This window comes from Phragmites australis, chromosome 20 (assembly GCF_958298935.1).
Source record: "Phragmites australis chromosome 20, lpPhrAust1.1, whole genome shotgun sequence".
NCBI classification, from domain to species: domain Eukaryota; kingdom Viridiplantae; phylum Streptophyta; class Magnoliopsida; order Poales; family Poaceae; genus Phragmites; species Phragmites australis.
The window spans coordinates 6120891-6192979 of NC_084940.1; the positions used below are offsets into that span (position 1 = coordinate 6120891).

At 42.4% G+C, this 72089-nt stretch overlaps 6 protein-coding genes, 1 long non-coding RNA gene and 1 pseudogene across 7 annotated transcripts; 6 read left to right on the forward strand and 2 right to left on the reverse strand.

Moving 5' to 3' along the window:
• Nucleotides 1-17175: 17175 nt before the first annotated feature.
• Nucleotides 17176-18546, forward strand: LOC133902434 (2-hydroxyisoflavanone dehydratase-like). The gene has a single exon (XM_062344022.1). The coding sequence runs from the start codon at nt 17310-17312 to the stop codon at nt 18264-18266; it is 957 nt and encodes a 318-aa protein (XP_062200006.1). The 5' UTR covers nt 17176-17309; the 3' UTR covers nt 18267-18546.
• Nucleotides 18547-21699: 3153 nt separating this feature from the next.
• On the forward strand, nt 21700-22897 carry LOC133901406 (probable carboxylesterase 3). Its single transcript, XM_062342784.1, has 2 exons — nt 21700-22772; nt 22880-22897. Exons 1-2 carry the CDS (start codon nt 21993-21995, stop codon nt 22895-22897), a joined length of 798 nt encoding a protein of 265 aa, XP_062198768.1. The 5' UTR covers nt 21700-21992.
• Nucleotides 22898-23029: 132 nt separating this feature from the next.
• Nucleotides 23030-24199, forward strand: LOC133901261 (2-hydroxyisoflavanone dehydratase-like). The gene has a single exon (XM_062342561.1). The coding sequence runs from the start codon at nt 23145-23147 to the stop codon at nt 24099-24101; it is 957 nt and encodes a 318-aa protein (XP_062198545.1). The 5' UTR covers nt 23030-23144; the 3' UTR covers nt 24102-24199.
• A 10608-nt stretch (nt 24200-34807) lies between these two features.
• LOC133901189 (tuliposide A-converting enzyme b3, amyloplastic-like) lies at nt 34808-36234 on the forward strand (annotated as a pseudogene).
• A 1955-nt stretch (nt 36235-38189) lies between these two features.
• On the forward strand, nt 38190-39107 carry LOC133902417 (uncharacterized). Its single transcript, XM_062344000.1, has 2 exons — nt 38190-38696; nt 38797-39107. Exons 1-2 carry the CDS (start codon nt 38245-38247, stop codon nt 38804-38806), a joined length of 462 nt encoding a protein of 153 aa, XP_062199984.1. The 5' UTR covers nt 38190-38244; the 3' UTR covers nt 38807-39107.
• Nucleotides 39108-43708: 4601 nt separating this feature from the next.
• Nucleotides 43709-45477, reverse strand: LOC133901685 (uncharacterized). Its single transcript, XM_062343127.1, has one exon. The coding sequence runs from the start codon at nt 45397-45399 to the stop codon at nt 43939-43941; it is 1461 nt and encodes a 486-aa protein (XP_062199111.1). The 5' UTR covers nt 45400-45477; the 3' UTR covers nt 43709-43938.
• A 4177-nt stretch (nt 45478-49654) lies between these two features.
• LOC133901336 (uncharacterized) lies at nt 49655-50325 on the forward strand. Its single transcript, XR_009906709.1, has 3 exons — nt 49655-49668; nt 49908-50053; nt 50168-50325. It is a non-coding gene; the product is annotated as an uncharacterized LOC133901336 (long non-coding RNA).
• Nucleotides 50326-55555: 5230 nt separating this feature from the next.
• On the reverse strand, nt 55556-56743 carry LOC133901238 (transcription factor HEC3-like). Its single transcript, XM_062342529.1, has one exon. It carries the CDS (start codon nt 56562-56564, stop codon nt 55884-55886), a length of 681 nt encoding a protein of 226 aa, XP_062198513.1. The 5' UTR covers nt 56565-56743; the 3' UTR covers nt 55556-55883.
• Nucleotides 56744-72089: the final 15346 nt, after the last annotated feature.

Sequence of the window (72089 nt, forward strand, 5' to 3'; positions counted from 1 at the left end):
TGTGATTGACTGACACTGAGACAATTTGCAGATTAATTTGTGGAGTGGTTCGCCTCGATCGGCGCTCCCGTACATGCTAGTAAGGTTAGAAAATGGAGAGTTGATATCGGTATTATTTGATATTTGTATTTAGTTAAATATAAATGTGATAAAAAATTATATTTGATTGATATATGGATATGAATATGATATATCTGAACTTGTTTTGTAATATGAATATGGATATATCTAAATCTATTTTTATAAAAACTAGCATGGAGACCCGCACAAATTGCGCGGCTAGACCTAGTATAATATTTTATTCATAATAATTATTGTATTTTGAAATTTAGTAATAAGATGGAAAAAGGAAAGGAAAATACATCTGTTTATTTATTTAGATGATTTAAAAATCAAGCTACATTGATGATGCTTCTTGTGCATCATTGATGAAAACTAATTAGAAGATCTCTTTGTGCACTATGTTTTTGGCTGTGTCTTCACTTGGACATTGTGAGTCGTCTATTAGCAGCTTCAATCCTGTTCTGTTTGTGACTCTAGATAAAGCCACATATAATTGTCCATGGTAGAATACCTGTTTCGGCAAATAAATTCCTACCTTGTTAAGCGACTGACCCTGGCTCTTATTGATGGTCATTGCAAAGCAGACGGATACAGGGTATTATCTTCTTTTCAGCTTGAAAGGCCACTTGGAATCGCTTGGTGACATGATGATTCGAGGTACGTATACTTTGTCACCCACATGTGTTCCTGTAATTATTTTTGCCTCGATGTATTTATTTCCAAGTTGAGTGATTGTCATTCTCGTTCCATTGCATAAACCTGCAGACTGGTTTATATTTCGAAGGAGCATCACTGGTAAGCCAACTTTCAGCTTCAGCTCATGGTTTGGTATTCCAGGGAACTTCAAGCTGTTGAGAAATTCTGTTGGGTACATATGATCCATTTCGTTGCTATTTGTTGTTGCTTTGCAAACAGTGTCGCAGCTACGGTATGTTATTTCTTCACCTTCTATTTTGTTCATAATGTACTCATTTATCTCCTCGACTGTTTCATTTCTTGGGCATAGTATGGCCCTTTCTTCTAGAAATTTTGGATCTTGGTAGTTGGCCTTTAAGTTTTGGTACGTGCTTTTGACGATTGCTTCTTTAGGGTTGTCTCCTTTTTGTAGTAGTAGGTCTCTTGGGATTTTGATCCACTCTTCTCCTTCATCTGGTGTTGTTTTCCCATCACCTACATTTAGTATCCATTCTGCGAATTGCTGGACATTATGTTGTTCTGTTGTATTGTTACTTGTACAGCTGAGCCTCATGTTCTTTGTTAATTTGAATATTTCGAAGTGCTGCCACAAATATGAACGCTTAATTGATGCGTTTACTATGTGTTCTCTCCTTCCCTTTGTCACCACCGGAAGGATTTGTCGGAAGTCTCCCCCAAGCACTATAGTCATTCCACCAAACGGTTTGCTGTCGCTGTTATTGTTGGTAAATCTGAGTATATCTCTGAGGCTTTTGTCGAGTGCTTCGAAGCAATTTATGTTTGCCATTGGAGCCTCATCCCACAATATAAGTGATGTCTTCTTTAAGAGCTCTGCCAGATGGGAACCTTGCTTGATTTCACACGTGGATTCATCTGTTATGTTAATTGGAATGTGGAATCTGGAGTGTGCTGTTCTCCCACCGTGGAGCAGAAGAGCAGCTATGCTGCATGATGCTACTGCAAGTACTATTTTTCCTTCAGATCGTAGTTTTGTTGTGATTGTTTTCCATAGGTATGTCTTACCTGTACCACCGTAGCCTTCGACAAATATTTGCTTTCCCATGTTATTGTCGATTGATTCCATTATTGCATCGTATGCATTTTTCTGTTCACGATTTAGATTTTTGAGTATGTTCAGATGCTCTTCCTTCAATATATTCCTGTCGTAATTAAGCTCTTCGTTTATCAATCTGTTCCCTAGTTCTTCGAGATCTTTTGAGTTTGGAAAATCAATTCCCGGGTACTCCTTTAGTGATTTTCCTGCTTGTCGCATTAGTTTCTCTATTTCGATCAAAGTATAGGCTTTCTTCTGGGAATCTGTCAGTTGTAGTGTAGGGAAGTTTAGGATTATTCTTTTGTTGTGCTGGATATCTTCTGATAGGGCTTCCCAAGTCGACTCCCATAGCCTTTTTGGTTCTGTAACTTCACAATGGGACAATATGGTGGTGAATAGCTGACGTAGTTGTGTGCCGGTTGCCCAGTTAGCTGCTTCATTGATGCACTCGATCCATTCATTGTCATCATCAAGGAATCCCATCGCTTGGCAAGCTGATTTAAATGTTGGATGTACAACTCCATCGACTATCCTTATGTCTGCATATGATTTGCATCCTTTCATGGTGTTTAGTAGCATCCTTAAATAGTATCTTTCTCCGCTTGCGGGATGTGCGTAGTATATCCTTCCAATTGCAAAACCTTTTTTTCTCATTTTCCATTTATTTTCTTTGGTGATCCACACCCATTTAGTGGGGAAATCTGCATATGTCAATCTTCTTGCTTCTTCGTACTGCTTGTTTGCGTCCATCCACTCTGTAAATTTAGTTTTCTTCACTGCTTCCCTTGTCATTATTTTTTCAATATCAATTGAGTCTGGAAAAATAACTTGCTGCTCATTCTCAAGATGAAAATTTAACCTCTCAACTGGTGGATCTCGATAATTTAGGTCAAACTGGAATAGTCGCCAGCATGCTTCTGTTGTTGATATGTATCTCATCTGTAGGTACTTTTTTATCTCATCAATTTGATTGTTTGATGCATCCTTTTCCTTTATTAGTCCTACTACATAATCAACTCCTTTGTGAATGTACTTGAATAGGTATTTGATTGATCTTGACCTGTTGCACCACTCGACATTGATGTGTGCTTGAAACTTGACCAACAGATCCCTATTGTAGGGGACAACAAATCTGTTGTCTAGTGTCGTGTTTCCTTTTTTTATCTCTCTTCCATTGTCTCGCCTCTTGTATACTGGAAAACCGTCTTCATCGATTGTTGTCTCAGAGATGAATTTTTTTGGAAAATGCTTGCTGCATCTATGGTCTATCATGCATGGAGATTTTGGGTTTGCCTCTCCACATGGGCCATGCATCATGAAATTCTCAACAACTGCATATGCTTTTGGATCTTCTTTCTTGTCTGGGATTTCAGCACATATTATATCATCGATGTGCGATGGATCATGACATTTGCTCTTGTCTTTAAGAAATACCAAAATGTGGGTATGCGGAAGTCCTCTTTTCTGGAACTCTATTGTGTAGAGGACTGCATTTGAATGTCAATTTCAGAGTGGTTAGTTAAGTTTGTAATTGTCTGACATTAAATATTTGATGACACTTACCTGATGTAGTAGTTCCAAAGTGTTTTCCTTGCGCTATGTCTTTTAGTAGCTCCCTTAGTTTTATCATAAAGACTCGGTCCACAATTTCAGGCCGATCTGCTGGTTTTTGCTTACTTCCTGTTTCATCTAGTATGTATTGGATCTCTGGCCACTTTGCGTTGCACGTGAATGTTATAAAAAGGTTTGGGTATCCTGCCCAACGACATATCGCCATTGCATCTTGGAAGTTTTGCAACTTGTTTCTTATACTTCCTGTGAAACTTGAAGGTAGTACTATTCTCTTTCCTACCTGCTCTGTCCGAGTGTCCCCACGTTCAATTGCGTCTTGCAAGCCGCTGTACAATTCCGTTCTTAATTTTCCTTGATTATGTCTTATCCAGTTTAGTCTGTTCTGTTCGATGCATGTGAAAACATCTACCCAGAATTGTAAAGATAGGTGTCCTGACATCAGCAGTGAAATCGATTGTTCACGACGATGATGAAGATAATATGCATAGTAATCATGCATAGTTACATAGTTCCTTTTGTAGGTAACTCCTTCCCTTTGTTTGTATGGTATTTGAAGGTTGAACCCATCTTCTCCGTATGGATACAGCAGCGGGTATTGTAGTGACATGAGCTTTGGATGAGTTTCTGGTATTCTCTGAGGTCCCATATCTTTGAACTCAATAATGATATCACGTCCTTCAGTTTCATTTGTTGGATCTTTCACGACCAGTGCTGCAACCTCAGATGCTGATGGCAAGCCATGCGTGCCGTTTCTGTTTGGCTGTGCTATTAGCTTCAGAGTGTAATCGTGGTAGTCTAGGTTTTTGAATCTATCCCTTGCCATTCGAAATGATTGAGCCAATACGTTATTCTCATCTAGCATGTTCTGTAGGCCGGCGACAATGCTAGGATCAATTGGTGTTTTCCCCTCGCCACATCTTGATGCATTTATCCTGTTCTGCACCTCATTATCTGTGTCATAGATATATAGCTGCGCCCAGCGTGGTTTGTTTCCATTTCAGGTAGAAGAGTTCCAATGTGGTGATAATTCTGGCCATGCATGCGGAAAACATATGGTCCATGTCCTTTGTTTATATTTTGATCCACAACTCCTCCTGTAGATGTGAATGAGAACATTGAGTTGTAAGATCTGATGTTTTCTCTGAAGCTTTTTGATTTTTGTCCTTCACCTGTTAACAGGTTTTCGAGATAAGGTGGAGGCTTCTTGTGTGGAGGAAGATTTATTTTTCCTTGTTTGCAACAGATTCCAAAAGCTGGCTTTTTAGTTGCTTTTTTGGAATTGAGTCGTTCCTCATACCATAGTAGAGCATTGCAGTATTGGCATCTATATGTTGGCTTTCCAAAATTCCATATGTCAGTATCAACTTTTGTTGAAGTCATGCTACTGCTAAATGCTTGGTTGTTGACCTCTTGATTTATCTCCGTGTTGTCTTTTCTTGCACGCTTTGCTTCCCTCTTTTGTTGAAGTATTTCTTTTCTCTTCATTCTTGCTAATCTTGCTTTTGTCTTCCTTGTTTCATCTATAGCCATAGCTCTTTTTTTGCTCCTTTTCAAGTCTATTTGTTCTCTCCTCCTTTTTCTACAAAGTGATGCATGTTCGTTTCGTTCGTTCGTCATTAGGTCACCTTATTGCTACCTGTAGTTATGATAATATGGAAGTTAGCTTGCAATTTCAAAGTTGTTTGAGACATGTAATAATTGTAGTGCTACATTAAACTAATGTAGAACGAAAATCAAGCTTTTACATAGTTAGTTAATTCTAATTTTGATTTCTTGTAATTTATTAGAACTTTACAAAATGTCATTTAGTTCTATGGTATATGATGACAACATTATTATGGATATGTAGGACATATGCTGGTGCTGGACCTTTGAAAAAATGAACAAAATGCGTTGTGGCAGGATGGAAAGAGTGGTAAAACAAAATAGAAATAGTATATGCAATTTGAGAAGGACCTGGGAGGCTGGAAATTGTCAACTTGGTCGTGATGGGCCTCGAGATAGCAGTCTTCTGCCCCCTGCTCGTCGGGAATCCGCTTCTGGGGCACGAACGGATACACCTGCCTCTCCCATGTTTGTCCATACTGTATTTATACGATGATTTCCTTACGCAGTTCGGTTTATTTTCGATTCGGACGTGTATCCTACTCCTCATCGATACCGTATATCCTACCCGTCACCCTTATCCACTCGTTACCGCAGCTCTCAACCTTATCCTCTCAGTCCAACCTCAGGCGATATCCGTCAACCTCGTGCACTCGCTACCACAGCTCACGATCTTATCCTCTCAGATCCAACCTCAGGCGACCTAGCATCGCCTACCAGCTCCCCCGTTGCCGCCGCCTACCAGTGCCATGGCGCCGCCCAGCCACTTCCAGTTTTACGCGAGCCGCTTCAGTCGGTCTTCTCCGTGGATCTCTACCGCCCGGTGACCTACCCCTCACCCCTTATCCATCCGTCACCCTCGTCCACTCGCTACCACAGTTTATTCTCTTATCCACTCAGATCCAAGCTCAGGCGGTCGGACTTGCGCTTGGATCTGGACCGCCTGGTTCATGTACTTTCGGCGCTTCCGAGGTGGAGATGTACAGGCTCCCGGCGAGAGCAGAGTTCCCGATGGAAGTTTTCGAGCCATTCGCAGAGGGGAGGGGAGGAGGAAGGTGAGGTGCCCGGTGTTGGCTTCCATGGTCTCCGCCAGCAAGATTACCGTACCAGGTGTTGATTCATTGCTTGAAGACTTGTAGCAAATTTCAATCAAGATTGTACTCAACATCTACTTCTTTGCTTTCAACTGTATTTATTTTGCATTGTTATTTGTGCATCTTAATATGGGCTGGACGAAATGTGATTAGAATGGTATAAATGAGAAAGCAAATTGATGTTTTATCTTTTATTACACTGGTAATTAGTTTCACTTTGTATAAAAATATATGTGCTGTATAGAGATTATTAAATGTTAGTCAATGGTCATGGCATATCACACTTTGTTGGAATTTAGCTGTACTGAAGCATGAAGGTTATGTGCTGCCACAAGAATTATTGCCATAAATTTTAAGATGTAACTACATGAAATGGCAAAACCTTCTGATCAGTGTGCCGCTATCCTTTTTCATGTGCACTTCACATAGAAATATTCATGTATACGTATGTATCTACCATGCTTGATGATGAACTTTGATCAGAAGATAAATTTAAGGTATCATCATGTATTTAATCACATATATGTTGTGTTATTTAGTATCTGCTCAAAATAAAATTTTGTATATATATAATGCATTCAAAAGGTTGATCTAAAAGTATAAACATAGTCATTGCAGTAACTCTTCGCTTTTGTGACATGTTGCTTTCTAACTGTGTGTTTGTACTTTACCGAGTATGTCTCAGTCTTTGTTGTTTTTCTGCATAAAATTAAGTATCACAATACTGATCCTTTCCATTTTGGTCATCGAATATATTATATGCAGCCAAATCTTTAAATTCAGATTGCTAAAAGAAGGCATGCAATATGATCAGTTAGTAAGTTAGTTGGAGTAAAGTCTGAGAACCACAGACAGAAGATTGTGAGAGATGTAGAAGGTGATTCTCGTTTATTCTCTTGTAGATTTTTAAAGGGTAAGATGAATTCTCAATTTAAACTGCATCCATTCATTATCTTAGTTAGTTTTTATAATTTAGTATGTGCCTTATCTGTTTGCATTCTCTCTTTTTAAACCTTCGGCGCTTCCGAGGTGGAGATGTACGTGGTATTTGTGCATCTTCATATGGGTTGGACAATATATGAATACAAAAATGCGATTAGAAGTTTTGAGCATTGGAGAGGTACATGATAAGTTTTAATTTTTTTTTTTTGTATAATGGTATAAATGAGAAAGCAAATTGATGTTTTATGTGCTAATACATTTCTAATCCAAAGATGTGTATCTTGCAGGTCTTATCCTAGACCTTGTTGATTTATATCGAGTTGGTTCCTCTTCTATGTGCACTGGTTTGTTGATCTCCTTATTGCATTCTTTGTTGAAGTCGGCTTCATTGATAATATTTTCGTTCTCGTCATAATTTGTCTGAAAATACTGCTAGTGTTAAAAGTATTGTCATCACCTATAATATAAAACTGCAATATATGTGTTCCTTGGAGTACCTGATTATTCGAAATATCTATCTTGATTTTTTCTGATGTATATTGATTGGATTCCTCATTTATAATTGGCACATATGTGTATTTTTGTCCGTTCTTTGGACATCTTTCGCAATTCAACCTTTTTTTCTTTATTTTTCGAGATGTTTGATGCTTCACTTTTTCACCAATTTCCTTTGTGTTGGAAGTACTGTTACATTTAGTATTTAACTCTTCTGGAAATGTGTTTTGTTGTTGCTAGAAAAAAATATAAAAAGTGTGTACATTTACATATTAACTAATAAATATAACATATGATACTATGTTTGTTTGGGGTACCTTATTGTTTGAAAATTTTAATTTACTCTGCAAGTAAACATCATCTTGTAATCAAAAGTTAAAAATCATTGTTAGTGATTTTTGTGAAATATTGTTATAACTAATAAGATAAACTGCACATAATACGTGTCTTAGAGTACCTGACTATTTTTTCATGTATATTGATTGGATTCCTTCTGTATAATTGGCATATTTCTGTATTTAATCTTGTCTTTTTGACTTCTTTCTCAATTCAACCTTCTTTTCTTCAATTTTCGAGATGTTTGAATTAAGTACCACAATACTGATCCTTTCCATTTTTGTCATCCAATATATTATATGGAGCCAAATCTTTAAATTCAGATTGCTAAAAGAAGGCAATCAATATGATCAGTTTGTAAGTTACTTGGAGTAAAGTCTGAGAATCACAGACAGAAGATTGTCAGACATGAAGAAGGTGATTCTCGTTTACTCTCTTGTAGATTTTTAAAGGGTAATATCAATTCTCAATTTAAATTGCATCCGTTCATTATCTTAGTTAGTTTTTATAATTTAGTATGTGCCTTACCTGTCTGCATTCCCTCTTTTTAAACCTTCGGCGCCTCCAAGGTGGAGATGTACAGGCTATCCAATCTCACTCAAGATGATAAGATGATTTAATTATGAAGGACTTATTTATTTTGGATTGCTATTTGTGCATCTTCATTGGAGAGGTATATGATAAGTTAATTTTTTTTTTTGTAGAATGGTATAAATGAGAAAGCAAATTGATGTTTTATGTTCTAATACATTTGTAATTAGTTTGACTTTGTATAAAAATATATTTATTAAAGAATAATCTGAGGAGTTTCATTTTGGGGGGGGGGGGGGGAGGTCTTACTTTATTTGGATGATGAACTTGTCATTCTCATTGATCCAATGGAGTATGAGGGGAAGGGAGACAGGGTGCCTGGGGGTGTCTGTACTTTATTTGGATTCTTAACTTGTCATCCTCATGGATCCAATGTTGTTTTATTGCTGAATGCTACTTTTGGTACTTCCTAATTGCTACTGTTATGTCAGTTTCAATATTGCTACTTGCTACTATTTATGAAAAAGAAAAATGTCATATTTTCTCTAAATTTAAAGTATGGATTAAGGCATGAAAATAATTCACACAATGTATTTCGAAAAATTAGGAAGCATATAGAACTTTGTTAATATACTCATTGTATTGCAAGCAGATACATGTAATGTTGTTCATTAATATAAACTAATAAAATTTCTATTTCTTATAGGGTAGTTTCCCAAACTTTTTTCTGACATCTTCTAATCCTAAGATGTGTATCTTGCAGGTCTTATCCTAGGCCTTGTTGATTTATATCGAGTTAGTTGCTGTTCTTTGTGCACTGGTATGTTGATCTCCTTATTGCATTCTTTGTCGAAGGTCGAAGTCGGCTTCATTGATAATATCTTCGTTCTCGTCATAACTTGTCTGCAAAATACTGCTAGTGTTAAAAGTATTGTCATCACCTATAAGATAAAATTGGAAAATATATGTTTCTTGGAGTACCTGATTATTCGAAATATCTAGCTTGATTTTTTCTGATGTAAATTGATTGGATTCCTCATTTATAATTGGCACATATGTGTATTTTTGTCCGTTTTTTGGACTTCTTTCGCAATTCAACCTTCTTTTATTTATTTTTCGAGATGTTTGATGCTTCATTTTTTCACAAATTTCCTTTGTGTTCGAAGTACTGTTACATTTAGTATTTAACTCTTCTGGAAATGTCCTTTGTTGTTCCTAGAAAAAAAATATAAAAAGTATGTACATTTACATATTAACTAATAAATATAACATACGATATTATGTTTGTTTGGTGTACCTTACTGTTTGAAAATTTTGATTCACTCTGCAAGTAAACATCATCCTGTAAACAAAAGTTAAAAATCATTGTTAGTGATTTTTGTGAAATATTGTCATAACTAATAAGATAAACTGCAAATAATATATGTCTTGGAGTATCTGACTACTTTTTGATGTATATTGATTGGATTCCTGTTGTATAATTGGCACATCTCTGTATTTAATCTCGTCTTTTTGACTTCTTTCGCAATTCAACCTTCTTTTTTTTATTTTTCGAGATGTTTGATCCTTGCTTTTTTCACCAATTTCATTTGTGTAGGTATTACTGGTGCATTCATCATTTACCTCTTCTAGAATTGTGCTTTGTTGTTCCTAAAAAACAATAACAAAAATATTGTACATTTACATATTAATTAATAAATATGACATATGATAATCTGTTTATTTGGTGTACCTGATTATTTGAAAAATCTGATTCCTTCTGCAAGCAAACATCATCCTATAACTTATTGTCTTTTTGCTTTCGATGATGAAGATTCTTTTTACACCTTTTGGATGACCTCAAGTAATCTTTTTTCACATTTCTTTTAATATCCAACTCATTGATGCCTTCTTCCTAAAAAAAAAAACTCACAAAACCTTATTGATTTCAAAAAATGCTATTTATCCAATATGGATGATGAAAGTTTAGTTTATTTTGATACCTGATTAATTGAAAAATCTATTTGCATCACAACCATGCTGCCTTTTCTTTTTCTATGACCATGCTTCCTTAATTTTTCATTTGCCCTTTTAGATTCTTTGTTACCATCCTTTACCATATCAACCTCCTTGTGTTTTGCAGCAACATGTTTCCTCTTTTTTCTGTTAATCTTTTTGTGCAATCTTAACTTCTCAACTTGATTATTCAAAAATTTCAATTCAAGCTCATCAATCTTTTTGGCCACTCTTGTCCCAGTCTTAATGGCTTTTTCTAGAACAGATTTCTTTTTATCAAGATTGTAGTCAACATCTACTTTTTTGCTATAAACTGATGTATCATTTTCTTCTTCGTCTGAGTCACTATCTACAATCAGAATTCTCTGTCTTCTTTGATTGGCAATATTGAATTTCTTCAATGATGAAACTTTTTCTTTGCATATATTGGTATCCATGTTGCTTACTTCGCAATCTTCCAATAATACACCATCTGTTGCTATATTTGATGTCTTTATGCCTGCTGAATCCTTGATGTTTTGCTCCTATTAGCCAAAATGATAAGGATAAATCTTAAAGAAAAAGAAGTAATAATAGAAGATATAGAGAAAATAAACAATACCTCATCATTATTATTTGAAAATTTCAATTCAAGCTTTTCGTCGGGTACAAATGTTCTTTTAACTAAATAGTATGCCTTTCCTTCAGTCAAGTTCTGGTTGCTGAGCTTGAATTGAAAGATAAGTGTTTTTTCACATAGTTCATGTATAATCTGTGGAACTTCTTCAGATTTTCCATTAAGTGAGTTTAGCAAGTCTGTGATAGATGTCTTGAGTATTCTTTGCGCCTCATCATCAAATATACTGCAGGTCGTAATTGTTGTGCGATCACTTATTTGGAATCGGATCCAATACCTACCATAGCATGGTTGTTAGGGCAAACAAATTAAAAAAATTTAGAAAATAAAGTTTTTTAATAGTATGATTACCTAGGAGTTGTTGATTCTGGTTCCATATTGCACTTATTGCAATGGTACTTGTTGGCTATCTTAGTACACATTTTGTTGCAAACTTTGCATGACATGTACCACCAAGAGAAGTTATCTAATCGATCGATCGTAGCTCTTGATGTAAATACAAAATCCTACAATGTGAAAAATCAGATGTTAGCTTTAAAAATATTTTATTTTAGTAACCACATAAAATTGCTAAATATGGTGGAGGTTTAATCATTATCTCAGAAAACAGATATATGAATTCTATGTTACCTGATCTGTCGGGTTGTCATGTCTCATTTGAGTAATTTCGAACAAAGTTCTTCTGTTGTAAAACATTTGCTCCTCAAGTGTACCTTGTGTACTTTTATCTACTTCCATCAGTTTTGCAACATTTTCTTCATATTGGAGACTATAAAATATAATGTATTAGGATATAGTGATAATACAAAAAAATTAGAGTTGTGTATTGAAATTTGGTAAATAAAAGGGCAACATTTTGTATACCTGTCAATAAGCTTCCTTGTTTCTGGTATATCTAAATTTGTATATAATCTTGTGCCATTTCCGGACTTCAAAAATATCATATCTAGTTTTTAAAATATCAAAATGTTAGTGTTTGTAATCTTGGAATTTTGACAATAGCTTGATAAAAAATTGCAGTTACCTTGCATTCCATCCACCATTGTTGATGTAACTATTACAACAGTTTGTTTGCCAATAAAATCTTCATTCAAAGAATGAGCTAAATTTCCCCATAGTATTATCCTCACTTTATGATCCCTATAATTTGTGCCATAATATACAATTTTTATTCCATCATAAGAGAAAAAACATTTATAGTAACAAATTTTTAATTCAAACTGACATACTTACTTTGCTATTAAAAGTTCAATCTCCCGAATGTCCCTTTGCCGCGGGTTGGCGGTGTTTTTCATTACCATTCTAGTTTCTACTTTCTTAATCTTTGTGAGTAATCCAATAACATCTGCAGATTTAGGTAATAATATTTACATTAAAAATTATAGAATATAATATAAATAGATAAAAAAAACAGATTATATAGGACATAATGGAATACTTACCTGAGCATTGCTTATCACTATTTCTCCGTTCTAGTAGTGTATCTCTAGAGGCAAACTCAAAGTAATAGTTCTGAAATTTATTCAACTGCTCTTGCACTTCCTTGATATTTGTATTGTAAATGAAAACTATTTTTAGTGTATTCTTCACTGGACGGTATCTACTATCTTCTTGGACTTTGAAATTTTTAATTGCATAGATAGAACCTTCATTGACCTTTTGTTTGTAAATATCAATTAGGTTCTTCCAGATAGTAGCGTGAATTGTTTCACCCTATCAAACAAATATTAATTAAAAGAAAATTATATGGTTTGGTGCGTTAAATATGAATGGGTAGAGCAATACCTGTTCATCCATAAGAATCATATCTAAGCTCATAAGTTCATCAGTGGCAAAATTAATTGACTCCCACATTCTTATCACTTTCACTTTAATGTTCCATGCTTGTCCGAATGTTGTCAATTGACTCAAAGATTTGTATGCCATAGTGTGCCTACCTGTAAATAAATTTTATACATGATATATAAGGTATAATAGTGATATAGAGAATCCAACACCTACATCCTAGTTGACAATTGTATTGGTTCTTTTGTTTTGGACTGTCCAAAGACTAATTACTACAATGAGTGTGTAGTACATATTTTCTTACTCTAGGTTATGTGGTTCAGTTCTTATTTCATTTAAATTTATAGAATGTTTCCTATCCAATATGCCAATTGCATAAACACTACTCTTATATTTTTCTCAAGTGTCTTAATGAGACATAGGCAACTTTCCTGTTACAAAAGGTAATATGCTATTTATGGGCTTATGGCACTAATTGTTACTAACATGTAGTTGGTCTATATCAAAGAAGATTAATTGAATATTAACTTGGTACTCAAATTTGTTTCTATTGTTTCAATCTTTCCTATGCATTGTGAATACGTGTCTAATTTTTTCTTGTCAAATATATGATATGGATCATGGAAGAAAACTACAATGGAAATATAGTATAAGATTAAATAAAAGTTCATATCCAGGTTCTAATATGTATGCAAACTTAGTTATAGCATGTCTGATGGATTTCTTGATTCAAACATCATAGTATGTATGCAGACTGGTCTGAAAAATACTCATTTGCTACAATGAAAATATAGTATCAGATTAAATAAAACTTAATATCCAGATTCTAATATGAATGCAAACTTGATTATAGCATGACTGATGGATTTCTTGATTCAAACATCATAGTATGTATGCAGACTGATCTGAAAATTCCTGAATTGAAGTTCGATCCTAAAAAATTAACTTCCTAAAAACTTGGTTATAGCATGTCAGGAGCTATCTTTTTTTCTGTAATGTTCACATCCTTTATATTTCATTAGAAAATTGTTTCAGATATTTAATTTGTATGCTACTGTAAATCAGTTATTTTTGTAATGTTCACATCCTTTATATTTCATTGTAACTTGTGTCATATATACTGTAAATCAGAATTTAATATCTCACCACCTATTGTTGTTTCTATTGTTTCAATCTTTCCTATGCATTGTGAATACGTGTCTAATTTTTTCTTATCAAATATATGATATGGACCATGGAAGAAAACTACAATGGAAATATAGTATAAGATTAAATAAAATTTCATATCCAGGTTATAATATGTATGCAAACTTGGTTATAGCATGTCTGATGGATTTCTTGATTCAAACATCATAGTATGTATGCAGACTGGTCTGAAAAATACTCATTTGCTACAATGAAAATGTAGTATTGGATTAAATAAAACTTCATATCCAGATTCTAATATGTATGCAAACTTGATTATAGTATGTGTGAATCCATGATTCAAACATCATAGTATATATGCAGACTGATCTGAAAATTCCTGAATTGAAGTTCGATCCTAAAAAATTAACTTCCTAAAAACTTGGTTATAGCATGTCAGGAGCTATCCTTTTTTTTCTATAATGTTCACATTCTTTATATTTCATTAGAAAATTGTGTCAGATATTTAATTTGTATGCTACTGTAAATCAGTTGTTTTTGTAATGTTCACATCCTTTATGCTACTGAAAATTATGTCATATATACTGTAAATCAGAATTTAATATCTCACCACCTATTGCAGTGGATATGTTGAAAGAGAGAAGAACCACCGGCAGACGATGTTTAGCAAAAAACGATCACCTGCAGCAAAACTTTTGATAGTTGTAGAGTTAGAAATATTTATTGATTGGGACACTGAACGTGTATTTATTGCTGAAATATGTTATAGCAGAGAAATCTTACGGTTGTTGTGGCTGCACTGAAGATGCTAAAAAAGTACAGACGATTCGCCGAAAAGCAAATTGAAGCTGATAGGTATCGTCCACCTGTAGCAAACGTTTTAGCAAAAACAAATCTGAAATAGAGCTGACGTGCCTGAGTTGTAAAGTACATATTTATTGCTTGTACTTTGTACGTGTCCGAAGAGGATACAACACATCTATTCTGAACGTGTCTGAACATGTTACAGCTTCGTTTTCCCATATCCTGCCTTATCTTTTAATATTTAAAATTGATTTTTAGTTTAATCTAGACCGTTAAATGTTCATAACATTGAGTGGTCTAGATCTTTTTCTTTTTTCAAATTAATGTGGTAATTTCGTGGCATTGAGAGCGAACGTGGAGGCTTCTTTTTCTTCTCAATTATTAAGGTAATAGATTGATATTGATAATATCTGTACCGAATGTGTAGAAATAATTCTATAAAATATAAATATGAGTAGCATAAAATTTTATTTTTTATCATGTTCTCTTATTTAATTCTTTCTATCCTATCTATTATATTATTATTTGATATTATACCATATATACTTATAACGTCTAACATTAACCTATCTAAACTAATAAAGTAATATTAAACTCATCCCGTCGAAATACTTAAATTACACAAGTTGAAAACAGAAATACTAATTGCATGAGGTATTAGAGTTGGCGGGGCTCGCGGCGCAGGGTAACACATCACATACCCACGCCGAACTGTGCAGCAAGGCTGGTAGCAGTTGACCAAACGACAGTCCTGGATCTGGTACTGATCAATGTCCTCAGTCTTCTAGGTGATTTTCACTACGCTACATTCTCTGCTCAGCAGCATTGATATGCGTAGTTCACAGTTTTTTTTATTTTTATTTTAAAAAGTCAGTGTCAAACACGAGATACTGTCTGCCAGCATCAGCAATTGGTAAAATGTCACGCGCCATCCTAACCATCACGATCAAGTGTTTAATCACAACGACTAAGATAGTCCTTAGCCCCAATGGTTGGGGAGTTAGTACCAACTACCCTTCCGCCACAAGCGATGGCCATCGAAAGCCAAGCGGTGGAGTCGGCGGTGGACGTCAGCGCCGTTCGGTGCCGTGTGCGCATGTGCCCAGCTCTGTCTTATAAAAATAAATTTTATAAGATTTATAAGATCTGATTTAAAAAAATTATCTCATCTGCGATAATATATGTTTACTTCCTTTTTCAACTTAGTCATTAAATCACGTGATGAATATCATAAATTAGATATGACAAGAATCTTTATGAATAAAATCCTATTTATTTTTCCAACTCGTCCCGCCCACGCATGCGGCACCACGCCTCCTGAGCAGTCGCCAATTTGCGCATGGAAACGACGTTAACCTTGATACTCATCCAACAGACTGTCTATCCCTCTTAACCCTTGCAGCGCTCCCTCTTCCCTTCCCGCACGGCGCATATGAGGTGTGACGATTGTCCAACAGAGCGTGTGCAATGCTCCGCGTTTGCCGATCAAACAACTATGTGCGTGGACAATGGATAATTGAAGGTCCGGCGGCTTCGTGGAATTTTGAAGGGAGCACCGGCACAGGTCGGAGGCTAGCTGCCGGCAGAGGCCGTATTTTTGAATTGATACGGTTCATCGAACATAGCATGCAACTCAGACATCTCAATGTCATGCGCATCTCGTTGGTTGCGAGCAGGAAACAGTAAGGTTCCTGAGTTATAGAACTTCAGATAGGAGGTTGCACGCTCCAGCTCGTCGAACTGACAATAGCTAGGTGCTCCGATCCGATCCTAATGGCTACCGCCAACGAACATTCATAGCCAAAACAAGCACTTGAAATAATTCAGAATACCGGCGAACATTCACAGCCAAACCAAATACTGGAAATAATTCACAACTTGTTTTTTTTTAAACCGAAAATAATTCGGGGCCAATCTAATGTAGGACCTCGGCTGGGAGCCTGCAACCTCCCGTGAACGAATCTTTACTCGCCAATGCACAAGTGCACAACCTCTCGTGAATGAATCTTACTCGACATCAGCCATGGCGAATCTAATGCGCAGCAGGATGTCCAAACACGCAGCACGCGCCTGTGGACCGAGTTACCAGTCTTGGCACTGGAGGGGCTGGTGGAGTGTGGAGCCCACACCCGCATGATTCGCAACCACTGCCATTGTATAAGAGTATAGAGATTTTTCGTAGAAAGATCTTATAGAATTTGTTTTTCTCACATAAATTTTTATAGGATCAAGTCAGTCAAAAGACTTTATTATCTGTGATAATATATGTCTCATTTCTATCTCTTCTCCCGGTCTAATCGTTAGATCAGATAACGTGCGACTAAATTAAAGACTTATAAAAACCTTTCATAAAAAAAATCCTATAAAATTTATTTGGACAGCTCAGTGTCAACTGTCAAGTTAGACTTTAGGGGCGTGAAAGTAATTGGCCATATGGCAGCAGAAAAATCTGAGCAGCATCGTTGCTGACGCTGCAGAGGATAACCCCAGCGCTCACGGTCTCACGTTCTACTAACCTGCTGCGCGCCGCCGCTCTATTTGCTCCGACCGAGTGCTTGCTGGTAGGCGCTGGGCAATGGATTCCGGCAGCGCAGAGATCGTCTTCGACTGCGCATACTTCCGGCTGTACAAGGACGGCAAGGCCGAGCGTGCCGGCATCGCGCATGAGACCGCGCCCGCCGGTCTTGACGCTGACACCGGCGTCACCTCCAAGGACGTCGTCATCGACGCCGCCACCGGCGTCGCCGCGCGGCTCTTCATGCCGACCATGCGGACAGCCACGACGACGAAGCTCCCGATCGTCGTCTTCTTCCACGGCGGCTACTTCATCGTCGGCTCGCCCTGGCATCCCTTGTTCCACCGCTACGTCAACTCGCTGGTCGCCAGAGCTCGCATCGTGGCTGTCTCTGTCCGCTACCGCTTGGCGCCCGAGCACGTGCTCCCGGCGGCCTACGACGACGCCTGGGACGCGCTCAACTGGACGGTGTCCGGCGCGGACCCGTGGTTGTCCGAACACGGCGACCTCGGGCGCGTCTTCGTGGCCGGCGTCAGCGCCGGCGCGAACATCGCCCACAACATGGCCATCGCCGCGGGTGTGAAAGGCTTGCATGCCGCGACACCGGCGCCGGCGCGAATAGAAGGTGTAATCCTACTCCACCCTTCATTTGCCAGTGAACAGAAGATGGAAGAAGAAGCAGAAGAGTTCTGGAAAGCTAACAAGAAGAGGTGGGCGGCCATCTTCCCCGACGCGAGGGGCGGGTTGGACGACCCGAGGATTAACCCGACGGCGGCCGGCGCGCCGAGCCTGGCGAAGCTGCCGGGCGAGAGGCTGATGGTGTGCACGGCGTCGGAGGACACGAGGGCGCCGAGGGGACGAGCGTACTGCGAGGCCGTGAGGGCCAGCGGGTGGCGCGGGGAGGTGGAGTGGTTCGAGTCGGAAGGCGAGGGGCACGGCTTCTTCGTCCCCGACCACGGCAGCCGGGAGGCGGTTAAGCTGATGGATCGAGTTGTTGCTTTTCTTGCTGGCCATTAAGGGAATGAACTATGATAATTGCTTATAGTTAGATGCTTAACGTGTCTATACAAAATTGTAATTTTCGATGCAAATAAAGATTATAGGTGCTTAAATATAGGTAGATATCTTGTTAGTACTTAGTAAATATCTTATCCTCCGTTAAGTATATGTGCTAGTGTGGTTGAGAAAAATAATATTAGATGTTTATAGCTGTGTGTAAAAAAAAGAGAGAGTATTAAGCATCTATATAAAAATTATAATTTACAATATAAATAAAGATTGCATATGTTTATATATAGTTAATTATCTTGTTAGCACTAGTATAAACTGTGATGTTTAAATAAGCACCTCGCCCTCTGTCTAAATACCTATGCTAGTGCAGATTTTTTTTTAAAAATAGTTTTTGTCTATAAACATTTTCTCTTAACATGTCATTATACATGCTCTAAGCACTTTACTATACATGCTCTAATGGAGCTCGAGGGATTGATTACTACTGCTAGCTACTACCTACGTACAAGCACACAGTACTCATGATTTGTGCGTGTAAAACAAATGGAGTTAGGTTTATTCCTCATGCAAATAGTGCGAGGCATCTTGGCTTGACCAGGCTTGAACGGCAGCTTGTTTTAAGTTGAGGGCTTTACCGTACAGTCGAAGTAACATGACTACATGAGTCATCATTTCTTTCATATCCGATAGCTCATACGAGTTTCATAACAATGATTCTTCCAATGATAGTACGACGAGTATACTTCAGTTAAAAATATTTGATGTTTTAGACATAACATAGTTTTTAATAGGTAACTTTAACTACTATATTTTACTAAAAAGATGTTTATAAAATCTAATAAATTTATAAAAGTATAAAAGTATTTTTCAAGACAAATTTACACATATGATTTTTATGTTTTCAAACTGTATATTTTAAATGTTATTGATCGTCAAGTTTTAAAATTTTAACTGGATCTTATTCAAACCGTAGTATTTGTGACCGGAAGATTACGTCACTAGTAAGAAGGTCGTATTGGAATAAAAGTTTGGACCTACTAATTTTAGGTAGCTAGTAGGCCAATGTATTAACATGTCATTTGTTTCATTGTTTTTCTTTTGAGATCAAAACCCTTCATCTCTTGTTCATCGGTGCGACGACAACGACGATTTGGGTCAGCAACAGAGCAACGATGGAGTGGCAACTGGCAGAGTCTGCATCAAGGTGGATCGAGGCGGAGGCAGTGGCGCAAGGCGTAGTGAGGGTGCAGCGGTGGCCACGCACATCGGCTTGGTGGAATCCTAGCCCTCGTAGCAGCCGTCGCCGCCGCCATGGTGTTTGGCGAGGTTGCGGTGCTTGTTCGGCTATGGCGATGGCTTGCTTGCCGTAATGGCAAGCAGAGGCAGAACCGTTTGCTGAGGCAGAGCGGAGGTGACGGTGGTTGCAGCCTTCGGTTATCCATGCCCTCCAGATCCATGGCTCGCGTGACTTGGCCATGGGTACAGCGTCGACGTGCTGCAGTCAATGGAATCAAGCAAGGGTTGGCGCGGCTCGCCGTTGCCATTCGTCATTGCTGATCTTCCTGGGCACGAGCTACTTTGGAGCGCTCCCCGACGTACGGTGCCTCATCAAACCATCCACACGACCTTACACCGTTTGCTCCACGGCCCTCTCCCTCCTGTCAGACCAGAATCCCAACTACAGGTGCACGCAATATGTACGGCTATAATCATCCGCCCTTCAACTTCAATCAACAATCACCATGAATTAATCCATTTGGCAAAAGTTTTATATGGCTCATGCTAAAAAACATTGCATGTTTTTGAAAAAAATTAAGGCAAATCCAACGGCTCGTAGCCGTCTTCAACCTTCGACACTCCGCCTCATGATGATGGCTCCGCTCCCCCGCTTCCCACTTGTCTCTACCCGTCTCCAACGGCACTCTTGCCACTGCACTAACATGGCTCCGTCAGGCCATCTCCGCTCGCCCCCGCGTCCGCCTCCTCCGTCGGGCCGACTTGCCGCCACCAACCTTCCTCTAAGCATGTCACCCGCCAGGAATCCACTGCCACTAACCCTATCACCTAATTCATGCTCTTCAATTTTAGACATCTAAAATTTAGGAAGTGTGGTTTTATATGTTTTAAAAACATATAGTCAATGAGTCCCTACCAACGCCTTGCAATTTCTACCAAGTAAGCTAGGCGCCGGTGCTTAGGTGACATCATGCTCTGTTTGCTTTCAGGTTGAACACCTCCCTCTTGGTAGACTATCTTCATGAAGATGGAATCCACATGTACATTCTAATCGATGTCGGCAAGACCTTCAGAGAACTAGTTCTATGTTGTTCGTCCACCACAGAGTTCTTTCCATTGATTCGGTCAGATCTTGATTATGCATTCTTTTTCCTGAAAATAATCTATGCTCAATTAATCAACTAAAATTCCAATGCTGTGAAGTTTTGCTTTAACTGATCTTGTTATGATTGCCCCGTGAAGTGGTTTAGCTTGCTATTCTCTGTTCAAGTAATGCACAGAGAGGGATGTGTTTGTTTAGGCTTCTTATTTGGGAGGAGGGCCAGAATTGCATCTGTATGATGTCTCGAGATTTCTAACTAGCACTGAGCATGGTACGATTTTCAGTCCTCCATCATTATTTATTCAAATATTCAGAATTTTTTCATGATACATGGAAACATTTTTAGTCGGCATGAAGTTTTTTGACTTACATGTTTGCAAATAACATGGTAATTTAGATAAGTTAATGTATTTCAAAGGTTATTTCATAATTAAAAATGTTCATTTAATCCGTTAAAGTTGCATTCGAAATTACTAGCTTTATCTACGAATGCGGAAAATTAAGATAACATAGCAGGTTGTTTATCTGACTGTTATGTATATATTGAACCTTATATGTGGAATCTTGAATATGTATATATCGAACCTTATATGTGGAATCTTGAAAATCTATACGGGAACTTCAGGTATTTCAGCTGATTAGGTTCAACAGTAACACATGTTTTATGTAGTTCAAGAAAACACAGCAACACTTTTCAAGTTTTCAGTAATTTTCTCAAGATTAGAGTCTTAGTATCATTTTAGTTATTAAATAGCATTTAACAGTGCTGCAAATCAGGATTTTGCGGACAAAACTTTGTAGCTACTTTTTCAATTATATATTTAGTTCAACTGAGTGAGTTTTGAGTTGACTCAATAACTCAAAAAAAAGAAGAAGCAAAACTTGCATCCTACACGTGATAAATAAAATAAAATTTAGTACCCTTTTTGTATGCATTTGGATCGTGCTACTAATCTTGGCTGGAGCAGCCTGTGAAGCTAGCAGCGCACGAATGGGCGCAGTGGTGCTGTGTGCATCTCATGAATTTTTTTCCCCATTATCTAACACAAATGATTGAGCACAGGACGTGACAACCACATTGAGAGCTCAGTCGTACGTCCTATGTGCCGGCCCTGCTTTCGTTGTAATGCACCGAAGTTGCACGCGAGCGCAATGGGAAGAAAACAAGACAAGAAACAATTCCAACGTCAAGTGGAGCATCACGAGAATAGCGTGCTTTGAAAACGCTGGGGTGTGAAAGTAATTGGCGATTTGATGGTAGCATAATCTGATTGAATTTAGCGCCGCCGCTGCTGCAAAGCATAACCCAAAAATCTTCACGGCCTCACGTCCTGCTAATCTGCTGCCCGCCACCGAGCACTTTGGTACGGTCGAGTATTTGCTAGACGCTGGGAATGGATTCCGGCAGCACAGAGATCGTTTTCGAGTGCGATAGCTTCCGGCTACACAGCGACGGCCACGCCGAGCGTACCGGCGGCATGGACAGGGTTCCCGCCGGCTTCGACGCGGACACCGGGGTCACCTCCAAAGACGTCATCATCGACGCTGCCACCGGCGTCGCCGGGCGGCTCTACCTGCCAGCCATCGAGGCGGCCCCGTCGTGCGAGTCCGACAACAGCGCCACGACGATGCTCCCGATCCTCGTCTTCTTCCACGACGGCTACTTCGTCGTCGGCTCACGTGGTTGTCCTAGCTGCCACCGCTACGTGAACTCTATAGTCGCCAGCGCCCGCGTCGGAGCTGTCTCCGTCGATTACCGCCTCGCGCCCGAGCACTCGCTTCCTGCTGCCTACGACGACTCATGGGCCGCGCTCAACTGGGCGGTTTCCGGCACGGACCCGTGGCTATCCAGCCACGGCAACCTCGGGCGCGTGTTCTTGGCCGGCGTCAGCGCCGGCGCGAACATCGCCCACAACATGGCCATCGCCGCGGGCGTGAGCGGCTTGCACGCCGTGGAACCACCACGCGTAGAAGGCGTGATCCTGCTCCACCCTAATGCGCAGCAGGATGTCGAAACACGCAGCACGCGCTTGTGGACCGAGTTACCAGTCTTGGCACTGGAGGGGCTTGTGGAGTGTGGAGCCGACAAGCACATGATTCGCAACCACCGCCATTGCATCAGAGAACAGGGTCTTATAGGTCTTTCGTACGGAGGTTATACAGAATTTGTTTATGTGATAAAAACAAATTTTATAGGATCGAGTTATATGAAATATTTCTTTCCTGTAATGACATGTATCTTCCCTTTATTTTTTTTCTTCGGTCTAGTTTGTTGCATCAGAGATTGTGGGACGTGTGACTAAATTAAAGACTTAAAAAAATTATTAAAAATTTTATAAAATTTGCTTCTGACAGCTGTCAACTGTCAAGTTAGGCTTTAGGGGGCGTGAAAGTAATGAGCGATATGGCAGCAGCAAAATCTAAGCAGCATCGTTGCTGACGCTGCAGAGGATAACCCCAGCGTTCACGGCCTCACGTTCTACCAACCTGCTGCGCGCCGCCGCTCTATTTTAACCGACCGAGTGCTTGCTGGTAGGCGCTGGGCAATGGATTCCGGCAGCGCAGAGATCGTCTTCGACTGCGCATACTTCCGGCTGTACAAGGACGGCAAGGCCGAGCGTGCCGGCATTGTGCATGACACCGCGCCCGCCGGTCTTGACGCCGACACCGGCGTCACCTCCAAGGAAGTCGTCATCGACGCCGCCACCGGCGTCGCCGCGCGGCTCTTCCTACCGACCATCCGGACAGCCACAACGACGAAGCTCCCGATCGTCGTCTTCTTCCACGGCGGCTACTTCATCGTCGGCTCGCCCTGGCATCCCTTGTTCCACCGCTACGTCAACTCGCTGGTCGCCAGAGCTCGCGTCGTGGCTGTCTCTGTCCGCTACCGCTTGGCGCCCGAGCACGTGCTCCCGGCGGCCTACGACGACGCCTGGGACGCGCTCAACTGGACGGTGTCCGGCGCGGACCCGTGGTTGTCCGAACACGGCGACCTCGGGCGCGTTTTCGTGGCCGGCGTCAGCGCCGGCGCGAACATCGCCCACAACATGGCCATCGCCGCGGGTGTGAAAGGCTTGCATGCCGCGACACCGGCGCCGGCGCGAATAGAAGGTGTAATTCTACTCCACCCTTCATTTGCCAGTGAACAGAAGATGGAAGAAGAGGCAGAAGAGTTCTGGAAAGCTAACAAGAAGAGGTGGGCGGCCATCTTCCCCGGCGCGATGGGCGGGTTGGACGACCCGAGGATTAACCCGACGGCGGCCGGCGCGCCGAGCCTGGCGAAGCTGCCGGGCGAGAGGCTGATGGTGTGCACGGCGTCGGAGGACCCGAGGGCGCCGAGGGGACGAGCGTACTGTGAGTCCATGAGGGCCAGCGGGTGGCGCGGGGAGGTGGAGTTGTTCGAGTCGGAAGGCGAGGAGCACGGCTTCTTCGTCCCCGACCACGGCAGCCGGGCGGCGGTTAAGCTGATGGATCGAGTGGTTGCTTTTCTTGCTGGTCATTAAGGGAATGAACAATGCTACTTATTATGGTTAGGTGTTTAATGTATCTATCCATATAAAAATTATAATTTCTAATATAAATAAAGATTATATGTGTTTAAGCATGCGTAGCTATCTCATTAACACTAATATAAGTCACATATGCTAGCACGATCGAGAGAAAAAAATGGTTTTTTCTTTAAACATTTCTCTTAAGGTATGAACAATGCTAGTTGCTTAAAGAAAGAGAATATTAAATATCTACTAAAAATTATAATTTTTAATGTAAATAAAGACTATATGTATTTAAATATAATTAATTATCTTGTTAGTACTAGTATAAGCAGTAGTGTCTAAGTAAGCACCTCGTCCTTGTCTAAGTACATATGCTAGTGCGGTTGAGAAAAAAATCTAATTTTTTTCCATAAACATCTTCCCTAAGTCATTGTGCATGCTCTAAACACCCCATTATACATATGTAGCGAACATGACACTTTTAGTACATGTATGTGATTTTAGTAATTAATAATAATATAGTTAATAGGACTAACCTTTTTATTAAGTATATGGCTTAGTAGGTTTCATGGATGTAATATATGAAGAAGTAACCGTAGCTAGGACAAAGATTGATTGAATTGAAGAAGTTTTAGGAAAAATAATCTCATCGGATGGTCCAATGATCTGGTTATTGTACACACCGGGGTATTTTTCAGCTTAGAGGAGAAAAAAGAGAAGAGTACACTGGATAGTCTGGTGCTTAGCAAGTGTGCACGTCGGAGCATTTTGTCTTAGAAAAATGTTCTGCAGTTAAACACACCGGATGGTCCGGTGTTAAAGAAAAGTGCATACTAGAGTATTTTCCAGGGGCAAGTTTCTTAGTGTACTACGTGAAAAAAGCACATGTGTGACGGGTGATAACCGTCATGGTTGACGGGCTCCATACCTGTCACTCCGAACGTGTCATGATTACTAGTCATAAGTGATGGGTAAAGATACGTCACTAATGATATCGTAAGTGACAGGTGGTAACCATGACCTGTCACTGAAGTGTCTCTCCCATGTGCTGGGAAAAGACATAAGTGACGGGTTAATAGGTTACCCGTCACTTATATTAAGACGCAAGTGACGGGTAACCTCTTCACTTGTCACTTAGGTGAAAACATAAGTGATGGATAGCAATAGGTTATCCGTCACTTATGTGTAGGTTACTCTGTAGTACTGTCCTGTTTTTCTGGCTGCATTCTGGAGTATAGCCAAGATTTGACAACCGTCTTCTCCCTGCAAACAACAGCAATGTATCCAAATCCGTATCGACAAACACACTTATATAAGAACTCACTTCATCAAGGATCACAAAGGTTACAATATTTCAATCAATTCATCACAGAATCGCAAAGGTTACTAAGTTCCAATCAATTCATATTACATAAGACATAACAACCTAGGGTTTCTATAGTGCAACTCGTTGTGTGGGTTGATGACTTCACACATCATAAACTTGGCGATTTGTTGTCGAATCCCCAGAGGAGTGCATCGTCGTCAAAAAAACAAGATGAGAAATCCTGCATAATTTGACGTGTAACCAATTTCATGTTATCAGAGAATTAAACTAATTACTAAAATTAGTTATGAATAATCTTGTATTGAACTTACATCGGGGGATTTCATATCCTTTGTTCGGATCATGAGGAGCATGTCCCACGCAACATAGAATCCGCAGGAGTTATCCGGTCGTTGTTGGTTGCACCGCTAACAAAACAAATTACAGTTACATCAAAAGGAAAATATCTAGCAACAGAGAACATTTGGTAATCTGTTTGGTAGCATTTACCGTGAACCCAATCTTATATGTCAGTCTACGACCGTTTTTCGCGTTGTAGTCAGGATCAACTCGAAGGTACTTGTCAAATGCCCTGCATCAAGAGAGATCGATTAGGGAATATTTGAATGTTAGAAAAAAAATATATATATATATATATAAACTGAGTCAGGCAGAACTTACGCGTCAAAGAGTCCTTTTACAACGCTGTAATCATGCTCTCCAGGTTTGCATTTTGGTCCTAGTAGTCTTGATGAGTCGAGGTACCACAACAAGTTCCACTTGAGGCAAATGACTAGTGAGACCCAATGATCACCGGTGTTGTGGCGCCCAAGAGGTAGTCCATTTTAAAGTATTGTTATATTACCTTGGCCACATAGTCCAAAGTGTAGTCGCTATGAAGTTGGATGACCAAGATTGTAATGGTCTCAGGGTAAAGAATCTGATGGACTCCTTGTTCTTCTTTGTTTATTTGATCAAGTGTCCACATATAAGAATATAGTAAGATTTAAGATTTAGTAGTATTATCTACTGAATATCCAGTTTCAAGGGACTTACAATGTGAAGATTCATAATAACAATAAGTCCAAGGCATCAAGGTTGAATATGTCATATAAGTCAACTAAACCCACAAGAAAATAGTTGTCTTCAGTTAAAAAGTGTTGTCGTTTGTACTGTACAACTATAGATTGACTTTGGTGTCTCTAAAAGTATGCATATAGTAATTATGCAGGTCGACACATGCTTGTCCCGCTCTTGTTATGTTATCTACTGTCATCAAGGGCTTCCTATATTGTAATTTCATGCTGGCACTAGTCTACGCTACTTTAATGTCCATAGACTTATTTGCCAATACAATGACCTTCGACCTATTTGGCAGGTGCTTCTTAGAGCCTTTCTTCCCGACTCCCTTTTCCTTCTTCTTTGGGCTCTTTGGGGGAAACCGAATTGGAGCTAGAAGCGAGGTTGTCAGATATGGAGGAGAAGGCAGTGAAGCTATCTTCTCTGGAGGAGAAGGTCATGAAGCTAACTTCTCTGGAGGAGGAGAAGGCAGTGAAGCCAACTTCTCTGAAGGAGGAGAAGACAATAAAGCTGCCTTCTTGGAAGTAAGGGGTGCTACCTTGCATGATGCATCCCTCAGGAAAGGCTCGATTGCTTACGTACGAATTGATAACTTTCATATATCTCTCATATAAAAACATGTGATGCAGGAACACGGGCTAAGGTAGTGCATCTTCTTCACAAGTTGAGCAGCGAGATGTACTATGATACCGGAAAAGGATGGTGGGAAATACAACTCAAGAATACATAAAGTCTCAAAAGTGTCTTTTTCTAGCTCCGCTAGCGACTCTGTATTGAGCACATTTTATTCAATTGCATTGAAGAAAAAGCACAGGCTCAAGATAGCCTCGCGAACCTTAATTGGGAGGATGTTCCTAATAGCACTGGAAGCAGTGAGGCCATCATCACATGACAATCATGGGACTTCATCATGGAAAAATTCATTTTCAACTCTTTCACTGAAACAAGTCTTGCGATGTTGGATGAGTAAACGGAGGAAAATTTCACACTGTGCAAGAACTCGTAGAATTTTTTTTTCTTCTTTTGTGAGAGAGTGATAGCTACTGGGGGTATGTGTTTTTCTTTGTCCGTATCATGTGCATGGAGCTATGGCCTTAAGTCTATTTCTTCAAGGTTAGCTCATGTGTTCTCATGATCCTTTCCTTTTCCCTTCATTTGGAGCAATGTACCGATCATACTATCACAAATATTCTTGTTTATATGCATGTTATCGATAGAGTGGCGAACATCTAATTTCTCCCAATATTCTAGCTCAAATAGTATTAATTTCTTGTTGCACATTTCTTTTTGTTCACCATCCTTTGATGGTCGTTTTTGCTTGTCAAGGACAACATTGATATTCTTAATCTGATTGTGGACATCTTCCTACTGAAATACCTTGGAGGTAACACTTTCTCACTTGTGTCATCGAACTGTTTGTCTATGTTTCGGTATGGGTCCATCTTGGGAAGAAAACGTCGATGCCACATATACACTATTTCTTTGAGTTGTTCAACCTCAAACTGCATGTGTCATCTAAGCAATGGGGCAAACTTCGCCTTTTCTTTTGCTCTGACCTGACAAGTTACAAAGTCCTAGTAGATCATTGAAGGTGACGAACAACATGGTGTGCAAGATAAAGTACTCTTGCTTGTACTGATCACAAATCTTGATGCCTTTCGACCAAATTTTCTTAAGATCATCGACTAAAGGCCTGAGGTACGCATCGATACGTTGCCAGGTTATTTTGGTCCTAATATTAAGATTGACAACATAATATATTTCCACTTCTTACAAAGTTAGGATGGAAGGTTACAAATCAACAATACAACAGGCCATGTGTTCTGGGAGGTACTCATATTACCGAATGGATTCATACCATCTATGCTCATAGCAAACATAATATTTCTCAATTCTTTAGCGAATCAACCAAATATGAAATCAATAGTTCGTCACTGAGCGGAATCTGTCGGGTACAAAATCTGTCAGGTGTCATATCATTGTGTCATTCTTATGACCCTTCTTATGCCAACGCACTAATTGAGCCTCCTTTCTGTTGGCAAATAATGACTTCAGATGGGGAATTACAGAAAAATACCACTCCACCTTCCTAGGTGAGACTTTATTTTTCTTGCATTCATCCCTGTCACCACCATCATTTCTACGCTTATGTCGATAGGTTCCACACATGAGGCATTGATCCAGCTCTGTATTATCTCCACGAAACAAGATATAATCCTGCTTACATGCATGTATTTTTTCTATTTCCAGTTCTAACGGATAAATTATCTTCTTCGTATCATAGACGCCCTCGGGCACCAAATTGCCCTCATGTAGCATGTCCCTTAGCAGATACGGTAATGCTTTGTAACTCTTATTAGTCCAACCATAAGTTTCCTTCAGCTGTATAAGCTTTAGGTCCTCAAATAGCCGCATGTACTTCTCCTTACGGTTAGGATAGAAGGGTGCCTTGAAATCTCGCACAAATTCCTAGAATTTAGTAAACTCACCATTATTATACTTGCCATGCTGCTCGACATCCCACACCATTTGGTCCACGTTCTACACAAAATTCTCGAGATAATTATCATTGAAACCTAATATGTTCTCGTCCCTGAGATCATGACCCATATCACCGGGTGTAAGTCTGTCGAGGGTTAATTCCTGATAATGATTCTGGAGTTTACTGATCGATGTGCACGTGAACGATGCTTGCGGTGTGCGTGTGTTTCTGATGAACTAAAGAACATGAGGATTATCTAGGTTCAAACCTCCCGAATGATAACAACCCTACGTTATGTGTATTTTGTTATCAATGTTTGTGAACTAGTTATCCATCCCTCCTATTACAAATCGGATACTTCTCTCTTTATATACCAGAGATAAGGAGACCTTATAAGTGGACCCTTTTCTACTGACCCCTATCTTAGCTAAATCTCCCACCCCTAGGCTATTTAAAATGGGCAACACATGTGCTCCTTTTTGTTCTGATGAAGCAGTTGAGCCCATCCTATCCGCTGGACACCTACATCACCCCGGCCAGCTGATGCGCCCCGTCCCATCACCAGTCTCACACGCGTGCCTATGAAGCAATCTGACACGCCTACGAGCCCATCCCGTAACGTTTACTGCTACAGGATGAGGCATGACATCACTGTGTCGGCCACGACTTGTCCGCTGGGGAGGAGTGTCTAGAGAAGGAAAACACTTGAGTGAAATATATTTAATAACAATAGACTAGTTTGATGTGTACCTGTCCTCCCTTATGTATTAAGGATCCTGTTCATAAAGATACAGATTGGTCGCACGGTGGGACCCTGGTCTGGAAAAGAATCTTCTGCCAACTGGTATTGGTAGGTGTGAGCTCTCATAACAGAGAACCCCCTATTCTATACATCGACAGAGTCCTTGATCAACAGTGTCGGCATAGAGGCCTCGAACCATCTTTCGTTAAGGACTTCCTCGCCATGTTTGTTCCAACACGTATAATTTTTTTAAATCCACACATGACCAAGTGTGCATGGACAATGTCTAGTTTCAGGAACTTCTTATCATTCTTGCAATCATGACATGGGCAATACATTATTGTTCTGTAACTATTGGGCACGCACAATAGGATCAGCTCTTATAATGGAGCTTAGTCATAAGTGACGCGTCATAAAATTACTCGTCACTTATTACAATCATAAATGATGGGTTGTAATATAACCCGCCACTTATGACTGCTACGGAGAGACCTGCCACATATGACTAGGACATAAGTGATGGCTCGTAATATGACCCGTACTTGTTACTGATGCAGGAAGATCTATCACTTATAACCAGGTCATGAGTGACAAGTGTATTTATGACCCATCACCAATATGAGAAGTGATGGGTAATATTATGATCTTCATTGATGACCTATTATCAGTGACGAGTCAATATCCGGTCCTAACTAAATGCTACATAAGTGACATGTTGTATAATGACCCATCGCTAAATTGTATCTCCTTTGTCTATTTTTCACGTAGTGATGCAAAAAAATTATACACACCAGATGGTCTGGTGCTTAGAAGGAGTGTACACCGGAGGTTTCACCAGAGCATTTTAGAAGGTTTTTAGCTGAGAGAAGAGTTATACACACCGGATGGTCCAGTGATTAAAAGATTACACGCATCGGATAATAAATAGTGAAAAAGTGGCTCGGTTAGTATAAATCTACACATCGGATGGTCCAGTGATGGAGCACAATATTACATTAGAGTATCCGGTATTCATAAATAAGTTTGAGTGGGATTCCAACAGCTAGTTTCTACTACTGTACACACTGTATGATCCGGTGTTGGTACTGATGTTGACACTAGATCATCTGGTGTTCATAGTCTGTTGTCATTGGAGTAACGGCTAGTTCGCGGGTTGAAACTATTAATACCCCCCCCCCACTCGGTCGTTTGAGTGTGCTAGAGTCCAGAGAAGCTCATAGACACTTAAGAAGATATCTAAGCCACCAAAGTGTTAAAAGTGATAATCCAAGGCAATTAAGCATATAATTAGGGAGTGATTATTGCTAATAGACATATAGAGTTGTTGTTATGTGTTGTTGTCTAGAGAGAGCATCAATGAGTGATCCTAGTTTGTACCAAGTGGTACGCCGGCGCCTTGAGTCTTTGTGACTCGCTACCACCTTGGATCTTAGTGGCTTAAGTTTATTGACCATTTAACTTGGTGTAGAGCGGTGGCAAGACTCCTGTATGGGGACACAGAGACCCTTACTTTAGTGGCTCAAGCTCTGAAGTGAAGACGACGGTAAATAACCGGAAGACAGATTTATGGCAACACCTTACCTTGGTGGTTTAGCGGCTCAACATATTTGAGGTCTAAGTGGCTCAAGGACTATGATCGGTGCCGTTCGAGAGCTATAGTATAAGTGGCTACTCTAACGTAGACTATAGGTGACTTTTATGTCATTGATATCACGGAATAAAAATCTTTTGTGTTAACTTTGCTCTTTATATCATATTTATGTTTTCACATTTACTTTTTACAATCTATCCTTGCATGTTTACCTTTATATAGTAGTATGTTAGAATCGGTTATATGTTATAAATATTTTAAACGATAAAGTAGACATACTAGATGAAGTTATAACATATTTAAATATAAATTATTATAAATTTATCTTATAAATTTTTAAAATCAATTTGATAAAATATCTTAATTTACCTACCTCTTAAGATATTAGCGATCCTTACAACATGCTTTAATGGACCTCAAGGGAGTGGCTACTTCTGCTAGCTACTACCTACGTACAGGCACACAGTATACATGATTTGTGCGTGCAAAACAAATGGAGTTAGGTTTGTTCCTCATGCAAATAGTGCGAGGCATCTTGGCTTGACCAGGCTTAAACGGCAGCTTGTTTTAAGTTGAGGGCTTTTACCGTACACTCGAAGTAACATGAGTCATCCTTTCTTTCATATCCGATAGTTCATACAACTTTCATAACAATGATTCTACCACCGATAGTACAACGGCAGCTTTTTAATACCCCTTCTAGTTAAAAATACTTAACGTTTTAAAATAATATAATTTTTAATAGGTAACTTTAACTACTATTTTCTACTAAAATATATCTATAAATTTCAATAAATTTATAAGATTAGGAAAATATTTTTAAGATAAATCTATATATAATTTTATGTTTGAAACTAAAAATTTTAAATTTTATTGATTGTTAAAGTTTGAAATTTTAATTGAATTTTGTTCAAAATGTGGTATTAGTGACCGGGGAGTACGTGACTAGTTAGAGGGTCGTATTGGAAATAAAAGTTTAGGCTAGTAATTTTAGGCAGCTAGTAGGACAATGTATTAACAGGTCATTTGTTTCTTTGTTTTTCTTTTGAGATCAAAACTCTTCATCTCTTGTTCATAGGGCATTTGATTTTGCCACCCAGACATCTGATAGAGTGGCAAATCCGCCACTGGATCTACTGTCATAGACTCAGTAGGGCTGATTCATCATTTTCAGTGAGAAATTGTCACTCCAGTAGAGTGGCAAAAAATGTGATATTCCCTTGTTCACTAGTACGACGGCAACAGCGATCTGGGTTGGCAGTGGAGCAATGATGGGGTGGCAACTGGCAGAGTCTGCGTCAGGGTGGATAGAGGCGGGAGCAGTGGCACAAGGTGTAGTGAGGGCTGGCGGAACCCTATCCCTCGCAGCAGCATCCGTCGCCGCCGCCATGGTGTTCAGCGAGGTCGCGACGCTTGTTCGGCCGTAGCGATGGCTTGCTCACCGTAATGGCAAGTAGAGGCAGAACCGCTTGCTGAGGCGGAGCGAAGGTGACGGTGGCTGCAGCCTCCAATTAACCATACCCTCTGGATCCGCAGCAGCGGACTGCGGCTCGCGTGACCTGGCCATGGGTACGGTGTCAGCGCGCTGCAGTCAGCGAAATCAAGCGAGGGTTGGCACGCCTCGTCGCTGCCGTTCGTCGTTGCTGATCTTCCTGGGCACGAGCTACTATGGAGCACTCCTCGATGCACGGTGCCTCATCAAGCCGTCCATGCGACCTTGCGCAGTTTGCTCCACTGCCCTCTCTCTCCCGCCGGACCAGAATCCCAACTACAGGTTAACGCAATATGTATGGCTATAATCATCCGCCCTTCAACTCCGTTCAACAATCACCATGAATTAATCCATTTGGCAATAGTTTTATATGGTCGGTGCTAAAAAACATGAACCTGTTTTTGAAAAAAAAAAATCAAGCGCACATCCAATGGCTCATAACCCTATTCAACCTCCCAACGCCTCCCGCCTCATGACGCAGGCTCCGCTCCCCTGCCTCCTGCTCGCCTTCACCCGTCTCTAGCGGCATTCCTGCCACCGCACTAACATGGCTCTGTCGGGCCGTCTCCGCTCACCCCGTCCTGGCACCGCCCACCAGCCATCCTCCACCGCCTGAGGCTGGCGGCATCCTCGTAGCTCTATCCGTGCGTCCACCTCCTCCACCAGGCTGGATTGCCTCCGCTTACCTTCCTCTAAACCTACCACCCGTCAGGAATCCACCGCCACTAACCCTATCGCTTGATTCACACTCCTAAATTTCGGACGTCCAAAATTTAGGAAGCATGGTTTTATAAATGTTTTAAGAACATAGAGTCAATAAGTTCCTACCAATGCCTTGCAATTTCTACCAAGTAAGCTAGGGCATGCCGGTGCTTAAGTGACATCATGCCCTGTTTGCTTTCAGGTTGAACTCCTCCCTCTTGGTAGACTATCGCCATGAAGATGGAATCCGAAAGTACATTCTAATCTATGTCGGTAAGACCTTCAGAGAACTAGTTCTCCGGTGATTCGTCCACCATAGAGTTCCTTCCATTGATTCGGTCAGATCTTGACTATGCATTCTCTTTCTTGAAAATAATCTACTCTCATTTTTAATCAACTAAAATTTCAATGATGTGAAGTTGTGAAGTTTTGCTTTAACTGATCTTGTTATGATTGCCCCCTGAAGCGGTTTAGCTTGATATTCTCTGTTCAAGTAATGCACGGAGAGGGATATGTTTGTTTAGGCTTATTATTTGGCACGAGGGCCAGAGTTGCAACTATACGATGTCTCGAGATTTCTAACTAGCACTGACCACGGTACGTTTTTCAGTCCTCCATCATTATTTATTCAAATATTAAAAAAATCATGATAGATGGAAACATTTTTAGTCGGCATGAAGTTTTTTGACTTACATGTTTGCAAATAACATGGTAATTTAGATAAGTTAATGTATTTCAAAGGTTATTTCATAATTAAAATTTTTCATTTAATCCGTTAAAGTTGCATTCGAAATTACTAGCTTTATCTACGAATGCGGAAAATCAAGATAATATAACAGGTTGTTTATCTGACTGTTATGTATATATCGAACCTTATATGTGGAATCTTGAAAATCTCTAGGGGAACTTCAGGTATTTCAGCTGATTAAGTTCAACAGTAACACATGTTTTATGTAGTTCAAGAAAACACAGCAACACTTTTCAAGTTTTCAGTACTTTTCTCAAGATTAGAGTCTTAGTATCATTTCAGTTATTAAATAGCATTAACAGTGCTGCAAATCAGGATTTTGCGGACAAAACTTTGTAGCTACTTTTTCAATTATATATTTAGTTCAACTGAGTGAGTTTTGAGTTGACTCAATAACTAAAAAAAAATAATCAAAACTTGCATCCTACACGTGATAAATAAAATAAAATTTAGTACCCTTTTTGTATGCATTTGGATCGTGCTACTAATCTTGGCTGGAGCAGCCTGTGAAGCTAGCAGCGCACGAATGGGCGCAGTGGTGCTGTGTGCATCTCATGATTTTTTTTCCCCATTATCTAACACAAATGATTGAGCACAGGACGTGACAACCACATTGAGAGCTCAGTCGTACGTCCTATGTGCCGGCCCTGCTTTCGTTGTAATGCACCGAAGTTGCACGCGAGCGCAATGGGAAGAAAACAAGACAAGAAGCAATTCCAACGTCAAGTGGAGCATCACGAGAATAGCGTGCTTTGAAAACGCTGGGGTGTGAAAGTAATTGGAGATTTGATGGAAGCATAATCTGATTGAATTCAGCACCGCTGCTGCTGCAAAGCATAACCCAAAAATCTTCACGGCCTCACGTCCTGCTAATCTGCTGCCCGCCACCGAGCACTTTGGTACGGTCGAGTATTTGCTAGACGCTGGGAATGGATTCCGGCAGCACAGAGATCTTTTTCGAGTGCGATAGCTTCCGGCTACACAGTGACGGTCACGCCGAGCGTACCGGCGGCATGGACAGGGTTCCCGCCGGCTTCGACGCGGACACCAGGGTCACCTCCAAAGACGTCATCATCGACGCTGCCACCGGCGTCGCCGGGCGGCTCTACCTGCCAGCCATCGAGGCGGCCCCGTCGTGCGAGTCCGACAACAGCGCCACGACGATGCTCCCGATCCTCGTCTTCTTCCACGGCGGCTACTTCGTCGTCGGCTCACCCGGTTGTCCTAGCTGCCACCGCTACGTGAACTCTCTAGTCGCCAGCGCCCGCGTCGTCGCTGTCTCCGTCGATTACCGCCTCGCGCCCGAGCACTCGCTCCCTGCTGCCTACGACGACTCATGGGCCGCGCTCAACTGGGCGGTTTCCGGCACGGACCCGTGGCTATCCAGCCACGGCGACCTCGGGCGCGTGTTCTTGGCCGGCATCAGCGCCGGCGCGAACATCGCCCACAACATGGCCATCGCCGCGGGCGTGAGCAGCTTGCACGCCGTGGAACCACCACGCGTAGAAGGCGTGATCCTGCTCCACCCTTCCTTCGCCGGTGAACAGAAGATGGAAACCGAGGCGGAAGAGTTCTGGCAAGCTAACAAGAAGAGGTGGGGGCCATCTTCCCCGGCGCGAGGGGCTTGTTGGACGACCCAAGGATTAACCCGATGGCGGCACATGCGCCGAGCCTGGCGAAGCTGGCAGGCGAGAGGCTGCTGGTCTGTACGGCGTCGGAGGACCCGAGGGCGCCGAGGGGGCGGGCGTACCGCGACGCTGTGCGGGCCAGCGGCTGGCGCGGCGATGTGCACTGGTTCGAGTCGGAGGGCGAGGGGCACAGCTTCTTCGTCCCCAAACACGGCAGCCGCGAGGCGGCTGCGCTGATGGATCGTGTGGTTGCTTTCCTTTTGGCCATTGATTGTCCTTGAGGATCACTACAGCTTGCTACTACCTACATACAAGTACAGTACAGAAGTACTCGTGCGATTTGTGCAAGCAAAACAAATGGAGTTTGGTGTGTTCCTCATGTGCGCAAATTTATTTGTGAGTCGGTCATCTTGGCTTGATCAGAAGAATGGCAACTTCTTTTGAGTTTCAATATCACGACATGGCTCACTCTCTTCCAGGCCCGTACCGGAGGCAGGGCCTCCAGTCCCAGATCTCCCTGAAAATATTGGGACATTTGATTGTTCCTTTTCTGGATCCAAGGACAACTAGAAAATAAAAAAAGACACATGTTTCATGTCACGCCTTAGTTTTGGAAGCGGGGATGATTGTCATACACCGAGTAAATCAGTTGCATCACATATGCATCGTTAACTCTGACTCAATCTCTCTCACACACAGGCGCCTCTCTGAGACCAATTTCCCTACGAGGCCAACACGTAGACTGCAAGAGCTAAAGACCGGCGCCGTCACCCACCTATCGGCCATCGTGGCGTCGCGTCTCTCAAGTCTCAAGTCCCTACTTTTGTCCTATGGTTCAGGTCCACCTCCTTCGTGCCTGTGCTCGAGTCTTGACGGCGACGAGCACAACGTTGCTGCGTGCCTGCGCGGGCCCATGGAGATGGAGAGCTGTGGCGCCAGGGTGAGCATCGAGCAGTTCAAGTACACGGTAGCACCGAGCATCAAGCTGTCGGCGGCGTGTGTGGGACAACCACCTCAGCTCCTTGCACGGTGAGTCCGGCACACAATCGTAGAAGGTAGCATTAATCCTATCTCGATTCTCCTTGTGACAACCGATTTCTTTGCAAATTCCCGAGAATAAATCCGTTGTTTACATTGAATAGGTGCGCTGCCTCCAATCCTCCACAACCACCGTGAATCCCTCCTCTATTTATTGGGTTTTTTCCTTCTAATTTGAGTTATTTCTCATATCTCACATCTCACGGTGGCGTGGCCTGTTATTCCTAACTTATTTTTATAAGTGTCTTTTCTTATATATATAGAACCTAATTTTGACAGCTACCTAGGCTGTTGAGAGATGTGGGATTTGGTTGTGTTGTGCTGCTTGTGCCCATCAACTGCGTGTACCCATGAGGCCATGACATCGCTGATAAAACTGGCTCAACCGGCAACAACGGACTTAGATACCGAGCTATGATAATACAGTACAAGATACTATGATTACATGAACATGAATATTAGACAGCAGCGAGCAAACTAAAAAGTGAACACCTGGACAAGGAGAACCGTGCTTGTGCACAAATGCGGCTTTTATATGTGCCAACGATTTATAATTCAAAGAACATATGTGCCAACAATAGTTGTGCCAAGAAAAAAAAAAGTTTAAACACGTTAAGTCTGTCGCCTGACCTTACAGGCACATATACCAGGTGGGATGGAAAAATCGATTTTTGGTGCTGAATCAGAAGTGTGCTGATCAATAATGCTAGTCATGCAGAACGGGACATGGTGTATGTCCATAGTTGATCGAACTAAGGTGGTTGTTGGTTCGGCAATTTCTCCTCGTAATCTGATCACGTTGGTAATGAAATATGTTACTTCCGTTTGTTTCGATAGGCACATAAATAGATCCCGTGAGATCCATTAACAGCCCTTTAGGAACTTGATCCTGCCGAACTCTAGGTGTAAACGGATACCGCATCCCACACACGCAACACGAAGAACTCCGCTCATACGCACAACAACGCCAGAATCCCTTCTCCTGTATCCACTGGCCAAGTCGACGAGGCCGGACCTAGTCACCAGCGGCGTCGCCACCACAGCCCAGCGCGATCAGTGCCTACTGGACTGCTGCCACCTTCCCGTCCTACCTGATGCCACCATGGCAAAGCACCACCACGGGGAATGTCCCCGCCAACGCACCCACCTTCTCCTGATGGCGGTTTCTGATTCTACTACGTAGGTGTACCAAACAAAACCGGTATTACTTCACATTGTTTCCATTCCCAATAGTATCTGATACCATTTACGTTTACAATTGCATTCCTCAACCAAACACTACCTAATCAGGAAATTTCATTTGTACCATCAAACTTGAGCTGGTACCCAATAATACCATCAAAATGGCCCCCCTTCCATCCATACCATCGCAGCTTCCAAAATCTCCCATCCATACCATCGCAGCCAACTCCTCACCCTCACAGACATCTAGCGTCGTTTACTGGGACCAAACTACCCCTCCCGTTCGTTCTTCACCCAACTCGCCCCTTCCTGTCACGCATCCATGGCCTCCAGCTGTTGCCACCCGGTCCTGCCGCTGCCACCCGCTTGCCGTGTGTGTCGCCCCGAAGCAATTGGTGCCGATGGCGACGACGCCGACGCAGCGCTATGCAGCGGGGGCGTTGCTGGCGCTCGCGCTCCGCCAAGCGCAAATCCACCAGTCCGCCCCCCTCGGCGGCTCCCCCGGCGACGACGAGGAGCGCGCTAGTAGCGCCAGCAGCAGCGTCGGGGATGCTGCCTCCGACACCGAGTTCTGGACGCACGACTCCCGCGGCCTCCTCCGCCCCGTCTTCAGGTGCACTCCGTTCGCTCTCGCTTGGTCCACCCCATCAATTTGTTAAGAAATTTGTCAGCTGATGACTTCTGTAAAATGATGCTCAACTTCTATGACGCAGTATCAAATGAGACAAATGAAGAGGACAGTCAAGATCCCACGACTTGTACCTCCGAAACGGCTGAATCCTCAAAAGCAGGCTCTTCTGAGAACTTGCTTGGAGTTGACAAGTTGTCCTTAGATTACGTTCCTGCTGACAATCACCGGAAGATGGCATTGCTCTACGCGCTTCTCTCTGCCTGTGTGGCTGATAAACCTGTATCGCAAGAGGAAGAGGACATGAAATCTTCTCGCTTCAGAAAGGGCTATATCTGTTGCTGGCTCTGTGGCAGTTGCTGCCTCATTTGGAGGTTGGTGTAAATGTCCAGTGCAGAGGGCATAGTTAGCATTTTGTACAAATTGAATGCAGGAAACATGTGTACAGAACCATGTAATTGAATCATTTGTACTGCATGAAACATGTGTACAGAACCATGTAATTGAAGCATTTGTACAGAATTTTCCCAGCAGCATATGTACCGAACCTCTTTGCATGTATGTGAATCGATGTGGCTCATTCCATCAGGAAGAATGTAACAAAAGAATGCATAATTCAGAAATCATACTTCAGAAATCGGGCAACATGTAAGCAAATGACCTGTTCGGGAGGTCCAAAACAACTTAATGATTACCAATCCTTAGTTCAATGACATCAGCTAGCAGGGGATGCAACATATTACATCTCTGAGTACATAAATCACTCTCAATTACATCAGTTCAGTGCTTGAGCACTTGACAAATGCAGATCAACATATTCAGTGCTTGCCACATCTGGCTGGGACGAGGAAATAATAACCGCAGGTGCCTTTCTTTTCCTGAAAATTAAAAGAAAAATTCATTTAGAATGGAACTGAATTTTTATTGAACAAATACTTGGACAGTAATGCAGCTTGCCTTTTCTTAGTAGTTCGTGCTGCAACTGGAAGGTTGTCTCCCTCTTGCCACTCAGGCTCCTTGCATTTGCTCTTGTAGTGACCAAATCCCTTGCATCTACCACATTGGTTTGACTTTGTGCTGGTGTCACCAGACGACTTAATCCTAGTAACTCTGGGCCTTCCTGCTGATCTTCCAAGCTTGGGAGGGAGCACTTGGAAACCCATGTCAACTTGAGGCCATTGCTCCTTGTCTCCCAAAGGAATGATAGAACTCTCATATGCCATTTTGAATCTAGCAACCGAGAAGTATTCATGTACGTAGTTTTCTATTTTCAGCCTCCAAATGGAGGATATGAAAGCAATTGCATGGAGGCAAGGCTTCCCAGAAACCTGCCACTGCCGACATGAACATTGACGTTCGTTGAGCAATACAGCATACCTCCATGGTTTGTTAGTTCTAGGGTCAATCCCTGCTACCTCAGCATTGTCTCCACTCCTAAAGATTTCATACCTCAGGCTCCTACTCTTGGCATGGAGAGCCTTCACCACACTAGGTAAAATGTTACCTTGCAACCTATCTGCTATCATCTTTCTGCTGGACATCCGAACCATTATCATCTGCCTTATCTTGTCGACTAAATCATCAAGTTGTAGCCCCTTTATATCCTTGATCCAATTATTGAAAGATTCAGCAATGTTATTGCACACATACTCAACCTTGGACAGCTCTGAAAATTTGCTCCTTGTCCACAAAAGTTTGTGATTTTTATTTAGAAAGGCAACAGCAGCAGAGCATGCTGTTCCAATCTCAGCCATTAAGCTTTGGTGCTTTTCAGGTACATAGGTCCATGCAGCCGGCCACATGTTCTTGTCAATTATGTGACCCCTATATTTCTTCTTGAAATTCCCAACAAGATGCTTAAAGCACTCCCTATGCTCAACACCAATATTGAAGACCTTGCTAACAGCAGACTCAAGTCCCTTTCCAGCATCAGTGTGTATCACCAAACCAGGAGGTGTACCAATTGCATGTTTTAGTCTTTGCATAAACCATTCCCAGTTATCGAGTGTCTCCTTGTCAAACACCCCATAAGCCACCGGGAACAACCAGTTATGGCCATCGATTGCAGTAGCTGCAGCAAGCTGACCTGTGTACCTCCCATTCAAAAAAGTTGAGTCACATCCCAGATATGGCCTGCACCCTTTCAAGAATCCATCAATGCACGGCTTGAGGGCCACAAACAACCTATTGAAGACCAACTTCCCATTGTGAGTCTTAACATCGATGTCAACAAAGCTACCTGGGTTGGCTCTTTCCACTGCTGCCTTGAATCTCCAAAGCCCTTTAAAACTATCATTCCATGATCCATGGATGCTATCCAGAGCCTTTTGCCTCCCATTCCACACTTTCCCATATCCCAATTGCACATTGTACTTCTTTTCCAACCTTTCTTGTAGCTTCCTAGATCCAATGTTTGGTTCTTCGATCAGTATGTCTTTCCCCCTATCTGCAATCCAAGCCTGTGAAGCCATCTTGCCGGTAATCTTGCTTGTGGACATACATGTATGTTCATCTCCAATATTCATGATCTGCAAGAAAAGCAAAGCCGTTAGAGTACATACAAACAGTACCATGAGTAAATGAAAAGACAGAAGCATAAGTACCTTGAAGGTTAGGCAATCTTTCAGCTTTTTTGCATGAATGAACCATTGACAATCGTCACTGCTACAACATTTTGCCTTGTACCTTTTTCGATCGCTATAGATAACATCGACCTCAAATTCACGCTTAATGGCATGCTGCCTTATAGCAAGCTTGAATGTATCACTGTCAGCAAATGTGGCATCAATTTCAAAAGTTGGGTCCTCTCTGTCATGCACATACTCAGGAACAACATCACCTTCCTCATCTTGAGGAAGCTCCTCATCTGATACAGCAGCGGGGTCATGGTCATTAGGGACATCTAGGAAAAAGGTCTCACTAGGGGGGAGGGGCAACGGTGGGTCAACAACTCCGTACAGATGTTCCTCCTCAACACCAATTGGCTCATCTTCATCCAGGTCTATCTCAACAATAGCACCAGCAGTATTATCATCCCAAAACATTGCTTGCCATGCTGATTTGTTCTTCACTTGATTGGTTGGGTTGGTGTTTGAATTTTGTGCTAGTGGTGCTTCATTTTCAGAACTTTGACAGTCCACCACATCCACAAAAAAGCTTAGCTGCCTTGACATCGAACAAGACTCAACTAACTCAGCTAGCTCAGCATCTGTGGTCAGATTTATGAATTGACCTAAGCCATTAAGATGACATATGTTGGCTTTCTGATTTGTTCCCCATTGGTAAAACAAGCCAATCTCTTTCAACAGACAATTGAGTGTAAATATCCTGCTATCAACTACCGTGTCCCATTTTCTCCCTTTGCAATATGCCTTCACATCCTTCCTCATATATGATTGCATCTCAATAAACAAGCTATAATCTGCGACCCTGTAATACAACATTGTTTAACTATCAACATGACTAAACTATTTTTTTGATGGAAACTGGCAGGAGCACTGCCTATTCTGTTAGAAGAGAAGAATGATACAAAGTTCAGATGCCACAGCCAGCCAAAACTGAACCTGGGCTAGCGGCCAGGGGATCACTGGCCAGAGGTAAAAAGAAAGAAAAATGCTACACGATGGAAACAAGGAAAAACAACTGGGAATAAAGAGAGGATAAATTGTAACTCCTGGGCTTCCTTTGCCTCACCACTGAAGCCATGTCCTGGCCGCATGTGCAGCAAGAGAAGGACTGGGAACGTGAGACCACTTACCCTTCACGGTTTTTTTCCAGATCAACCATTCTTCAACTTCGGCGGAGGCGTCGTCCTTGGGGGCGAGTGACTCCTGGAGCACGGGTGGCAGCAGCCGGAGGGGCGAGTTGGGCGAAGAACGAACGGGAGGGGTGGGGACAAAGAGGGAGAAGAAGGTAGGAGATTGGCGCGAGCTTGGCGCCAATTTGCTTCGGGCAGGAGGCTTCGGGCGGCTCCCGCCTTCCTCTATGCATGACAAGAAGGGCCGAAAGGGCGAGTTGGGAGAAGAACGAACGGGAGGGGTAGTTTGGTCCCAGTAAACGACGCTAGACGTCTGTGAGGGTGAGAAGTTGGCTGCGATGGTATGGATGGGAGATTTTGGAAGCTGCGATGGTATGGATGGAATGGGGGCCGTTTTGATGGTATTATTGGGTACCAGCTCAAGTTTGATGGTACAAATGAAATTTCCTGCTACCTAATTCATCATGAAAAATTATACATGTCCAAACCAAACTATCAACTGATAACAGTTAACAACCACCCATTATAAAAGCACTAGAACTGCACATTACTGAGTACAAACTTATTTAAGTCAGTGTATGAAGTTTCCTCTTAAGTTCATAATCATCAGTGTGAAAAACAAGAGTGCCAGATCCACCTTCCAGAATGCAATATCGAAATTGCAAACTTAAAGCTAAATGAATATCAGGATGTGCAAAATTTGTCGCAAAATGAAGTTGAAGCGATTTACAATGTGTAGTCAAAGATGGCATGTAGCAGTTCAAATAAAGCAATATACCTATGGCAGCTCATGTAGCAGTTCAAATAAAGCAATATACCTATGGCAGCTCGGTATCTGATCTCATACACAAGCACATCCATCTATCTGATTCACAAGGAAACAACATGGGAAGGCATTTCCAACTTTTCTCACCAGGTGATTCCATAACGATTTCAATCAGTGGGAAGTCTGATGCAATTGTTTCTTTTCATTGTTTGTTTAAACTGTAGATACTAAAACCCATTAGTGGCTTAGTGCATATGGCAAAACAATGATACAAGCTACTCTGTCAATGCCAGTCATGGCCACATGATGATCACATGCATACTTTGATGGTCTTATAACAACAATTTTTTGTATAGACGTTGAAATAATCCTTTTTGTATCCTTGATCATGTAAAATCTATACTCAAATGAACTGGACTATATCCCATGAATCTTGCTACAAATGAAGCAGCTTGAAAAACATAACAGCAAACATAAGCACACGGAAGGATAGTAATCATCATAATAAAGTATTGCCAATACAAAATACAAGCTAACAATAAGCTCTTGTTTACTACAGTTCACGTGCAATATCAGCATAAGAGATTTGCGGCACAACTAGGCAAGCTCGACATCACTAATTACATTGTAGGAATCACAAACAGGTAAAGAGTGCATAACGAATACAGATGACCATTCATTATATAAGATCCAGAAATCATTACTCAGCCATCTGCAGTAGCAAAAGGATCATGTGAAGGTCCCACGTCATGGCCAATGGTTCTCTGAACCAAGCGCTGCAAGTCAGCCATAACCTTGTGCTCTCTCTTCGATTTCTCCTCATAGTTAAACATGGCCAGTGCCCTCTTATCCTCAGCGCTGTAAACCTGATTTTCCTTCCTGATACGGATAGCATTCATCCTCTGGTGTCTACTGCCACTCATCACATACCCCAAATCCTCAAACTTCTGAATCTCATCTGCAGACAGACCGACCTCACCACGTCGTGGGATACGCTTCCCTTGCTGAACATACTGTGCAATAGCATCACCTTCTCCAGGCCTCAGCGCACCACCGTAGCTGATATGCCCTTCTGCGCGAGGAAGTGGCATTGGTCCAACAGGCATCTCATTCTCCAGGGCAGCCTTCTTCTGGGCCTCGAGCATTTCCTTGAACTTGATAGCTTCCGGGTCAATCTCCTGCTCCATTGTTTCATCAACTTCCTTTGCATCAGCATTGGCATCATAAGGGATTGATTCTTCGGAGTCAGACCGCTTGCTCCTCTTCCTCTTCGAGCTCTTACTCTTTTTCTTACTGTCCCTTGGGCTAGAACCAGAATGCTCCTCTTCCTCCTCAGAGCTTTGTTCGGAGGCCGTATCCTGGTTCTTCCTCTTCGTCCTCCCTGAGCTCCTACCCCTCCTCTTAGACTTCCTGTGCCTCCGCGACCTCTTCTTGCTCCTCCTATCCCTAGAGTCCTCAGAATCATAAGAGCCCTCAGAATCATCGTTGCTCTCACTATCACTCCCACTGTCAGAATCATATGAACGGCGACGATGGCGACGACGGCTTCTCTTGCTGCTACGGCGACTACTGCTCTTCCTCCCTTTCTTCTTCCTCCTAGAATCCTCGGAATCACTGGACTCGGAACGGCTATCTGACTCACCAGACTCGGACTCCGACGCATCCTTGCTCTCCCCATCGCTCCCCTCCTGCGAGCCCTTCTTCTTCGGGGATTCCTTCTCCTCCTCCTCATCGCTGTAACCGTAGTTCTCCTCTTCGCCGTCGACCCGAGGGGGGCTGGGCGTGATATTCCAGATGCACCGCTTCATACTCTTGCGGAGCTTCTGGCGCTTGAGGCGGCGGTACTCGAAGTAGCTGAGGCCCTTGAGGTCCTCGTCGTCGTCGTCGGAGCCGGACCAGGCCCCGCCGCCGCCGCCTTCGCGGACGGGGGGGTTCCGGTCTCGGTCCCGCACCCGGTCCCGGTCCCGGCCGCGGTCGTGGTGGTAGGGCGACCACTGGCGGCGGCGGTCGCGGTAGGGGCTAGGTGAGCGGTCGCGGCGGCGGTGGCGGCGCGGGGAGGGCGACGGGGAGGGGGAGCGGCGGCGTGGGGAGGGGGACGCAGAAACCCTGGAGCGGCCCGGGAGGCGCACCACGGCGGACGCGAGGCGGTGCTCCGAGCGGGCCATGGCGGCGGCGGATCGGGGCGGGGGGCGACGGGAGATTGGGAGGGATGCGTGGGGGATTTGTGGAGGCGAGGTTTCCTTGGAGTCGGTTTTTTTTTTTTTTTTTGGCGTCGGCGTCGGCGTCGGCGTCGGAGTTGTTGGGCTTTTAGGGCCTTTGCGAAGCCTATACGGCGGGCTGGTCCAAAGGACGTGTTTGTTAAGGCCGTCGACTGATGATGGGCTGGGTTTCTTTTGACTTTTGAACTGGGCTATTTAGTAAGCTCGTGCCGGAAATAGATGTGGGGTTAGCATTGGGTCTGTTGGTATCAGCTTACGGAATGTTGGGCTCATGGCCTTCGGATATAAGGAGATGAGATTTTTGGACCGGACCTAACAGTGACAGATGCAGCCTAGTCACAGAAGAAGGTTGATCTTCTTGCTTCTTCTCCTCCATGTCATCTCCATCTTCTTCTTCTTTTTTTCTCTTACAAAAAAAATGAAGGAAGACTATAGGGGAGTGGCAGCCGGTAGAAGGGGCTTGAGCCTCCTCTCCCGCCCCTGAAGATCCGCCGTTGGGGCCTGGTGTAAGCTAATTGTTCATGGGATGAGTTCGTGCATGACGGGCTCATTCTCCTTCGGGCTTCAAAAGAAAGCCGTAGAAAAGTGGTCAAGCAATCTTAAATCTAACCTTAAAGCAGAAGCTGGAAACTGGAACTCCACCTAAAAAAATGTTCCAGTTTAGCAGGACTATGCTCACAAAGGTTTCTGTTGACAGCTTGTTCGACGAGGTCCATCCACGCCTTGTATGATTCTGTTCATGCGAGAATCTGACTATTTCAGACGTGTAACTTTACATGATCTCTTCGACTAGCTTCTCCTTGGGATCTACCAAGCCAAGAATTCAGGACGTCCAAACCGCCGCCCAACCAGAGTTCACAAATACGGCGAATATCGGTTGAAATTCACGAAATGTGACTAATTCGAACCACATCAAATTCCTAAACCAAGCGAATTTCGAAATTTGAATTCAAAAAATTCAAAAAATTATAAAATATTCTAAAAATACTAGAGACGATTTAAGACCTTGGGTAAAAAAAAAATCCAAAAATAATGTCCTTTGAATCATATTTAATAGGGAGAAAGTTTGAAAAAAAAAAGAATAAGTATGCTTTAAAAAGCGTGCAGCTCATTTAGTAGGGTTCACGTTAAAGAAAATATTAATATAAAAACACATTTTTATGTATAGGGTGTACACTAAGAGGATATATAAAATTAGTTTCACTTCATTTAGAGTTTTATTAATTTCTCCATGATTTTTACAAAGTTCACAAGCATAAAGTGAACATATTAAGAAAACATTGTAATTAACTTTTTCATGTCTACCATTATTTTTCATACACAAAGCATTGTTTAAGTAAACTAATAGAAGTGGTTTCACTAATTTTGGAGGTGTGATGGGTTAGTTATGAATTAATATAGCTGCAACATATTTACACAATCCTGCATATTACGGTAACTATTTCATGAGTTCATGTATTTTTAAAAGACATAGGATCATGTAATAAGACTAACAAAATTAATTTCATGATTTTTGGATTATCAAATAATAAACTATGCATTTAACTAGGTTTAGCAAATACATTTTCTCACAGAAAATATTCACCTTTATCATGAGTATAAATACTTTATCATGTAGAACATGTTACAAGGAAACCAACAAAATTTGTTTCACTTGATTTGAAGTTCAAATGAATTAGCTATTGATTTTAAAAGTTGGGCTATTTTTTTATTTTTTTTGTTTAACTTCAGTGAAATTCGAGGGATGCTGTTGGTAAATCGGGAAAATTGAAGAATTTTTGAAGAATTCGAACGGTTTATGATATTGATCGAAATACGAAGAATACGATTGCATATCGGTAGAATTTGTTCGAATATCGAGAAAACTAGCAGCATTTCGAGCCGACAATTTGAGGCTTTTTACCCCTGATCAATTTAGTTTGATGGAATGAATCTGCTTGAATTCTTTGAATTTTTTATCGCATTTTGCGCATTTCGTCCCAGTTTTCAGTCCTTTGTCCAATTTGCGAACCATGCGCCCAGCTCACAGACCACCCTCGCTCGCAATAGCAGCCACGCTTTCAACTGTTCAAGTACCGTCCCAACCGTCGGTACCGTACGTTAGTCATAACCCTCACTGACGAGCGATAGAAGCAAATTCTATAGGATCGGATCCTACGAAAGATCTCCTTCCCTGTGATGATATGTGTCACATCACTCTCTCTCCTTTTCAGCCCAGTCATTTGAATCAGAGTATGTGTAGCTGGATGAGGATCTCACGTAGGTCTTTCGTAGGTATAGATTTTACTTCCACGGGTGCCGACACCACACACGCATATGCGAAAATAAATTATATAGAACTCTGTTTAGAAAGATCCTCATGAGACTTTACCTATATCATTTTATCTAATAATTCAATGATTGAAATAAAGGGAAAGGGAATAGATATATATCATTATAAAAGAAAAAATTATAAAATATTATTCTATAAAATTTGCTTACGGTATATGTTGACAATGAATGCCCGCGCACCATTCCAACGACCGGGTACGAGATCCCGCGTGCTGCCGGCCCGCCGGTGCCGCTCTGCACCCCTCGTTTGCCTGTCCCGCGGTCGCCGGCTGCTGTCACCGAGATCTGACAACCCGAGGGCGCTTAGATGGGGGCCAACCGGCGGATTAGCCGCCCAGGGTAGCTCGAGCAGAGCCGGCCCATGTGGCCCTTCGCTTGGTCGGGCAGCAACACTGCTCCGCTCGGCTTGTAGCCCACGCGCTGCGCTCGAGCACTGTGCTGAGCAGAGACGGAAAGCTGACACGGAACTACCTGACACGAGCTGAGTAATGTTGCTGCACAAAACTTTACGGCCACATGGCTGCTGAAGGCGGTTGGATTATGTTTAGATTGTTACTGGTTTTGAAATTGATGTGCATCATTGCATTAACTGTATCAACTGTGTAAATAGCTCACCGGAATGATGTACTTCCTCCGACTATAGATAGAAGTCAAATATTTTTAGTTTTGATTATCAATAGTTAAAAATCTATGTAGATTTACCACATAAGGTTAGTAATACTTAGATTTATTATAAAATAATTTCGTAATATATGAGTCTTTCTATTTAATATAATATATTTTTATAAAAATTGATATCTCAAATAATTTGTATTTTTTATCAGAGTAAGTATAAAGGACAGGTGTTCGGCCGAAACTTTATGGCCCATCACCGGTAAAACACTGATTGCTCCTGCTCATTGACTTCGCAAATTGGACATAGGATGTTGCTGTCATTGGAAAAAAAAAATCGAAGAGTGAAATGAGTGCTATGGGATATTTTGGGATTTTAGACAACAGACATCGCAGTATTTACGAAAATAGACAACATGTTGACGTATTTACAAATTTAGCATCTGTATTCGGAACCTCAAACGCCGAAAACTGACTTTCGGTAACTCAGAATCCGAAAACAGCCCGGCCCCACAATTTTCAGCAATTCAGTTGCCGAATACGGCACTGTTCACCGTATTCGGCAACTAATACGGTGAACAGAACAGTGCCGTATTCGGCAACTGAGTTGCCGAATACGGCCTCTGCATGCATGCGCCGGCGCGGAAGAAACTAGCAAGCAAAAGTGTATAAAAGTGCATGTTTTTTATTTAATTCACGATTTTTTTTGAAAATACAAAAATAGTCCAAAAATTTTAAATGTTTTCATGATCAAACTAGAGATCACCAGCAACCCATTTTAATTAGTTTGGTCCAAAAAGCCTGAGCCAATATTTAATTAAAATTCTCCAAATAAATCAACTTTTATAAATTCTAGCAATATTTAATGCCTCAAATAATTTCTAAAAATCTAGAAAAATTCACTAATATTGTTATAATGTGATATACTAATTTATAAAAATATTTTCATCCCTATGTTATTTGGTGAAAAAGTGAGTTCCTTTGTAATGCTTCGTTTATATGCATTTTTATCATTTCATGTGATATTCTCTTTTTAATTCAATTTGAATAAAAATAATGTAACATGCACAAAATTTTGGTTCTCATATTAATATTAAGCCTTTGTAATGCTCCATTTATATTTTTTTTTATCATTTCATGCCAAATTATCTTTTTAATTCAATTTGAATAAAAAATTCAAACATGCACAAAACTTTGGTTCTCAGATTAATATTAAAGCCTTTGTAATGCTCTATTTATATGCATTTTTTATCATTTCATGTCCTGTCAAAGGTATTATTTTTTTATTTTGATGTGTTACCTTCTTTGTTCATTTGCTCCATAGTTTCATCAACCAGTAGGATCTTCAAATGATATTTCATATTATTGTTGTTCCTCACACCATGCTCAAGTTGTGTTCTTTTATTAGATATATTCTACTAGTGCTTGATGGTATCTGCTTTTTTCACCAGTCTGGTTTGTTACCCTGTTTCATGCTATTAAACTTTTACCATCTTTTTGCATTACCACAGGTGGTGCTCTCAAGCCAACAGATGTTGACCAACTGTGGGTTCATGTTACATGCGCCTGGTTTCAACCTAAAGTCTCTTTTCTAGTTGATGCGACAATGGAGCCAGCAATGGGCATACTGAGCATCCCTGTAGAGTACTTTAAGAAGGTTAATACTTTGATTTGGTATTTTCTCAATTTTGTGCAAGATTTTATTGTCTGTGCTTATTTGTTCAAATCTCACTTAATCTTTGTTAACGTGATGCTTTCATGTCAACTCCAGACATGCGTTATATGCAAGCAGATGCATGGTGCCTGCACCCAGTGCTGGAAATGCTCTACTTATTACCATGCAATGTGTGCATCAAGAGCGGGATATCGCATGGAGGTAGACTGCTTCTGTCACATTTTGTGATGGACATTTATGATGACAATTTTATTTGTTTATCCATTTTTATAATTAATTCAGCCTGTGCAAATCTTATTAAATGAGCATACAATTATTTTCTGCTCTACGATTCGCAGTATTCAAGCACCTACTTCTCACTAGGCTATCACTTCATTCTTAAGATAGTTTGTGCTACTACCTTTTGTGTTTAACATACGTCATGGGAAAACTAACTTCTGTAACTATTTCATTTATATTAATGTCCAAACAGTTCCATTGCAGCTAACACTTAATATAACTTAATGTGCTGTCCTTCAAGCATAACTTGTCACATTTATTTACACAATCCATCCTTTGATGTAATAATTTTTTATTCAAATTGAATTAAAAAGATAATTTGGCATGAAATGATAAAAAAAATATAAATGGAGCATTACAAAGGCTTAATATTAATATGAGAACCAAAATTTTGTGCATGTTACATTATTTTTATTCAAATTGAATTAAAAAGAGAATATCACATGAAATGATAAAAATGCATATAAACGAAGCATTACAAAGGAACTCACTTTTTCACCAAATAACATAGGGATGAAAATATTTTTATAAATTAGTATATCACATTATAACAATATTAGTGAATTTTTCTAGATTTTTAGAAATTATTTGAGGCATTAAATATTGCTAGAATTTATAAAAGTTGACTTATTTGGAGAATTTTAATTAAATATTGGCTCAGGCTTTTTGGACCAAACTAATTAAAATGGGTTGCTGTTGATCTCTAGTTTGATCATGAAAACATTTAGAATTTTTGGACTATTTTTGTATTTTCAAAAAAAATCGTGAATTAAATAAAAAACATGCACTTTTATACACTTTTGCTTGCTAGCTTCTTCCGGGCGCCGGCGCATGCATGCAGAGGCCGTATTCGGCAACTCAGTTGAGTTGCCGAATACGGTGAACAGTGCCGTATTCGGCAACTGAATTGCTGAAAATTATGGGGCCGGGCTGTTTTCGGATTCTGAGTTACCGAAAGTCAGTTTTCGACATTTGAGGTTCCGAATACGGATGCTAAATTTGTAAATACGTTAATATGTTGTCTATTTTCGCAAATACGGCGGTGTCTGTTGTCTAAAATCCCAAAATATCCAGTGCTATGTGAAATCATTGTTCTTCTTAAGAGATGGACACACCATGTCCAGAAAAGATTCTCGATGAGATGCTGATGCTGGATACAAATGTTTATAATTTTAAGAGAGGTGTGTTTGTTTGTATGAATCTTTTTTAGTCTACTTCAGTGAATGTTTATAGTTTTAGAGAGAAATATATTTAGTTAGTCATATTTATTGTCTCAGACTAGCTTTGTAGATACAAATATATAACCTTATTATGGCCCAATAGATACAGACTTTATATTTGCTCATGCAGGCAAGTTTATTTATCAGTATCACAAAATAATATTTATACAAGTAATCACTCATAATCTTATCTCTGATATCCACTCATACGATCTCAGATTTAGTCAATCAAATATAAATTTAGCTCAATATATCTAAACAAATATAACCAATAATTCTTGTTTTTAATAAATATAACTCTATTCGTCTGTTTCTTCAATCTACTTATACGATCAGCTATATGAAACGGAGAACCAAATCCACCAAAATCATCTTCAGATTCGAAACGTGGATGGTCCATGAGAAAAGACTCTACGATCCTTTGAATCTTTCTGACTCACCTGTACTATTGTAGAGCTATATGTTTAACCTACAGATTATATCCTGTTCTGGCCTGCATTGCGTCACTATCTCCACTGGACTTTGGTATTCTTTCAAGTATTATATTATTCAAGGGAAATAAACCTTTCTAGCAAGTCCATCTCCATTGGTGGTTAAGGTGCATGCATCCTGCCCGGCATGTCATTTCCTTTCGTGAGGGTAGCAGCATCCACCAGCCTTCCTCCCAAGCTTTTCCAATGCGGGTTGGTGCACAGGCCCAAATCAGGACCGGCCCCCACGAACTGATCATGATAGATAAGAGAGCTTAAAGCGGATCACTATTTGGATGTGGAAGCCGCAGGTGCTTAAGCCTTCGTAGAAGTGCCCACATGTTGTCCCTCTCTATATTCAAACCACATATTCCAAATCAGACAACATCACTAGCCATGCTACGAGTCTAATATGATATGTTTGTTCCTCCTCATCCATTTATTACTCGGACACGGATCAGTTACAATAATGTAAATATAGATCTGTTACTGACTTTGTGTGGTCTAGATCATCGGATCACACGCTAACACCTTACTCATGTCGACTCCCTTGAAACCAACCATTGGGGGCTCATCTTGAAAAAAAACAATGAGAATTTTTACGGTGTTATGTATTATCTATAGGCAAAAGATAGTATAGATTTAATTATATTATTCACGTGAGTGAATATTTAGTAATTATTATAGTATTATTAATATTTACTCATAATATCACCTAAGTGTACTATAGTTTTTTTTAAGTAATTCACAAAATACTCGATTCCTTCAATCACACGAGAGCTACGATAACGCTCACGAGAGTAGACTGTGGCATACAAGAGAGGTGGTGATGCGCGCGAGCGTGGAGGTGCACGCAAGCTTTGGAGGAGCACGTGGACGGCGACAGCGACAGCGTGCAGGAGCGACGGGGGCAATGACAAACTAGGAGGCAGCAGCACTGTTCAACGAGAACCTCAAGTCTGAGCTGGCTTCCATGCATTTCTTTTTCACAAAAATACCCAAATATTTCATATACTACTCTTATATACTCTTTGTATTGCCTCTAGATAATATAAAGTATTTTAACTGATCTGAATCATCTAATCCAAATTACTCAAAGACCATCTTAAAATTTCTCAAAATAAAATGTGAACAAGAAAGATATATGGTGACAGATAAAAAATTAGAGAAAGATGATCCTACGCGCGGTGCAACCTTGTTGGTTCTGCAAAAGTGTGCTCAACAAACCTAAACACAAATAAAAGGGGCGTCAAAGGATCGAGGGAAAAAGTGACCAAAGGGGACCGGGATCAGGTTGGTTTGGGGAGATACGGCGCCGTCCATCCTGTGGTACGAAAATACAAATTCATACGTCTTTGAGCACACACAGGCTATCTCGATCCGTAATCTCTTATATCTAATACTTATTTATTGGTTAAATCTTCCATCTATCTTATAAATATTTTTACCTACACTTTAACGTAAATCTTAATAAAAATAAACGATTCTAATAAGCTATAGGGTATGCTTTATTAGAAATTTTATGTTCGTGATGAGAAAATACAACTCAACTTGCCTTTTCACTGGTCCGTGGGCTGCTGTTGCTATTCGTAGTCCGTGTTCCAACACCGCCTCCTGACCAGTGCCTGCCTGCCCGTCTCGCTAGCGTCGGCCAGGAGGGACGCACCTGCGCCCCTCCAAGATCTCGCGCAAATCCTCTCCGCGTCCCCGTTCCGCGCGCGGGGCCGTGGCTCCCCGCCGCGCGACGCGTGTTCACGGCGACGGCGACCCGGGCTCGAGAGGGCACCGGCCACTTTCGCGGCGACCGCTACGTGCCGCGCATCCGGCAGTGGTTCCTCCCATGTGGCGGCAATCCGGCAGTCGCCGTGTTGACTTGCTGAGCTCGCGGGTGCTCGATCGGCCATCGTCTCTGTTCCTTTCGACCAGCTGAGACCGCGAGCTGCTTCTGATTTGCGCTTGCTGTTGCCGACATGTGATGGGCTGACCCGGATGAGGATTGAAAAAGATGCGATTATTCTAGATTTGTAGCATCTTTTAGCTGGTGATCAGCGAGCTGGACTGCTGGAAGTACTTTGTTCATCGTACGTGAAATCCTCTTTTTGTTGAGAGAATCACCCGTTCATCGTTCATCGTTCATCGTTCATCGTAGAGTGGCATGCAAGCTTATCATACACCTCTGATTCACCCGTTACCTTATCTGGCTGGTAAACCACTGTACATTTCTCGGATTTACGTGTCAGCCATCGAAGCAGATTTTCATTATCAGTTAGACTCCACTTAGTTTGCATGCCCATACGTCATATAGCTGGATCGATGCACAGTGACATGCCTCCAGTCGTCGTTTTCATGTGGACGAAGCTACAGTATGTGTCGCGAAACAGATACGATCGAAGAGGCCACTGGGCAAGAAAGTTCATGACGGAGATTACAGATCTCGTGGTCCAGGTGCAAGATCGAGCATGGGCTGCATGGCTTGCTGTTGACCTAATCGACAAATCCACACGGAGGTTCTACGTGTTCAATGCGTTGATCCGTACGCATGGTTATCCAGCATGGTTGATGGTTAAGTTCATCTTCTCCGTGGCAACTCTGTTTCGGCAAACATGCTCTGTTCGGAGAAAGCTTTGACTCGGTACGAAGTACAAACTAGGCTTGCAGCTATCATGGTGAGCAGAGATTTGCAGTAGATTAAGCTGGAGCTGAAGCTTCCATAGGTCCTAGTTATTTCTTTGTACCAGCTCAAAGAAAGAACAATAATTGAGCATCACAAACCCACTGTAGCTACAAGATCAGCCACAGATCTCCTTTGACTGGCTTTTAAAAAAATAGATCTCCTTTAACGGTTTATATAATCCATTCTACAACCATGTGATGCTTAGTTTTAGCAATGCCGGTTCTCGATGGATCATGTGTACACGCATGCTGTGAGCCAACATTACCGAACACTATCCATGGTGGGCCTAGCTCGCTCATAACGCCGCAACAGCTTTGAAACAACCGCAACTACTTCCTCAGGCACCAAACTGTTGGCGCGTATTCATGGCCGGTGCCCAGACAACTGCCACATGCGGCGAAGAACAGAGCGCCCGACAGAAACGGTTGCGCGCCTGCATGCCGGGGGTCGGTTTACCCTTGCAACTACTTCCAATGCTATTGTTACATGCTTCATGCATGAGTCGCGAGGGGGAGGGGTCAGTCATCGACACGCACGCGACGTCCTTCCCCGGCCAGCCGGCAGCGCTACGGAGCAGCGGCCAAAATTTTCTATCATCCTGCAGCGTGCGCGAATGGTGCGCAAAAGCACGTAAGAATCGACGTGACGAGAGAGAAGCAGAGCCGGCCGGCAGCGAGACCGGGGACACGGCCATCTTCTCCATTGATGAACGGTCAACGAACTTGTCGACCGATTTGCCAGATCAGGTCGCTTGCACCGTACGTTACGGAGAGAAGGGACGTGTGATTCTTTTGCCCTTTTGGGGTGCATGCGAACAAAATTGAAGGATCACACTGTACTGTGAAGCATGCGAAAACGAAGCTGTGCATTGATAAAGGCACAAGGAAATGTACAGCCTACGCAGGTACGCACGTACGTACGTGCATGCACGGGCTAGCTGCGAGTCCAACAAAAGCTTGGATCGAGCAGCCACGCAGTAAGAGCTAGCATGCGGTGACAACAATAAATGTGTCGAGGTTCCTACTTCTTTACACACGCATGTGATCATGCACTGAATGCACACACAACACTACGACAGCAGCTACAGCAGCAGCAGCAGAGACCGTCCGATCGAGACCTCCAACGGCGTCAGACGCGTCGGTGGCGCGACGGTGATGAGCAGACGTCTGTTACATGTCGCCGTGGGGAAGCGCGTACTGCCACGGCGCGTGGAGTGCCGGGTACGCGGCGCCGAGCGCGGCCGCGCGGTGGGTGGCGGCCGCGGCGCGTTCGAGGGACTGCACCTGGGACTTGAGGAACTTGACGTAGTGGATGGCCTCGTCCAGCATGGATGCCGTGTCCATCTTGGTGCCGCCCGGGACGAGCCGCTGCAGGGTGCGGATGCGCTCGCTGATGCGCTCCCGCCGCAGCCGGGCCGCCACGCTCTGCGGGTCCTTGGAGGTGCGCACGTTGCGCCGCTTCGGCGGGCGCACCGCCTCCGGGTCGATCTCCACCGGCTGCAGCGCCGCGATGTGGAAGATCATCTCCCGCATCGCGTCCCCCGACGACGACCCTGCCTGCAGCGCGCCCACGGCGTCGGCGCCTAGGGGCAGCACGTAATCCTGATGCTCGGGGCTGGCGGAGTACGCGGCAGGCGGGGTGTACTGGTCCGGGTAACCAGTGCTAGTCGTGGTAGTCGACATGTATACTGGAGGCGAGAAGTGAGCTGCTGGAGTTTGCACGGGGGATATCGGCGGTGAGATAGGCGACATCAGCGACTGGTCGAGCGCAGTGAGCTGCTCCAGCTGAAGCATCGTGTTCATCAGCTCAAGCTGAGCTTCCGGGCTGTAACTCAGCAGGTCAAACTCCATGAGCTTGGGTTTCGATATATCTAGCTAGCTACAAAAACCTGTGAGTCTTGTTCTTGGAAATGGCTGAGGCTGAAGAGTAAGATCAGAGAGCAGTTTGGTGAGCAGCTAGATAGTGGCTATTTCAGGGACGGTCTGGAGGTTTTGCGAGCTCTGCGCTGTTGTCAAACTGCAAGTGAAGATGCCTATTTATAAGCAAGGCAGCTACGGGCTGTGGGGTCGTTGCTTTTTCGGCCCTGAACTGGTGACGCACTGAAACGCTGTTTCCTCTTAGCATCAGCGAGCACTAACAATTTTTTTCCCTCTGTTGTTTTGCCCTTTCTGCTCCTTCCTGGAATTACACCGCTGAACATGTCCAGATAAACTTTCGCTTTCTTTATTTCTAGTGAAAATGACATCTCTAGGAGATGTCTCAAGCAACACGGATCAGCCGATCTTGCAGCATATCTCAAAGAATGCCGACTGATAGTTAGCCTTGGAGCAAAGCACATCCTAAATGACCTGTATTTTTGTCAAGTTTCGTTGAAACGTCGCAGTCAGTCCGATACCCTCAGTCTCTGTATCCTCTCTTTCTGCACAGCAGCATCTTGCAGCGGCTACCGGCGAACGTTCGCTAGTTCACGATGGCTTGACACGTGGAAGCCGGTGTTGGCGATCGCTTTACACACGTTGCAATCCACGTATCGGCAGTGGAGCCTAGCTGGCCTGGAAAAGAAGAACAGTGGGGCTCTCTGGTTTCGCATATGTACAATGAATCATGTGCTTTTCATACGAAAACACGCGTGTAGGTCGCTGTGTCGATAGGTAACATGCTGTTGCTAAGTTTTGTTGTGTTTACTGGATTTTCTTTAGTAAAAGAGATTTTATTTCACGAGAAAATGAAAATATATGAGTCTCTATATATGTAGAGACACTAGCCTTATTACAATAAAATAACTAAAGGCTAGACAGCACACTAGTAAAAAGCCACCTACCGTCTAAACAAACAAATAGGGAAATAACATCAAAATTAAATTATATTACTAAATCTCCATCTATTTTTAGTACAGGTGTTCATCGAGGTACTCTCCTGAAGGCGATATGTAATGTGCATTATACATCCTCCTCATTCTGTAGCGACATCCAAAAATAAATCAAATAAGTAATCTTAAAAGTAACATGTATGGAAGAGTAAACTTTTATCTGTCAAAAACCACCTCACTTCGGCTTAGCTATAGCGCCAGTGTTTTACAGGAACTGTTGCACGATGCAAAGGAATGAGTTGTGTGGCAAAGCTAGCATTCAGCTCCGGACATGGTCAACGGTCCCAGGACGTTGGTCACGCTGGTCGGCTCATGTTCGGTACCTACACATAAATAACCCGGACCCGCCGTGCACCATCCGACCGCGCGCATCAGCCCACGCGGCGATGATCCGTCAGAGTACAGACATGGTCCGTTCGATTGCCGCCTTCCCCTGCACCAAGCCGCTCGCGTCGACCGCGCACTGCATCCATGCACAAGCTTCTGCTGAAATACAGTCGCCAGTTCTCTGCTACAGTGCAATACCCGGCCTATTATTACTTTTTAGTTTTGGTCTATATGGGATAAGGGTTCTAGTGTGATAAGATTAGTATCCTTTGATATTTTAGATAGGTTGGAAATAGTCCGTTTATAAGTTTTCGCGTTCTAAATATAACACCTGAGTTAACTTTTACATAAAATCAGGACAACAATATAAGCGATGTGCTATACATACAAGGTCTGTCCTATATAGAAGCTGAACTGTAAGCGAATTTTAAAGGTGAGGTGTTACGTGGTTAGGCTGGCAAAAATTCAAAAGTAGACAATATACACGACTGTATTTGATGAAATAGACAATATATCATTGTATTTACAATTTTAGCATGCGTATTCGACACATTATTTACCAAAAACCGATTTTTTTACATTGTACCACGAAAACTACGTCGGCCCTACCATTTTCGGCACACGAGATATCGAATATGATCCACAGTGCATATGAGGTGCCAAATATGGTCCACCGTGTCATATTCAGCACCTCGTGTGCCAAATATTGCTGGGATCAGCTGCCATCGCATCGCCTCATTGTCGTATCACGTTGCGTCGGTGGATCACTTTGATACTGTCGGTGCTTTTGGCATGGTCGGTTTGGGTGGTGCTGAATTTTGTGCCAATTACATCACGTGTTGTCCACTATAAAGTGAGGAGTGAGGAGGAGCAGCAGAGGCAAGGTGCAGCAGGGGCGAGCAATGAAGCTCAGGGGAGGAGTAGCAGTGCAACACAAGGCAAGGAGCACTAGCACAAGGAGAGGTGGAGCAACAGCACGGGGAGAAGAGGAGCAGCAATACGAGATCAGTTATAGTAAGTACTTAGATTATATAGGTAATTAATACTTAGATTAGTAATAATAATTAGAGTAAGTAGATTGTTTAATCCATTCAATTACATTTGATAAATTATATCAAGTTGATAAATTAGAGGGTATAGATTATGTATGTAATTAATACTTAGATTAGTAATAGTAACTAGAGTAAGTAGATTGTTTAATCTGTCAATTACATTTAATAAATTATATTAAATTCATACATAATAGTACTTATATTATGTATGTAATTAATGCTTAGAGTAAGTATAGTAATTAGAGTAAGTAATTGTGTATCCTACATATATGTAAGTAGTTATTTTTATTACATGTACGTTTGTTTAACAGATACGCTATTACTATCCATATTTATTATGGAGAACGTCTCGTTATTTTATACGGGAGGCTAATATCAATTTAGAACTGTCATCACATAGAGAGTACTGTTGAGCTATCTATTGATCTAGATGACCTAAAATCGCATGTTATGAGTATTTTATGTGTGAACCAACAGTCCTATAATATTGTCCTGAGGGTGTGCGGCCACCGTTTGTTCCAAATAGCTCAGTCGTTATCCAGACGTTGTTTGAGATGAGAAGGAACAATGCATGAACTTTGTACTCACGTAAGGCATTGGAGTAGAACTTTGAAATGGGGTGTACGTAAACATAGTGTCACGACTAGTGCAAAGTGATATAGTGACTAACATGGATGGATCAGGCCGGCATGTGATGCATGAAGATGAGGGATGATACATGGGGGAGGGCAGTTCCGGTACAGAGGGAGCTAGAATGGACCCTTCTGAGGTAGATGCAGGATTAATGGATGATGAAGCTGGTGGTAGTGGGGATAAAGAAGCTGTTGACAATAAGGACTCAGTGCATTATCTCAGACCATAACAAGGACCTTCTGCATGAATTGGACATGTTGCATAACAGCACAAACCTCTCTATTGCATGGGCTGATATGGAGAGAAGGTGATGCATATGAAACTTGGGCGCGAACCTATACGCAAGATGTCACAACAATGCTCTTGTAAAGAGGTTCAAAGGGTTGTCTTCAGAACCAGCAGACAAAGTTCAATGAGGTATGGAGAGAGTTAAATGACACTATACGCAAGATGATGGCAGAGCAGGAAGCATAGGAGAACCATCTGCGGACGCAAATGGTGGGAGGCCAAACTATCGTTAGCCGTTCACGTGCTACGTTTAACCAGTGGATAGAGGTAAATTCGGCGGAGCGTTGGGCCCTAATCCATGACACTCACGGTGCCAGATTAGCACATAATATTTTAATGATCGTATTTTACCATTTCTTATGCAAATATTCCTTCTAAACCATCATGGCAACGAATATAGTAGAGACATTCAACAATGTCCTAAAGGGTGTATGTGGCCTCCCATTGTGTGTCATCATTGAGCTCATATTCTATAGAATGACAGACTACTTTTGAGACCGTGGTATAGCTTCTATGGAGTGCAGCATGCGGTTCGCACATAAGTTGGAGGAAATCATATCCAGAAAGAGGAACAATGCACACTTTCAACAGACTAGGATCTACTACCTGGCCAACAATGGATTCAAGGTCATGTGCCGCCGCAGGTATACTTCAGGTATAACGCGGGGGACACCGTGCAACAATGTCAAATTGGGCCTCACGAGGTGAAGTACACATGCAATAAGCCAAAATTGCACCATATCCGTACTCCCATGTTTTCGCCGCTTGCAGAGACATCGGTGGCAACGGCGGATCATAGTACGTATCACCGTACTTCACGATCGATGCATTGAGGAGTACATGACTTCCAGAGATGCATTCCTTCATCATCAAAAGCAGCTACAAAGCGATCAATGAACCTAAGTGGGTACCTTATCCCCGAGCACGACGTAGGGATCCTGGAAGGCCTAGAGCCCCGAGGCTGCTAGGTGACATGTATACATCAGATGTGTTGACATAGCCATGCTAATCGGGCTGGCGATCAGGGGTACCCTGTTAGTAGTTTCGCAACCAGCAAAGGAGCAGTGGAAGAGTTACATTCATAGCAGGTAATTATTTGTTATGTAATGCACTTCATATGTTCTAGTGCTATTCGTGCTTCATTGATCCTCTACATCTTATAGATTTGGTATGCAATATGACATGAAGGATGTTGACCTCTCCATGTCCTGGATTCATGGTCTGCCACAGTTTGGTCCGTGCTCACTAGATGCGGACGATGATAGAGTTATATAGCTTTATGATGTGTACTTGTACATCCTACTATGAGGCATCATGTTCTGTAACACGGCAGGTGATTATATCCCCTCTCATATTATATGGTTAGCAGGACAAGTTGTGTTACGTCCTTATGAGCCAACATCTTACAGTTAAGGACCTGTTGTGCTGGCTGCTACGTACAAAGAATTATATGCCGCAACCCAGTGGTCAAAGAAGAAGGGATTTGTTTCAGCCTGTCTACACCTCTTACAGCTATGGAGCTGGGAGTACCTCCCGGTTTGTCGACCTTGAGTGAGCAAGAGATAATATCCAGTACCCATGTTCAATGGCGTTATAGATGACATGATGCCTATGATTAGGTATCAGTGGATTCATACCAGGCTGAGATGGAGTCAGCAACAAGACCATGGTAACTACTCCCGTGTGATCAGTGATCTGGACATCCTCAGCACCGATATCGTGGAGTGGAATCCATGGCGTATGATATGAATGACCGAAATTACGATTGTTGGCTTCACCGCATCCTCTTATTTTGCGTGACTCAGACTTATGAATAACTAGATGATTCTTGTTGGTACATGAACAACGTGAAAGTATATTCTGCTAAGCGTGTGCAAAGATAGTTTGGGCACCGACAGTTGGTGCTAGTACCTCCTCCACGAGACGGTGGACTGACGCACGAGTAAGTGTTTTATTGTACGTGTATTATTAGCTTAGGTGATCCATATTAAGAAATTATAATTATTTATGTTACGTACAAGAGGAGCACACAGGTGAATACAAGCATGTAGGATTAGTCATCCATTAATGCCGAGCACGTAAACAGATGGACGGAGTCAACCGCGGTGGATGTCATCGTTCCAGCTGGATAATACGACACATACTAGGAGTACATTTCGTAGTACCATTAGCGCACACGTGCCACCTTACTCAGCGGACTTGTAGAGCCGTCCCCTATGCCCTTCCTGAGGATCGTGCTCGCTTTCTTCATGTTATGGTAAATGATGCGGTACTTCTACCGATTTTCATTAGTTAAACCTTTGTTTATTGACATGACCATCATCTTATACAAATCGAAGTGGCGTATTAAATACATACGTATGCAGAGCAAGCTTGTGGGGAAACAAGTGGGTCATCAACGTGAATGGATCGGAACCCTCTCTGAGACTACATGAGGACGAGAGGGTCTTGCTTGCTTTCCATGTTACGTGGTCTAAGTGGTTGTGCCCCGTGTTTGAGGGGGTACGACCTACCAGCCATGGACCTGTCTCGTGCCTCCCACAGCAAGTGCTCGTGAGAAACCTGTTCGGGCACAGTCGCGAGAGGCACATTTGGCTACGGAGTGCTGAAGCCGAGTGCACGAAGGCTCCTGAGTCCGAGTAGTATACACTGGGTTCACAGTCGCCGCAGTGGACATAGCCTCCTCACACTATGATGACATCTCCGCATATAGTATCGACTCATCATGATGACGTCATTGACTGCACACAGTAGACACCTAACTAGAGCGACACACATGATTTTGACTAGGCTGCTACAACGCGGGCTGGCAGCTTTGGTGAGGTCCTAAGCGGTCAGTACCCCCAATATCCTGATGCACTTGGGGGTTCACAGTGGTACCAGTATGGTGAGCCTTCGGCACACCAGACTTCACCAAAGCATGTACTACTGGCGTCCACACTTTCGCATAAAGATCCTTCATCATGGTATATACAGGACCGAGTTTACAGGTCTGAATACAATTGGTGGAGGTCCAATAGGGTAGGACGATGACGATGATGAGTAATAGCACACGTGGCAGGGACCCGCGCAGGTCACTGGGATGAGAGCCACACACCCACCAGATGCTTACACTCCTGGAAATTACGTGTGGCGTCGTCGTCGTTGAGTAGGTAGTGCACTTGTACTTGTTCATAACACATGTATTATTCACTTTATTATCGTAGTGATCTCTATTATATCTTACTCATTGTATTGTTAATATAATTACTTCTAATTTATTTAATATTTGTCAAATAATTATGACACATAACTTTATTTATTAAGCATTGTTACATATTAATTATGATATTTATTAATTGTTCAATGTTTCTTAAATAATGATAGATTCGTGCTTTGGTGCACAACCAGAACGTTGCAGTCACGGAGTAATAAATCTATAGTGGGATCTTCTAGTACATGTTTTCTATGAACACCTACAACGATCGATATAGCATTAAATGTCTCATTGTAGATTGTGCTTGGAGGAAATGATGATCCCTTCAAGGAGAACAACTTGGTCTAAGCTGTGTCTAAATTGTATGCAAGACGCTTCTGTTCCATGTTAACCACTCTGCTCCAACATGTAACCATCGACGATATTAGGGTCCTCTTGCACGAGCGACGTCAAATATATCTCAAGGTGTGCGAACTAGCCAACCATCCTTTTGTGCTAGATTTCTCTATGGGGCAAAGAAGGATGACGATGTTGTTCGACCAGTATACATTCCACATCCAGGTTCGTCATTTTCTATTTGGTCACCCTGCTTTTTTTTTCCATTGATTCGAATGCTCCTCTTTTGCGTTAGCTTTTCTCGAAAGATGCTGAGTTGATCAACAAAGAAATCTCAAACTTCTTGGTGATGTATATACTCTTCAATGGGGGTGTGATGTTGTGTTCGCGTAGAAGACGATGAAGATTAGTGAACCTAAGGGGTACAAGGGGGTCTTCTACTATTCAACTATAAACTAACGAGACCGATGAGGATGATGATTTCATGCCACCAATGTCTCGATATTTTAGCAATAATATAAGAGAAGGTTCAAGGAACACTGCAAGAGGATGTTCACGCACCACATCGACATAGTGTACGATCAACAAGGAAATAGGATGTGCTCCTACTGTGATATATTAAGATGACGACGAGGACAACGATTTTCTGCCACAACGATCCCTCCTCTGAGGCCTCCATCTCTGGAAGACATTGATGACCCTGAAGAAGGTGGTGGATTTGCTTCTACCCATCCTCATAACTTCAATCACCACCTCGGAGACGACAATTATTTTACCCTGATAGCATGGATTCGCACAATTGGCATTCTTCCACTAGTTTACGTCGAACTTCCCACCATCATCTTAAGATGATATAGGTAATCAACAGCTATGCACTATGCATCTTGAGATCAATTATACATGGAGGAATATTGCCACTACTATATTTTAAATTGTGCATGTTCAAACATGGCTAAGTGAATACATGATGAATTAGGAATTTTGAAATATACATTTAAATTAGCAAATAATTTTCAATTTTATCGAAAGTTGCCAATTGCTAAGATTAGGCTCAAACCATGACATATATTCATACCTATGTTTTGACTCAGCCTTTAGACAAAAAGTGACAACGCAACATAACTTTGACCATAAAATGACAACACATCTATCATGACTCTATCTTTAGACACAAAATGACCACATGACAGAGCTTCTAACATGAAACGACAACACACCTCTTTCTTTCTTTGTTGGCGGACGTTACGTGACGCAGCCGGTCCCAACATAAAATGACAAACACGAAGTGTTACGTGACACAGCCGTTCCCGACATAAAATGGCAGCATCAAAGTGACCGTAACCAGTCCCGGCCATATTCGGCACCGAATATACTTGATTTTCGGCACATGAGGTTCTGAATATGGTCCACAATGTTATATTCGGCACCTCGTGTGCCGAAAATGGTGGGACTGGTGTAGTTTTCGTAGTACGGTGTACCGAAAACCGGTTTTCGATAAATGAGGTGCCAAATATGTATGCTAAAATTGTAAATACGCCGATATATTATCTATTTTAACAAATACGGTTATGTATGTTGTCTATTTTATATTTTTACCCGTTAGGTCGAGTACTTGTACTCTCTGTACCAGTGCACTGGTGGTCTACCCAATAAATTTTTTTGGTGCCCCTAGTCTAACGTGACAAAAGATTTTGTGTTGGTGGTGCCTGCTACACTACGGCTAGCTCCGTTTAGAAAAGATAAACTTGACAGTTTTGTTGAGGTTTTTTCTTGTTTTTCAACGACATGTTAAATTATGTGTTCATAATCAGCGAGGTTAAGATGTTAACTAGAACTAAACAAGCTAATTGGATCGCGTCTACTGAGCTGCCACGAGGGATGTTATTATAGGCATGGTACATGCAAGACATGATCTAAGGCCTAGCTGGGTCGAGGCCACAGCATGTCGTGCTGACATAGCCTGGCCTGGCTACGCCGCCGGGCTGCCCAGCCATTGTCGTGCCTTGTGTGGCACGAGCCGACATGGCACGGGCCGATCTTAAGTAGGTCGTGTCTAGGCCAAAGGCTCGGCACGTGAGTCGGCATGGCACGACCCGTTTGGCTAATGGGCTTAACCGAGCCGTGACTAAACGGGCCCGAATCATGCCGTATCAGGCAACCCATTTGGCCAAGTCTGATCAGAACGCTTTAAAACGCAAAAAGCGATCGAGTTGTCACCCTCAACACGAGATTATATTTCGAGCAAATTTTATTTTGTACCATATATTAGTGCAGTTGGTACACTTAGGATCATATTTAACAATAGGTGTCACTTTGATCTATATATTTTACATTTATATTTTAGTTTGCACCATATATAAGGATTGGGACTTTGACTGTGCTCACATGACAACTAGTTCCATCCTTAGCTTCACGGATTCAACTGGGAGGGTGTATTGTTATTTCTAGCTCAATCTTTCTTTTTCTTGGTTCATTGTTCATTGCCTGCTTCCCATTTAGCCTAAAGTTGCTAGAGTCACCTCTCCATATCTAGCCTTCAGAGTCCAAGTGCCACCACTCACAGACTTCTTTATCTACTTATATTTCTCACTGACGCTGTCACTTGGCACGACTGCTTCTATCCAAACATATCTACCTTGGTGTCGCCTCTTCTCAAGTCACCACCTGCACTGGTGCACCACCTCAGCCATATCTACTTATCGTCAGACTGACACCTATCTCTGCAATGCTAGCGAATAGGTAATCAGAGGACCAGATTATATGTAGAATGTTGACTTGTTAGATGATCGACGGTGCCATAAACTTTCGATACCATCCTATGTGATATGGAGAGGTGGCTCTAGCACTTAAGACCAAAGGGAAAGCATGCAACAAAGAATGAATAAGAGGAAGAAAGTTTGATTTGGAAATAATAGTCTATCCTTCCAGATAAATACATAGAGTTGTGGTGAATGAAACTGCTGGTCACATGAGCACGATTAAAGATTGATTTCTTAAACACAATGTAAATTAAAATATTAATACCACATATATGGTTCAAAGTGAAAATTATTATCAAGTAGTTCAAAGTACACCAAATATACTGATACACGGTCCAAATGAAATTTACTCCAATAATTCCCTAGCTTTTGTTGCATTGTGTCTCTGTCAAGTGCTAGCTCCGCATGACCAGTTCCGCATCTGAGTAGGTGTGTGCAACTGAGAAACAGTCTAGGGCTAGGTGCATTAGCGCGTGATACGAAATGGTGATTTGCAGCTGGAGCTGGGGCGTGCACATCAGTTATCCTTTCCAGCTTTGCTACAATCTGCAGCGTGCCTCTCAAATTCAAGGTTGTTGTTGTACCCTTCCAGCTTGTAGCCGATTGATCTGATGATGCCTACTACTCCTACTATACTTCAACAGAGAGAGAGACCCTTGGTACGCGAAAATGGTATAGGTCAGGTCGGACAGAAACATGCTGCCGCACACCCCTCCACTTGCAGGCTCGCCCCTTGCCGTCGTTCCTCCTCTCCCGCGTGCGCCTCCCACCAGAGCTCCACCGCCTCCTTCCTGCTCCGATGGCTGCTGCTCCCGCCGCTCTGGTAGCCGCGCGCCCCGTTCTGTGCTCCCAACCGCCAGCAGCTCCCTGGAACAATCGATTTTCAATCTTGGAACATTGATTTTCTTGTCTAGAACAATCAATCTGTATGCTTGGGACAATGATTTATTGGGTCGGTGCTCACAGTCACCGGAGGGGCACACGGCGGCGGCGTGAAGGGCAGCAGTGGTGGAGCGCGTCGGGGGCGAATGCAGATGATGCGACGTCGGGCGACCTATAACCGGCACAGGCCCCCAATCAATCTGGCCCTGATATTTATCCCGACAAGAAAGAGGCCCATGCAATTGCCTAAGCCGAAATCAGTCCAAATGTGAGTTTTTTATTTTTATATTTCTAACATTAATATTTAAATAAATAGACTTATCGTGATAATATTTACACAAATAGTACTTACTGTCCTCTGAAAGAGTTACAATCTGAAAACCGCCCTCTGAAACCGTCCTCTAAAAAAGTTATAACCCTTTCAGATGACGGTAATGATATGGTAGCGAAGCTTCTTACCACCTTCGGAGAGGATGCCTCCTGAGCCCGCTGGCCGTACCACCCATTATCGCCCTCTGAGAAGACAGGTAGGCACTCTTGGTGCACTCTTAGGAGACGGTTAGCCCCCGCACCCGCGTCGCCCCCACTTTCCACACATTATAAAATGGCTAAAAATTAGCCAAAATAGCAATTTAAATCCAGGAAAAAAGAAAGAGAGGAGGGAGAGGAGAGAGAGGTAGCGTGGCAAAGTCCTATTATTTTTTATCTGCAGATTTTTTATTCACCACCGGAAATCGAGATCCAAAATCTGCAGATAAAAACAGTTGAGCTTTATCGCGCTACCTCCCTCTCCTCTCCTCCCTTTCCTCCCCCTCTCTTTTTTTTTCTGGATTTAAATTGCTATGTTAGCTGTTTTCCACCATTTATAGTGTGCAGACAGTGAGGGTGACGTGGGTGCGGGGGGGGGGGGGGGCTAACCGTCCTTAGAGAGGTCGACAAGGGGTTACCTGTCCTCTCAATAGCTCAATAGGTGGTAAGGAGCGGTATGGCCAACGGTCTTAGAGGTGGGGCCTACCCGCTCTCTTAGAGGACGGTAGATGACTATTTATATAAATAGTGTCTAATAAATCTATTTATTTAAATATTAATGTTAGGAAATATTCCAATTGTAGTGCAAGTGTGGAGCACAGCCCAGTCCAACTTCTGCCTAGTGCCTGCCTCTGCAGCCCAGAACACCGAAGGCCAGCCGCGGGCCGCTAAAAGCCTGCATGCTTTATCGGCCTTGGTTGGCTGCCTGTAATGTATGCTTCTCAGTCAGGCCTACTCATCGCACGAATCATGAATTCGTGACTGGGTTCTGGAGATGCAAAATGCTTTTCTCGAGCTATCACGTGATGATTGTATGTACTACCAGCTGTTTTAAGTATAATCAGTAGACTTGAGGTGAAATTAAGGTGGGATAAGATAAATTCTTGATCTTAATAAGACTAGCATCAGTGTTACCTGAACAACACTTGAATTTAGGTGTACGATTCAACAAAAAATTGAATAAAAAATATAACTCAAAATCTGATACAAACATCGGAATCCAACTCGAATTTAAAGTGTGTAGATAACACTTCGACTGGTTGAGCTTGAAGGCAACCAAACTACCCGGACTGTATCAACAAGCCCATGGATCCATCGAGTTGTAACCTTTATCCCAAATGTTTTACATGAACCGTGGTGTCTTACCGGTTGGACTACTAATTTTGCACATCCAAAGGTGCTTAAACAAATTCGCGTTCATAAGAAAGGTGATTGATATTTTTTTCGCATTACAAGTGGCCACTGCTTCGTCGATAACCACCACCATGCTTTCAACACATACCACTCTGTTTGTTAAGGGAGCCCCCCGTCCGAAAAGCGGAGGACTTTCCCATCCCCGTTCCAAGTTACAACACGGCCGCTGGCACCTCACGTGTAAGTAACCCCGCGCTATCATGGTAGGGATGATGAGGAGCAACGCAGCTAAGCCGCGGGGGGCACAGCGCCTGCCCCAGAGAGATCGCCTCGGCTTTGATTGAACCATTAAAATCCCCCCGTGTTGCACTTGCAGCAGGCTTTAGCGGGTGGGGTAAAGACGAGAGGAAAAGAGAGCTTCTTTTGATGGAGCAGAATGAAAAGAAGAGAAGCGAACAAAAGGAGGGAAAGCCCTGCCCCTGCAGATCCTGTACCGCCTCATGTGTGTGCGCAGATGGTACAAGCGTGGACGGACGGGCGGGCGGACGGATGGACGCGGGGGCTTGGCGGTGGTGAGTGAGTGGCATGTGATGGGCGACAGCTTTTGTTCGATCGCGCCCCCACGGATGAGATGACCCCTCCCTGCGTTGAAGATGTCTGTTGAAAAAAATGGGGGTTCAAAGTTGCAAACGTCGTCTGCCTCGACGGTTCTTCCCCTCTGCTTCGGTGTGCTTTTCTCACCGGCTCTGAATATGCCACCGACCACCGCTCTGCCAAAGTGCAGATGAGGTGAACAGCTTTGAGGCAGGCAGAATCATGGATGATCTAGGTGTAGTCACAGAGCAAGAGACTGTTCGGTAGAGCTGTAAATCACAGAGCAATGATCTAGGTGTAGTCACAGATTACGTGGTTGAATGTGATTATTTAATGATTTTTAAGATAAACTTTATAAAAAAAATGATTTTGTGAGTGAAGTGAATTAGTAGAAATTTTTAACTCTCCATATCTAGCTAATTTCAGAAAATCACTCCTATGAAATCAATCTGAAAGCTGAAAACTGCAAATTAATATTTCACGAGTTTTCACTAATTTTACTATGAAAACTCAACAAAACAAGCTTTAAATGAAGTTCTCAATTCATAGAGTCACAGTCAATGAGGCAGGTGAAGAATACGTGGAACACAAGGTCATAACACTCCGTATCTTTGTTGTAGCTATATTGTTTTGTACCGATCACTTGACCACTTCAGTTGCCCCCTCAAGCAATAATTAGCATACAGGTCCATTCTTATGAATGGCCAATCGCAACTCTTCTTCCCTTCCTCATCTAAAGTAAAGAGCCAGGCGAAATAGCGGCGATATTTGATCCGGCATCGATCTGATCGGTTCCTCTCCCCTCCAGAGGCCTCTCTGGCACTGGAGGTGGAGGGGGATTGGGATCTCGGCAGCCGGTGTGTATACTCCTAGCTAGCAGTAGTTCTAGGTAGGTAGCTATAAGTTTCCTCTCGAAGTCAAGTTTTTAAGCGGATTTTGTTTTCTCTTGAGCTTCTCCGGCGCGGTCGTCTGTGGCGGCATGTCCTTTGGAGCTCGGGTAAGGATCAGGTTGTTCTTCCTTGCAAAAGGGATGGCGACCTTCCTCCTATCTAGTGTAGGATTAGGTAGGTTAGGGTTAGGAATCCCCACAACGATGATGTCGGTTGGGGTATTTTGCTTCCATCAGCTTCTCTGACGATGGTGGTGGTGACGACGTCTTCTTCAGCGATACGTGAGGGAGGTTTGTTCTACTCTACCTTTTGACGGAAGGGATGGAGCTTTGGTTTTGTCCCTGTTTGTGGGTTGTTCTTTCGGATCGATGGCTTCACCAGCGGTAGCAGACTTCATTTCTAGGTAGCTGGTCTCGTTGTGGACGGCTGCCGCGGATCTTTCTTTCCTCAATCAACTCTGGTGTGGTGGTTGTCGTTGTTCTTTGAACGAGTTAGATGGTTTCCGAGGGGACTCAGGAGGCTCGGTCATGCGGCGAAAACTCTACCTTGCACTAGAGGTGACTGGTTGGACTTCATTCAGGCTCCAGTGGACGGCATGCGGCGACGAGTGTCGGAGGCCGGACGTCAAGAAGATGGCAAAGAGGACCTTGGTGTGCCTTCTTGTATTTTCTTCCCGTTTCAGGGTCCTTGCTGCAAAGGGGTTGTACTGTGCTGTGTTTTTAATATATTCCAGCCCTTTTCGCTAAAAAAAAAGGGGGTCCATTCTTGTGAGCTGAAAATCTGAAGCACATGGAGCTATGTCAATTTCGATTTTCAGATGCGCAGCTAGCCCTTTCGCTTTTTCTTTGAGAATAGACGGTGCGCTTTCCACCTAAAATAAGGGAAGAGCTGAAAGTCCTCTTCTCAGCTATTGCTTCTAGCTAGGAGCCTAGGATGCTTGATTTGGTTTTCTTCTGTGACAATGAAGAATCTTTGGACTAGTGCCAAGACCAGTTTGCTCTGACAGAATAAGCATTGTTGTCTGTCTTCTTCCTTGTAGTTGGTTGCAGATGGATATACTATCAAACAAAAGCATCACCTCGAGCGATTGATGACAGCTACCGTTAAGCCTTCTTAGTTCTTAGTAGTGCTTATCATCTGTGAAGTTGGTAATTTCACGCAAAATTTACTCCGAAATTTGTACTATACGATGTAACAAGCAGGGAAAAGGGCATTGCTCTGATAAACTTTACTCAGAAGTTTAGAGAGAGAGAGAGAGAGCAGGGAAGTTTCTGTTTACTTGAGGGCCTATGCAAGATCTCAAACATCCTTGAGATACGTTATCTTCTCACTTTTGCGAAGACCAAAGCAATGCCACACGGTCGAAAGCCGTCGCTTTTTTAGAACAAGAGCAAGTCAATTCTCCAATCATTTTCCGCATTTGTTTTCCTAAGAAAAAGCACTCAGGACCTGGGGCTGGGACAGATTAGAAGAAAGAAAGTGCCTCTCATCCTTTTCATGTGTGTGCAGGGCTGCACACACTTTATGTCTTTATATCTTTGTTCACCTCTAATTGAGCGTGCAAAAGTAAAGCCCTGTCCGGCTTTTTTCTGCTCATGCATTCCAGCCATCCGGGGTACCATTTTCCTCGAGATCGGCGCTAAACAACCAACAGCCTGTTTCCTTTATAGTAATGTCAACTAGTAAGGGGTCTTCATTAATAATATACCTAGTTTTCCTATAATATTTATCAGATAATTTTTATTAAAAATTAGCCTCTTTAGTTTTTTACGAAGTTAGTTATTTATTTACAAAACATATAAAATTAGAATAAAAAATAAAAATTATGTTAGTGAAAAAGAAAATTATTTATACTCTAAATTTGTACTCGAATCATATATACATAGT

Coding starts and splice junctions, on each gene's coding strand:
- LOC133902434 (XM_062344022.1), top strand. CDS start 17,310: ATGGATTCCGGCAGCGCAGAGATCGTCTTCGACTGCGCATACTTCCGG.
- LOC133901685 (XM_062343127.1), bottom strand. CDS start 45,399: ATGGCCCGCTCGGAGCACCGCCTCGCGTCCGCCGTGGTGCGCCTCCCG.
- LOC133901406 (XM_062342784.1), top strand. CDS start 21,993: ATGGATTCCGGCAGCACAGAGATCGTTTTCGAGTGCGATAGCTTCCGG.
- LOC133901261 (XM_062342561.1), top strand. CDS start 23,145: ATGGATTCCGGCAGCGCAGAGATCGTCTTCGACTGCGCATACTTCCGG.
- LOC133902417 (XM_062344000.1), top strand. CDS start 38,245: ATGGCCCCCCTTCCATCCATACCATCGCAGCTTCCAAAATCTCCCATC.
- LOC133901238 (XM_062342529.1), bottom strand. CDS start 56,564: ATGGAGTTTGACCTGCTGAGTTACAGCCCGGAAGCTCAGCTTGAGCTG.